The sequence below is a fragment of the Cenococcum geophilum genome (assembly GCF_001692895.1).
Source record: "Cenococcum geophilum 1.58 unplaced genomic scaffold K441scaffold_100, whole genome shotgun sequence".
Classification (NCBI taxonomy): Eukaryota; Fungi; Ascomycota; class Dothideomycetes; order Gloniales; family Gloniaceae; genus Cenococcum; species Cenococcum geophilum.
The window spans coordinates 70021-142109 of record NW_027137658.1 but is presented as its reverse complement, the minus strand read 5'-3'; the positions used below and the strand labels follow the sequence as shown (position 1 = coordinate 142109).

The window sequence follows — 72089 nt, the reverse complement described above, 5'->3', positions numbered from 1 at the left end:
GTTAACCCCCTAATACCCTTCCTCTTTTCCTTCTTCCCCTTAGCTTTGTACTTTTATATAGTAGCAATCTATAGGTATTTATAGATGGTAACTATAAAAAGAAGAGTTGCTAGTATTAGGAATAGGGCAAATTGCCGCCATATGCGGCAAATTGCCGTCACGTAAGGCAAGTTGCCGTCATGTATTGCCGCGGCACTAGCGTAGTAAGGAACCTTAAGTTCCTTACCCTTCCCCTTTCTTAGAAGAAGATACAAGAACAATCATTATACTATTTACGAACCGTAGCTATATAATATCCCCTTATAAGTCTAATAATATAACTAATAATTTATACAGTCCTTCCTTTAACCTAAAGGCTGCCTTTTATTTATCGCCTTCCTTAATCCTAATCTAATGGTACGCCTATTTTAGATCTATCTTTATAAAGATTTACGCGTTGCCTATTCTATCTTAGATTTTGCTAATTAAGGGTAAAGAATACCTATCCTTTCTAGTAATGCTATTTAACTATCTATAGTTAATATACAGCCTTAGTTTGCCTTTTTTTTTAATACGAATAGTATTAGATAACCCGCTAATAACTATAATGGTCTAATATATCCCTTTTATAAATTTTCCTAGATAAACTCTTTTAGTGCTCTACCTTCTTCTTTAGTAAGCTTATAGATTAGAAAAAACTTTAGACTTATTTCTAATTCTAATTCTATCTTATAGTCTTATGCTATATACTCTAACAGCTTTTTACTTTTTAGTAACTAAAGTTTCTTACTATACTTATAGTATCTCTTTAGTATATAACTTAAGCCTTACTTAGTCTCTTTATATATTGCTCTAACTTAGTACTATACTAACTTAACTTGTTATTATATCTAGCGGCGTTAAGTATCTCTAATATCGACCTAACCTATAATCTAATCGATCTTTAGATTATATTTCTATAATTAAGGCATTCCTAACACTGCCTTATCCCGTCTTAATAGTAGGATATTAAAAGATATCTTAATTTGTCTCCCTTTAATAGTTATCTAAATAGGTCCTATTTTAAGATTAATAATCCCTCCTCTATAGGCTATTAGATCTCCTAAAATTATAACTAATAGGTAAGGTTGCTCCTTCTGTCTATAAGGTAACCCTATTCTTTTAACTACTACTAGTAAGATATAATTTCTTATTACTTTACTATCTATTAGCGCTTTAAACAGCTAATCTTACCATTTAACTTATAAATTTAGGTGCTGTCCTTAAATTCCTTTAAGGGTTTAAGGCTCTACTACTAGCTCCCTCTAGTCCTATAGGCCTCTACTTTTTCTAACTATTAGCTGCTTAATCCTTATATACTTAGCTCGCTCTTTAGCTAATACCTAGTTCGCTTTTTATCTTTAATATACTATAGATACGTGTTTTCTAGGCATTTTTACTACTATTGTCCGTCTAAGCATTCTTCTATAAGAAATCTTCCTAGTTAAAGTACTAAACTTCCTTCCTCTTAAACCTCTGCTGGATGCTATCTATATATATACTTAGCATTCCTATATTATCGCTTATTTATTATCTAGTATATTCTTATAGGGTATTTCCAATTCTTTTCTTTCGGATTCTTATATATCTCGTATATATCGTCTATATATACAATCTATAATAACGTATAGTATACTAGGTGCTTTAGGTTAACTCTTAACTTATCTTTATCTTTAAGTTTAAACCTCTGTTATACTAATCTAAACGTTATAACTTTATTTATAGGTACTAAGATACGTCTCTCGCTTCTTTAGTCCTCTAATTGTTCCTTTAGATCCTTTAACGTTATAATTAAGGCTCCTTTAATATGCGTTATGGCCTTTTTTATAATTAGGTAGTCTTAGATAACTTTCTTGTTTAACTATATATAGAAATCTTCCTACTTATTATTATACCTTTGTCTATACCACTTTTAGTATAGCTACTAAAGTATATACGGCTTATCTGTAAAGAAGTATCTTCTTATTACTACGTCGTAATAGCCCTTTATATATTGTTCTTCGAACCTAATAGAAATTCCTAAATCCTCTTTATTTTCCAGTTCGGTAAGCCACTTAGCTCTTAGTGTGCCTACCTTAGGCCTATTAGTAATTCTTTATACTAGTGCTTTACCCCTTATACGTCCCAATATACTAAATCTCTTATCTAGTTTCTATTCTTGCTATGCGATAATTCTTTACCTAAATTCTTCTATGGTTTCTTTTAGTTTGTGTCTTACGCTTTAATCCTTAAAGTTCTCTTACTTCTTAATCTTAATATCGACTTTTCGATCTTTAGTCTAAATACTATATTCTACTAGTAAGTCTTCTAAGTCTATATATTTGTCTCTTAGTCTAATTGCTATTTATGCTATAGATTCTTTAATCTATAAAGAAGCTCCTTACTTCTTATTTATAGGTATCCTAATTTATACTCCGAATTCTTAGTCCCTTAGATTCTTTAATTCTAAGCTTGCTTCTAACTTAAGCTTAGCTTTAGCCTTAGTCTAACTAGGCTTGCTTAGTGTTCTTATCTTATCTTAAGAATCTTAAATCTTACTTATCTTATCTTAAGAGTCTTATACCTATAGGAAACTTCATCCTAAGCTTATTTGTATATTACTGAACTAAGCCATTGCTCTACTCTATTGGTTATTATCCGTTATAGGTCCTTAAGCTTGCCTTATCTCGTCTTAAGAATCTTAGTCGTCTCGTATCTTACTATAAGAATTTTAAGCCTATGGCCTTTTACCTTTATTAAGTGCTAAAGTAGTTCGCTATCCTACTTCTCTTGCGTCTTATAAAGCGATAGATATTATATCTAGTAGGGTCTTAATCCCTATTAATATTCCTTATTCTATAGTGGAATTATCCTTTACCTCTAGTATAATATCTCCAATAGCTACGTGTTCCTAGTAAACCGCTCTTATTGCCTTATTATTATAAAATATTTCGCCTATATTAAATTTATTATCCTTAATATTTAATCTGCAAACTAGTTTATTGGTTCCTTTATATCCTATAGGTGCTAGCTCTTATAGCTAATAGTTTACGCTATACTTAGCATCCTTATAAATTCGGTATGCGTTATTATAATAAAATATAAAACTTTTAATTAAACATTCCTTTATTCCTCGCAGTATATTATTGTCCCTCTATACATATATATCGTCTACTAGTCTTATACCCTTTACTGCGTAGTAACTTTACCTACTTCTATAGTCTCTAATATAATAACCCTATTTTCCGCAATTTATATAAGCTCCTTNTTTNAACNATTTNTCTTNNTATANAGTCNGCCTAAATNTCTTCTNCTNNTAANATCCCTAATTNGGCNTCTNCTNCTTAGACCTTTAATTACTTAATCCTTATCCTCTAGGTTTCTATAGGTTTTTACTCTATCTCTTATAGGCTTCTTTAGTACCACTTAGGTCTATTAGCTCTGCGCTATACTATAGTTTCTAACTTAGCTTTAGTTATTACGTACTCTATGCCTTATATAACTATAGAACTTTATTCTAGCCTTTTTTAACCTGTTCCCTTTAGTAGATCTAATTATTAATCTTAATTGCCTAATCTATTAGTTCCCTTAGAGTGTCTATATCTTCTATTCGGATAATTATATCCTAGACTTTAGCCTTAAGTCCTTATTTATACTATGCTATAAGCGCCCTATTATTCTACTCTACTTATATTACTAACGTCTGGAATTATATTATATACTTAATTGCTAAGGTTTATTATATAATATCTTAGAGTTTTCTTTCCGCTGTGGTTACTGCCTTTAGGTCTCCGAACATTTATATAAGTTATTCTATAAATCTATTTTAGCTTAAGAATATAAACCATACCTCTTAGTTAGTAGTTGTTATGCCGTTTACTTATATCTCTATAAGGTAAGGCTTAAACTATTTAAGTGCTCTTCCTGTTAAGAATAGTCCTGCATAGGCTATTTAATCTATACGTATTGCCAGCTTTGCTCCTTCCTATACTACTTTAAAGTGTATTTATATAAGAAATCCTTTAAGCTTTAATCTCTCTTCTAAGTATCTTTTAATTAATAGTAACTTAACCTTTACTACGCCTATTCCGTTAATCCTATTTTCTAATATTACGTTATTTTCTATTAACTAGTTAACTATCTCTTATAGTTATCTAACTGTTACAGGTTACTATAAGTTAGTGTTTGCTATACTAGTGTTATTACCTAACCTTAAAGTAGTTGCTGCCGTCAATAGCGTTATAGTAGCTGCTTTTAGTAGCATATTATTTGACTTTCTATATTAATACTGTAACTAGGTAATAATTATGTAACGGAATCTTATAGTAAGAACTACGGTAGGCTTGTTATTAGGCTAGGTGTATAGGAAATATAAGTATAAAAGTTAACAACGGAATAATAACTAGTGGAGTGGTTGCCTAATAGATTAACTTTAATTATATTCTAAGAATTACTATAAGGAAGGAACTATCTAGGTAGGGACTAAGGGTCCTTAAATATATAACCGTACTCCTATAAAATCCTTCTTATACGTAATATACGTCTTATATATAAGGTACGTAAGTTCCTCTTATTTCTCTTATTTAATACGTAATATGTTATATAACCTTAGTTACTATTCCTCGTTATATAGTTCTACCGGCTCTATTCTAGACCATGCCTAAATTAACCAACTAGCTTCTTCCGACTCCTCTCCTAGTAGTTATAACATCGTACTTAAAGCGTCCGTAACAGTAATTAAGAATTGGAAACAAGATAGATATTCTAACTAGCGGGCCTAACAATAACTTAGCTGTTTCGTGGTTGTAAAGTACTATAGGTTTTTATAGTTGTTAAGGACCTTAATTAAAAATCTAGCGCCTTCTAGTTTAGGTCGCTATTGTTTAAAGCATCTAATAATAGCTAATAATTCCTTATTGTAGATCTTGTAGTTATATTTAGCTAGGCTTAGTTATTTTAAGAAGTATACTATAAGGTATAATACTCTATCCTTATTATATTAAGATAGAATGCCTCTAGTAACGTAGTTAGATAAGTTGGCTTCTATAATACTTATTTAGTTTAGGTTAAAGTATTAGAGTATAGGCGTAGTAGTAAANATAACNTTTAGATAGGNAAANGCCTTCTTNNATTCCTTNTTAAAGATAAAGACTTTATCCTTTTAGGTTANNGCTATAAGGGGTAAAACCAGGGCGGAGAAGTTATTAATAAACCGTTAGTAGAAATTAGCGAATCCTATAAAGGCTCTTACGTCCTTAATATTCTTAGGTTCTTACTAGTTTACAATTACTTTAACTTTCTTTAGGTCTATTTATATACTATTTATAAAAATAAGGAGTTTAAGGTATAAGACTTCCGTTTTATAAAACTCGTATTTATTTATATCTAATTATAGACTAGCTCTATGCAGGGCTTATAGAATAAAGTCAACGTATTTCCGATATTTAGTTAGGTTATTACTATATATTAGAATGTCGTTAATATAAGCAGTATAGAAGATGTCTAGGTAGGGGCGTAGGGTATCGTTTATATAATGTTAAAACGAGCTCAGAGCGTTTATAAGGCCGAAGGGTATTACTAAGTATTTAAATAGTCCATATCGGGTACAAAATGTAGTAAACTATTCGTCCCCTTTTATAATATAGAGACGGTTAAATGCAGAGATAATATTGAGCTTTGTGTAGTAGCGAGCCTTACTTAGTTAGTTAGCGTCTCTTATATTAACGGGATTGGGTATTAGTTCTTAATAGTAATAGCATTAAAAGCTTAGTAGTCTATATAGAAGCGTAGACCGCCACTAGGTTTCTTAATAAAGATCACTAGTGCAGCTATAGGCGACGAGCTTACTCTAATAAATCCTTTACTTAGGTTCTCGTCTAAATACTTTTATAGCACTTAGAGTTTATTTTAGGATATCCTGTATAAGGGTCTAAATCCGGGCTGCTTTCCTTCTTTAAGTATAATCTTATGGTTATATAGTTGGTGTTCTAGTAGCTTATTAGCTTCCTTTTATAAAAACGCATCTAGGCGATAATAATACTCTACTAGTACCTTTGTAGTAGGGTTAGTGTGCTTCCTTAGTGCTAAGGCCTTCTTAATATCGGCTATTATAATAGCGAAGATTGTATACTTGGGTTTCTTAGTAAGTTACGCTAATAGGGTAGCTCTAATTATGCGGATATCTAGGGTGCCGAGCTTACTTAGATTGCTTGTAGTTTCTTACTTAGGTTTAGGTTTAGTATTAGGTATAGAGTTAGTATTAAATTTAGGTTCGGGTTCTTTAAGAATCCTTTTTATAGTAGAATACCAGTCCTTCTAGTATTTTTATATATTAAGCTTAAGCTTCTACTTAGCTTGGGGCGGTGCAGTACTTAGGGTCTATTTATAGGGTTTAGTGGAATTTTTAGATCTTTAATAGATATCGATGAAAATCTTATATTAGTGGAATTTAGTAGAATTTCTAGGTTAGTAGAACCTAGTAGATTCTTTAGGCGCGAAGTAGATAGTCGTAAATATTTTAGACTAGTGGATTCTAGTAGGTTTTTTAGATTTTAGTTTTAGGTCTAAGCGGTAAGTTATAAGGCATTTCTGCTTATAACGGGAGGCGGTAAATAGAAGCTTAAGGTTGTCCTAATTAATAGTTACCTTATATAGCTTTATTTAGGGTTGTTTAAGAATTACTAAATAACCTAGGGTGGTAACAAAAAGTTTAATTAATTCTTTGTGGTTTAGGTATTAGAGTCTTAGGAATACTATATAGGTAATACGGCCTAAGACGGTATATTTACTATTAAATCTAAATATATTAATATGCCGGTTAAGGGGGGTTAAGGTAAAACCATTATCTTATATAAAGATCTTATTAATAAATCCTATGCCGCTAGCTTCTGTGTTAATTAGGATTTAAGCGTTAGCCTATTAACTATTCTGCCGAAGATAGTAGTTAATAGTTATGCTACGGTCCTAAGAGTTAGAGTTTGTAACATTAAATACGTTTAATAAGATCCTATAGTAGAGCTGTCCTAGAGAGCGACTTAGCTCTAAAACTTTCCTTTTAGAGGTAATTAGGGTGGGGTTCTTATAGGACGTCGGCTATAGCTTCGTCCTTATAAATAGTGCTTACTAGATATAGGGCTGAAATTAGGTAAAGATTGGGGACGGTAACCAAAAGATCGATGCGGTAAACAGCTGCTAATATTAGCCGTTTATAAATTGTTTTAGGGCGTAGGTAAGGGGACGAGATAATATTTTAAGATATAGTTCTTACTTCCGCACTTAAAGTAGAGGCCTAGCTTAATGCGTCTTTCTTATTTAGGGGACCCTAGTAGGGCGTACTTTAGGGTTCTAGTGTTAATATCTATAGCGTTAGGGTGCTTAGGCTAAGATGACTTAGTAAACGTTTACGGGGCTATTATATTATATTAAGGGGCGTGTTTTGGTGTTAGGCGTAGTATATTATTATACCGTTTATTAACAACGTTTACGTAGGCGTTAAGGGCTCCCGGTAGGTCTACGCCTATTAGGAAGATTTTTAGTTTAGGGCTTAAAGATTTAACGAGGCTGTTAATTAGTGCGGAGTTATTCCAGCCTATTTCCCTTATATAACGGTTAAATTCGGAGAAGTATACTAGGAAACTTTTCGTTCCTTAAGCTATATAGTTTATCTTTTTTTAAGTAGTAGCTTAGCGGTTTAGGTTACTATATAAGGCTTTAAGAAGTATAACTAGGCTTTATACTAAGGTTGGCTAAAGAGGTTTAATAAGGTTAGCTATCTTTCCTCCTAGTTAACTTAGGGCGTAACAGAGTTAGTTAGCTTTAGTTAGGTAACAGTTAGCGTTACTAATTAGCTTATTTTTTAGCTAGCTTAGAAATAATTAGAGCTCTTATTGTTTACTAATAAATACTAGGGAGTTAGGTAACCGCTTGGATTATTATAGTACGGTAGTCGGTTTAGGGTAAATAGCTATTATAGGTTTGGGACTTACGTTTCGCGTATTTATCTCTAAAGATAGTATTTAGTCTTAGGGTTCTAGCGTAGGCATCTTAAGGGTACGGACTTCTTCTTAAAGGGCTTCTATTATTTTCTAATACCGTACTTCTTGTTTAGCTTATTATTAAGTTAGGGTAACTTATTATTGTTTAAAGGCCTCTATAAAGGACTTCTATATACTTGCCATTTATTTTTAGAAGATAGATATAATATTAGCGGCCGTTACGGGGGCTTTAGGTGCGTTTTCTATTTCGGGTAGTAGTATAAGTAGTTAACGTAATATAGTGTTACGGAGTAAGTATAAGTGGTAATAATATATAACGAAGTAGATATTATTAAGCTATATATATAAACTGTATAATAAGGTTAAGACGTTATATAAGAAGAGAAGGTAGGAGATTAGGAAGAAAGGGCATATATTGTTAACTTAGTTGCTTAGTTAACACATATATAGGGCAGAATAGGGTTTAGGTCGTAGTCCTAGCAAAACTTAATAGAATTTAGTAGAACTTAGCAGAATATAGCAGAATGCCGTAGATTGCCGCTAGATTGCCGTTAGATTACTATTTTACGGTTAGTTTTTAATTGCTAAGTCGGTAAAAACAGGTAGACGTGTGTAAGGTGTTATAGGGGTGTCCCGTAACACTAAGTCGGCCTATATTAAGGGATATACTACCTATAGCTATATTAATAGCAAAGCTAGACCTAAATTAGCTTACTGCCTATAACTAGCTCTACGCTAAATATAAAAATAATCTACGTATATACTAGAAGCAAAAATAGGCTATAAACGATATTAACAACTATATCGTTTATACTATATTGGTAGCCTACCTTTTACTTATTAATAGCCTTAGTAGTTAGTTATATTAAATATTTAAGGCGTCTCTACTACTGTAGTAGCCACTATAGTAACAGAGATACCCTATATTTTAGTAAGCAATTAAGCCCATCTTATACGAGAATCTTATACTTATTAATACTTACTAAATTACGTACTTATAGGGCCTCCTCCCGTCTATAAATACTCCCTTCTCTATACCTTCCTCTTTTCTTTTCTTCTTCTTTATAAGAGCTAGTAGTTCTCTAATACTTCTCCCTAGTCCCTACTAAGGGATTTATTAGTTAATATAGTAATATAAATAGCATCTAATAAGGAAATGGGTAAGAGAGAAGATAGGAAGGATAGAGGGGTGTCTGGTAGGTATTAGCTAAGTAACGTTAACGTATATTATAGCTGCCTAATCTCCCGTTTATAGGCCTCCTCCTATCTATAAATACTCCCTCCTTTACACCTTCCTCTTTTCTTTTCTTCTTCCTTATAAGAGCTAGAGGTGCTCTAATACTCCTCCCTAGTCCCTATTAAGGGATTTATTAGTTAATATAGCGATATAGATAGTATCTAATAAGGAGATAGGTAAGAGAGAAGATAGGAAGGACGGAGGGGCGTCTAGTAGGTATTAGCTAAGTAATGTTAATATATATTATAGCTACCTAACCTCCCATTTGTAGGCCTCCTCCCGTCTATAAATACTCCCTCCTCTATACCTTTCTTTTTTCTTTTCTTCTTCCTTATAAGAGCTAAAGGTGCTCTAATACTTCTCTTTAGTCCCTATTAAGGGATTTATTGGTTAATATAGTAATATAGACAGCATCTAACGAGGAGATAGGTAAGAGAGGAGATAGGAAGGACGAAGGGGCGTTTAGTAGGTGTTAGTTAAGTAATATTAATGTCTATATTATAGCTGCCTAATCTCCTATTTATAGGCCTCCTCCTATCTATAAATACTCCCTCTTCTATACCTTCCTCTCTTCTTCTTTCTTCTTCCTTATAAGAGCTAAAGGTGCTCTAATACCCCTTCCTAGTCCCTACTAAGGGATTTATTAGTTAATATAGTAATATAAATAGTATCTAACGAGGAGACGGGTAAGAGAGGAGATAGGAAGGATAGAGGGGCGTCTAGTAGGTGTTAGTTAAGCAATATTAATATCTATATTATAGCTACCTAATCTCCCGTTTATAGGCCTCCTCCCGTTTATAAATACTCCCTCCTTTATACCTTTCTCTCTTCTTCTTTCTTCTTCCTTATAAGAGCTAGAGGCGCTCTAATACCCCTCCCTAGTCTCTATTAAGGGATCTATTAGTTAATATAGCGATATAAATAGTATTAGATAAGGAGATGGGTAAAAGAGGAGGCAGGAAGGACAGAGGAACCTCCGGTAGGTATTAGTCGAGCAATATTAATAGCGGTTTTCGTTACCTAAAAATTGCGTTATATAATGATATTTAGGAACGCAAATATATACCCCCGTCCTATACTTACACCACTACTAAATATTCTAGATTTTGTACTTAGAGTTACTTATAATAGGCATTCCTAAAAGATCTGCCGGTTTAAAGCTCTATAATTAAACGTTATTAATATTTTATATAGGGGTTGTCGATTAAGCTCCCGGGATACAATTTTTAAAGTTTAATACTATACCAATATTATAACCTTCTTACAGTGGCCGAGCCACCCCTAATCTCCTCCCCCTCCTCCTCCCTCCTATTACTTGGCGCTAAGCTATTACGTTATCGCCAAGCTATTGCGTTATCGTATATCTAAACTGGGTAGGTAATAATATAGTTACTTAATTATATCAGGCGTCTCTATATACAGTTATATCTCTTTCTATACGCGTATTTAATCGAGTTGGGGTAGTAAACTTACTTTAATTCCAGCTATACGGCGATTTGGTTATTAGGTATTAAAAATATTTAGTATATAAAGCTTTAAATTGGAATTATAATCTACTATATTAGATCCTACGTAGAGGGCTTTATATTAAAGCTCTGCAGTCTAAATATAATCCTTAAGCCTAGCTTAAGTAGGGCGTCTTGGTCACTATAGTAGATCCTTACCTAGTAGTAACTAAGGCGCCTTAATCTTACTACTATGGTGGGGTAAAATGGGCCACTATTTAGTGCCTTGGCATTCTCCTGTATATATTAAGCCTTCGGCTTCTCTTCTTCTCTATATTACGACCTACCGGAATATATTCTTTCCTTTCTTCTTACTAACTGCTTTCCTACTAATTGATTACAACTAATGACTAACTAACCGACTGACTGACTAACCGACCGACAGATAGACAGATAGCATTGTGACTTCCTATCTAAGAGGGACCGCGTCCACTACTATATATGGCATTCCACGTAGGGACGACGGCAAGCTCTTTAGATTAGAAGTCTGGCATTTTATATATAACTATATATACAAAAGATACGCGTAGGAATATACCACGACTATAGAAGAACCGCTAGCTATAGAAGAACGACCAGCTGCAGAAGAACCGCCAGCTAGATAGATGAGAAGAAAGTAGAGAACTAGGCAGTATCGGACAGTAAGGGGAACCAGGTAGTCCCTAAATAAAAAGATAGCGGAAAAGACGGATATTAGACTTAACGCACAGGCCAAAGAGTAGCAAAAAGGAGTAGTAAAGGTCTTGGAAAGTTACGTGTAAGGATGTCCAGCGAATAGGCGAGCCAATTAGACGACTTTAACTGGTTAGAATTACCTAATATTTCTACTACCCGCGTATAAGCATGGCTAGAGCTTTATTAAAGATGCAGAGACGATAAGTAGCTAAGGGCTAACGAGATCTAAGGTATCTAGCGGTGAAGGAAGTTAGCGCTGCCCTTTAGGAATAGAAGAGAGAACACTAAGAAAGGCCGTAAGCATATAAGATTAGATCTGCCCTTAAAAGCTTCCTATTCTAGCTTAGCTTTTATCTTCTTTTAAGTTATCCGGATCGTGTTAGTGGCGGCTACAGAGGCGTTTTATAAAGAAGTAGATATAGGCAGAAGCGTAAGGCTTAGCAGCACCCTACTATATAAAGTAACGGCAGGCTAAAATAGACGGACGTATCGAGACCCGGCAGTAGTAGAAGATGGCGATTTTATGCTCTTTTAGGAAGACCGACCTCTAGGCGTTAAGAAGTAGCTAGAAGGAACCGAAGCCTATACTTTTTTTGCTAAGTATAAACTAATACTAGGACAGCCACCTAGGACCAGTGACCCTTAGCAGACAAAGGATATAAGCTGTAAGGACCACCTATAAGCTCCCGAGGAAGCGCTAAATGTATATAACCAGCGGTTAACAGCTTAAGATAAGGTCTACGTTATAGTCCAGCCTATGCCAGCCCTAGGAACTGCTAGAGCTCCTTACTTTGCAGGACAGAATGTATTACAGTTTATTAAGTAGTATAAACGGCTATGCGCCCAATATTACGTTATAAGTAAGGAGAAGCACTAGGGCCTTTTAAAGTACTGCGATTATTAAATAGGGATATAGATCTAAAGCCTACCTAAGTTCGTAATTAGTGACTGGACGGAGCTTATAAGAAGGCTTAGGACCGAATATCGAGCTAAGGACTACTACCGACGCATAGAGATAAAAGACTTCGTTAAGGCATTTATTAGGAAGTCAGCGGAGTAGCCAGGAAATCTGCGTCACTATATATAAGATTTCACCAGTATCTTAGCTAAAGTAGTAGCCGTAGGAAACCTTACTAAGTAAGAGAAGGGGCGATGGTTTATATAAGGACTCCTAACTAACTACCGTAAGCACGTAATGAAAAAGATAGGGGCCGTAGCAGACGAGCCTAGTACCCTTATATTTAAGAGACTAAAGGAGGCCGTAGAGTTAAGGATAGTGGCTATAGAGGGCGCTAAGCGAATAGATATCCTTCTAGAAGAAGACGCTCTAAATGTCCAGCTTATATAGGAGCTATAGTAGTAAAGGGATGGGCTTGACCGCAGGAGAGAAGGAAGACTTCTTAACCTAGCTAGGCTAGGTGTATACGGAGGAGCCCTAATATAGTAGCAGTTACCTACGACGGATTAGAAAATGGACGAAATGGTAGGGCAGCTAAGGAACCTAAAATTGACTAAGACGGAGCTTACGGCAGCTGTACAGTTAATGCCGTTTCTTAATTAAATATAGAAGGACCTAAAGAAGCTTATAACGCTTTTGAATTAAGCCGTAGCTTAAGGCCTAGTATAAGGATATGGCTTAGCACTAGGATATAAAGACTGGCAGAACAGCACCCGAGCTCCCTTTGCTCCGTAAGACTTTCGATATCCGTATGATTTTTAATATCTATAAGACTGTCAACCTCCGCAAGACTCTTAATATCCGTAAGGTTTTACTGCCTTTAGATGGCCGCAACGAGACGTATGGGGTACGTGAGGATAAGGCCTACAGACCTGTTTTAGATGCGGAGGAAGTCACTGTTTCACTAAGCACGAATATTAAGGCTTAAAGGATCTTATTTAGTAAGGATTTGTGCATCTATCTAATTGAGGAAGACTAGCAGCTGGGATACGTGATTGGCCTAGACCTGTACTTCCGTGGCTTGGCAATAAAGGACAACTAAAAGGTATTAAGAACTGGCTCTGTATGTACTAAGGAGTAGACCTAAATAGACCGAAGAAAGAACAGACGTAGTAGCAGGCCTTCTATAACGGAGTAGCGCTAAAGATTAGTAACGAGAAAAGTATAAACTGGGGGGACTACTATTAGAATCGCCTGACCCTTAAAGATAGCCGTGCAACTAGGACAGCTATAAAGCCGTAGGAGAATAATGTATAACTAGGAGATTACGTCCAGATTAGGTTACGGCCTATAGATAAGGCAGCTAAAGCTAGGGAAGACTATTATTAAGTAGTACCTATAGACGGATCGTCCGACCCTTAGCCGCGACCTTAGAGATGACTGTGCAACTAAGTTCCGCAGCAAGCACCGCAGCAGGCTCCGTAGTAGGCTCTACCGTAGGTATAGGATTTTCGACTAGGGGACAGTCAAGTTCTAAGGTAGGGGAGGGGACGTAGGTGACGGCCGGTAAAAGATTTCTATTTGTCTGTTTATTTACTATATTTCCTAAAGCTCCTTTCTTATTTACTTTCTTAATCGTAATGCGTTAACGCGTCCTATTGTAAAGATATTAGTTTAGCTTACCGCCTATCACCGAGCTAATAGCGATTTTCTATGCCCGGCACAGAAAATCCTAATTGGTCTATTTAGTAGTAGAACCGGCAGAACTCTATACCGCCCCTAGAATTCGATAATACGCTAGCTGTACGACGAGAACGGCACCAAGAGCCTTAATTAATTGCACGGATATAGAGCCGATTGTACGATATAGAGCTAGATATAGAGCTGTACGCGGAGCCTTAATCGAACGATTGTATGGAAGCCTTGGTCTCGAATGACTGTATAGAAGCTACGGTTAGTTAAAGGAACGAATTAAGCCAGAGCCTTAATATTAGTACGTCGCCGTCACTAAATCGTATTAGTCGAATGTCGTTAAATTAGAGCCTTTAACTAGGCCGACTTTGTTCCTTATTTAAACGATAGCTAATCGCAGCTCTGCCCTACTACTTAAATTCAGTACGGCACTGGCTGCACGACAAGAACAGATACCGTGGTAAGGAAGGGACCTATATATAAGGACAGCAGCACGATATTGGAAATAAGCACTGTGGAACCGTAAAGCAGTATATAAAGAGGCACTAATAAAGATGCTTTGCGAGAGATTGTATATAGGGTATAGCTGACCACATTAAGCCTAAGCTATCCTTATACGACTAAAGATAGGACCGAGCCGTATCTGGCTAAGCTAGTAAAGGACCTTATTAGGGATTATAAGGGGAACAGGAATTGGACGTATAGGAACTAGCGCTTTTCCTTAGAGGTTATCTAATAAAGGGCTGTATTATAAATATAAGGCCAAGGGATATACGACAAAGGTAGTTATAATAGCCGAGAAGCTGCCACTAGATGGTTTTGAAGGACGACTTAGATAAAGCATAGAGTTAGCAGGATAGTAATAAAGAGACTAGAAGCAGAAGACAATCCTAAAAGGGTTCTTAAGCTAGAAGAAGATTAAGGATATATAAGTATACTGCCAGCAGCGGGAATAAAGAAGTAGCTGTAAAAGCCTAAGGATGTACTAAAGAAGCTAAAAGCAAGGACGGCTTAGAAAAGGAAGAAAGCAGCTATTAAGGACGTCCTATAAAAGCGCTAGGCCTATTATAGTGGTTTAGAGGAAGCTACCGTTAGTGCTTATAAAGAAGGAAGTCTTAAAACGGGTCTCTAGATTGGACGTTTAGTAGATACTAAGAGCCCTAATTATACGATGCGGAGCCTTAATCGACTATATAAATATAAGGCTTTAACTAAACAACTATGCAGCCAGAGTCTTAATCAATTGTCTATAGATGCCAAACCTATAAATATAGAGCCTTAATTGTATATATAGCAGAAGACACCTTAAGTTAAGCCAGAGCCTCTGTTAAATCCTAATTAGTCGAACGCTGCCTCTATAGTTAAGTTATTAAATAGACATGTCTATATGGCTAAGCGAGCACTATAGTAGCACCCCTGCATCTTAGCAATACTAATATTATTAACATTTACAAAATTAAGCCTTGCTTGCTTACTTTCTATATTAGTCTTATTTAAGAGCTAATGCCTTATTTACTTAATTTCTAATAATTAATTGTTACTATTAATAACTTAACGACCTATATACTTATCTAAACCTTCGCAAATCGTCTATAAAAACCTTAAAAACTTAACTAATAATAATACACTTAACGAGCTAAACTCCTTAGAGGTTACCTACCAGTCTCCCTTACCTTCCCCTATACCTTTAGGCGATACGCCGGCGTTATAGTCTCCATCCTCTATAATAGCGCCTCTCTCCACAGCTTAACGCGAGACTTTAGCCGCTAAAAAAGCTAAAGAACGGCTTTAGTAACTATATAAGGAGGACCTAAGGATTAGAAAAGCTTAGGTAAAGAAGGTTAAGGACTAAGTAACTAACTAGAAAATAAGACTCCTTTAGGAATAGGAGGACCGTACCAAAATGCTACGCGTCTAAAAAGAATAGAAAGATTAGGCGACTGAATTCTATATATTAAGCCTCGCTACGGTAATAGCGAGATCAGCTACGGCAGTGTTATTTTTAACCCCAATTAATAAACCGGGTAAGTTGCTCCTATTTATAGCTAATATCCTAAATACCTTTCTCTCTGGCGTCCCAAATAAAGAGATACTTAAGGTATTTCGGGGTACTTTCTTGCCTAATAACCTCTCTTGCCTCTAGATATACTAGCTCTAGTCTAAGCCTTAGAATAATATCCTTATTATTAATAGCGTCCTTTCTATAAGACCAAAAGAAGGGACAATAAAAGACTACCTATCTATTAAAGTATGGGTAAAGGGCTTCCTTAACTATATAATAATTTTAATTGTTATATATAAGAATCTTTTAGTAGATCTTATTCCCTAAATACTTACCTTCTATAATTAAGTTATCTGGCTATCTACTACCTACTAAATTGCTCCCTTAATAACTATAGCCTTAGAGCACCACTCTATAGTTATTTAAAAGAACCAGTTAGAGCTAGCTAATTAAAAGATCTTTAGTAACTTTCTAGATATCTATTGCAATCCCAGTACTTATAAATCCGTATCTATCTTAAAACGCGCGTAAGTAAGTATTAATATCTTAAGGACCTGTTATAGCTTTAATAGAGGGAAGTATAACCTAGGTAAGGATTGCAAGTTCCTATATACTTATAGTAAGTGTAGTAGCCCGCATGCTGTAAGGAATTATAAGTAGTAATTACTAGAGGAAAGTGTTAATAAGGAAAAGGAAAAGAAGGAAGAGGATTTTATTAAGCTATACCTACACTTTACCGAAACTATGCTCTACCCTTATAATACGGGTAGGCTAAATACTATACTATTATTTCTAGTCTTTCTACCCTTTTCTCCTCTATAGGACTCTCCCTCCCCCTTAATTATTTAAGCGTGGGGGCGTTATCTATCCCTATACCCTAGCAATCTCTAACGCAATATTATTGGTATCTTAAAGTTTAGATACCAGATTAGGGTAAACCTAGAAATTAAGCTCCTCTCCTAGAAGAACTAAGCCTTAACAGCCGCAAATATAGTCCTAATCTTAGAGAAGATTAGCGCCGATCTAGATATAGGCAGGATTATAATAGCAACGTCTCCTATTATATCCTCGCCGCTAGGTTTAGTACCTAAAGTAGATAGGGAATAGCGCCGTATTCACAACTTATCCTTACTATCTAGCCGATCTATTAACGACTTAATCCCTATAGCATTCGCTATACTATAATATTTAACAGTTAATTAGGTTCTCTAACACGTTATATATATAGGCTGTAGTTATATAATTGTTAAAAGGGATATTAAGGACGCCTTTTAGAATATCCTACTTTCTATTAAAGCTTAACGCCTTATAGGGTTCTCCTAGAAGGGTATAGTGTATTTTAAACATTACCTCTTATTCGGCCTTTAAACTGCACCCTTTTTATTTAATCTTTTTGCGGAGGGATTTTACTAGATACTTATTTAATATATCCCAAACGCCGCCTTAGAGCACTATTTAGATAACTTTATCTTTATACTCTCTAACGCTTCTATTCTCCCTTAATTACTTAGTATATATAACTAATTAAGCGATAAATTAGGTATCCTATAAAACGAATTAAAGAATATCGAAGGCACTACGGCTAAAGTCCTAGGTTATATTATAGATACTCTAAAGTCTAAGCTACGTCTTTCTCCTTTAAAATAGGCTATTACGATTAAGAAGATTAATAAAGCGTTAAGTAGTAGATCCCTAACGCTGGTTTAAAGTTAAAAACTAGCTAGTAAACTTACTTAGAGCGCCCAGGTAATTAGGCTTAGGCGTTTATACAACCGCTCTATCTAGGAGTTTATTTCCACTTTTATAAAGGTAGGTAATTATCCTTGCTAACGGCTAATAGCTGAATTTCGCCAAGACTTATTATGGTAGAGGGATACTCTTACCCTTTTAAATAGTATTCTCTTCTTTAATAATATAGATTAAAAACAATTTTATCTCTTCTTAGACGTATTTGGGATTCTTAGTTATAGGGCCTTCTTCTTCCTTAAGGATTCTTAAGGGATAATATGGCCGCCCTATTCAGTATCTCTACCCTAAGATAATTCTTTAAGCTACTACCCTAATGCAGAACACCGCCTTGCCCTAATTAATAAGCGGAAGGTCTAAGCGATTACAACCTTATTCCAGCTCTAGGTAACGCGGTAGAAGTATAGCTTAGTCTATATCCATACGGATAATACAGTAGCACTCTTAGAATTCTAGAATACGGTAGTAAAAGGACTAGGTAATTACCCGCTCTATAAGATCCTTTAACTAGCCACAACCTATAATATTACGCTCTATACAGAGTAGGTTTCCTCTATAGAAAACGGGCTAGCTAATACTTTATCTCGTTTTAATCGCGATAGGGTGTTATTACTATGCCCGCATTAGGATACTTCTAATTTACCGTTATTATACGCTTCTTTATTATATTTAATTTAACGCCGAAATAGGAAACCTAATCCCTCTTAAAGACCCCCTACCTAATTTTTAGATTAAGGTAAAAGCCCCCTTAAAATACTTCGGCTAACTATTATAGCACGGCCTCTCTAATAGAATAAGAGATTTATACTGTCCTGCAATTAAGAGTTAGGAGGGTGTTACGGCTCGTACAAATGCCTCTAAACCAAAGCTTGTAGAATGCTATATTACAAAGATACTAAGCTAAAGAGAAGGAAAAAGGGGTCGCTAGGACCGATATAAACAAATATATAGGGTAAGCCGCTAAGGCGCTAGCTTTAGGCGGGCCAATTACAGGTTAGTAGAATATGGCAGAATTTAGCAGGTAACATACGATAGCGCCGTTACATTACCCCCCTCTTTAAAAGAAAGCCTGCCCTTAGGCTTAGTTAGAAAAAATAGGGTAGCACTAGGCTTATAAATATAGGATTATAAAAATATAAGATAAGAAGATAAAGGGGATATAAGTCCGTCCTAACTAAGTATAAAGGGCAATTATAGGCTAAGTGGAAGCACTAGGCTAGAAAGAGTAGCCGCTAAAAGTCTTAGCACGGATCTAACTAATTAGATAACTTTAACCGGCGGTTAAAGTTCCTAAACATCTAAAATTTTACGGTACTGGCAGAAAACGGCAGAATATAGCAGAATTTAGCAGACAGCTATATTAGGGCTTTAGGGCGTTTTTATCCCTATATTCTTCCGGTAATTTATCGTCTTTATTATACCAGCATTCTATCCATTTATTTAGGTACTTTAGGGGTCTAGGCGTATTAGGGTATTAGTTATAGAATTCTTTAAGCTTCTAGGGGCAGCCTATAAAGTTCTACGTAGGGTACTAAATTAGGTTAGGATTATAGCCCTTCTATTAAACACGGTATTTTAGTACTCCCTATACTATCTTACAGGCTAGTATTTTATTAACCTCCTATTTATTATTACTATTTACTTAAACTAGTAGGGGAGGCTCATTCTTTTATCTAGGTAATAGGTTATTCGCAGCTTTCCGTAACTTATCTAGTAAGAAGATAGGGTAAACCCTAATTAAGTCTAGGAGCTTTATCTTATATAAGTTGCCTATCTTTTTAAGAACCTTATATGGTCCTGCTATTTAGTAGTCCAGCTTATAGCTAGGTCGTTCGGTTTTCTAATTCCTTATTATAACCTAGACTATATCGCTAGGGGTAAAATCGGGCTCTTAACGGTATTTATTTACTTACTATTTTATTAACCTCTAAGCTTTTTTTAGGTTCTCACGGGCTACTATCTAGGCCTCCTTTAATTATTTAGCGTACTATTAGGCCTTAGTATAGGATAGCTTCTCTTATATAGTCTAGGGTTCTTTTAGCCTTTTCTAGTTAAAGCTTATATAGGGTAAGTATCCCATTTCTAGCTAAATCAGGGCAAACCCTATAAAGTTATAGGGTAAGGTTACTTGCGCGTAGTCTATTAAGGGTAGTAGTTTAAACTAGTTGTCCTGGAAATAGTTAACAAAGGGCCTAAGCCTCTAGTCTAGGTACTAATTTACAATCTCTGTCTAACCATCTATTTAGGGGTAATAAGCTATAGAAAGCTTTAGCTTAATACCTAGGATCCGGGTAAACTTATTCTAGAAGGCCAATATAAACTATAGCCTATAATTAGACACAATAGTATCTAATAGTCTATAGATTTAGTAGATATAATGGATATATAGCCAGGCTACCTCTTTAGTATTAATATTTTTGTAATATAAAATTAAGAACGGGCGTTTACTAAAGTGGTTAACTATAACTATAACTATATTATATCCGTTACGGTCCCTAGGTAGTTTATAAAAGTCTATAAAGATATACTACTAAAGGCGCTCTAGTATTAGGAGTAGCTTAAGTAATCCTAGGGTCTTATCCCATAGGATTATAGCTCTCTAGTAGTCTTTGCAGTTCCGTATATATTAATTAATATCCGCAACTATTCTTGGCCAGTAATAGCGGCAGTTAATAATTTTATAGGTCTTATTTTTGCCAGGGTATACTATAAAGACTTAGTAATAAGCTTTGCGGATTAGTTTGGTCTATAGATTGTTAACGTTAGGGATTATAAGCCGCTCCTAGTATAGAAGCAATCCTTCCTCCGTCTTAAAATCGGGGTTTCCTTTTACAGCTTATTCGCGGAGGGCCCTTAGGGCATTAGCCGTGCGGTTTACAGTTAAGAGGCGGTTAATTAGCCCTATTAGCTTATTTAAGGACTCCTCCATTAGTACTAGCTCGTTTTACTAGAAGTCTAGCTCCTTAAGGATCCGCAGGTTAAGCTATTCTGGATAAAAAAGGGCGCGCGTCTAATATTGGGTCTTTAGCTTATCCTAGGGTCCTATATCTTATTCTCTTTAGGTTAGGGTATTAGCCTTAGAGTTTTACTTACTAGAATAATATATAATTATAAAGAAGAATTAGGAGAGTATTTTAGCCCACTAGGCTTATTGCCCTATAAGCTACTTTATAGTTATAAAGTACTCTAAGGCTTTATAATCTATATATATCTTAATCCGGGAGTTCGTACCTTTAAGCTCTGCGCGCTATTAGGAGAGTAATTAAATAATAGCTAGTATTTCTTTATTATGTACTTTGTAGTTACACTTAGCTGGGTCTATTATCTTTAAAAAGAAAGCTATAGGGTACCATTTACTGTCTAAATATAACTGTAATAGGATTCCCACTATAACCCTATTAGAGGCGTCTGTTTCTAACATTAATTTAAGGTCTAGGTTATAGTGATAAAGAATTAAGGAAGAGATAAGCCGATTTTTTACCTCTTTAAAGGCCTCTATATAGCTATCATTAAAGATAAAAGGCGTATCCTTCCTAGTTAGTTATATAAGAGGTTTTGCCACAATTCTATAGTCACGGATAAACTGGTAGTAGAAATTATAAAAACTAAGAAAGGACTAGATTTCTTTTACTATATAAGGGGGCTTCCAGTTACGGATTGCCTTTACCTTCTTAGGGTTAACCTTAATTCCTTCTATAGTTACGATAAACCTAAGGTATTTTATACGTTTTACCCCAAACTTATATTTCTTAATATTAACTTATAAGCCCGCGTTCTATAGCCTTTCTAGGACCTTCTTAACATAAACTTAATACTTAAGTTCGTTGTTTAAGTATATAAGAATATCGTCTAGGTATGCCGTATAGAATTTATTAAGGTAATTAAAAAGAACATTATTTATATACCTTTAGTATATAGCCAGTCCGTTTATTAGTTTAAAAGAAAGAACTTTATATTTATAGGAACTATAGCGGGTACGGAATATTATTAAATCTTTAAATATAGGGTCTATCCTAATTCGGTAGAAAGCTTAGCGGATATTAAGTTTAGTAAAGATCTTTACCTAGCTTAGACGTATAAGGGTCTTATTAATTAAAGGAATAAAATACCGGTCCTTTTAAGTAATAGCGTTTAGCTTTTAATAGTCAATATAAAAACAAAGGCCTCTATTAGGCTTTTTTATAAATAAGATAGGGGAAGTAAAAGGGGCTTAACTTAGCTCAATAAACCCTTTATCTAGGTTATTAATTAAGTACTACTTTATTACTTTTAGCTTATCCGTTAATTAATAGTAAAGGGGGCTATAGCCTAGCAAGTTATTAGCCTCTAATTCAATCTTATAATCGTATATCTAGTAGGGGGGTAATTTATCTAAGGCCGCCTTTAAGAATATATCCTTATAGCCTGTATAAATAGTAGGAAAAAGGCGTTTAACTAGTTCCTTATTAGTTTCCTTATCTAGCCTTTCTTCTCTATTATTAATAATTTAGTTAATCTTATATAGGCTTATTATAAAGACCTTATTATCCTTCCAGTATATATTAAAGTGGAACGCTATAGCGCTAATTACGGTAATATCTACGGTAGGGGGGTTAACTAATAATAGGGGCGTATATAACTTTAGGGACTTCCGGGGTACTAGCGTTATTATTACTCTTTTTAACTCCTATTACATCTTTTAGAGGTTATCCCTTATATCCTATTAATACGTTCTTTTCTATAATGGTTAGATTTATACAATTTAAACGTTATCTACGTTATTATCTGTCCCGCTTCTATATATAGAGTCCTCTTTAAATATAGCGCTTTAGGAAAGTATCTTTATTAGTACGGAGTTCTTTCTAGCTTCGCGGCGAGCGTCCTCTTAGGTAAAGGCTAGGTCATAGGCCCAGACATCCTACTAGTAGGTAGGGTCACCCCTTACGGCTAGTATCTTACGGTCGGTTTGGATCTCCCTAATAAAAAAGGGCAACCTTAGTCTATCCTCCGGCTAAACAAACCGTCTTTTTTATACGTTTAACCAAATATTAAAATAGGATATCTATTTTCGTTTAAGGATTATATTATAAGACCCTAGGTCTAGGATATAAAAGGGAATACCGTATTAGCGTCGTCCGTTAAGAGCGATATATAACTTTAAGACGTGGGTAATAGGCTAACCAGCTTAGCCGTTATAGCCCTTTACCTAAATAGGCTTCTCTAGTTAGATGGCTTCTATATTTAGAAACTTAGCAACATTATTTATATAGGTAGTATTTATAAAGGTAAAGCTATTTACTCTAGTATTAATAAGGGCGGTTATATTAACTCTATATCCATTTTAAGATACTATATATAAAACTATAAAATGCTTTCCACCTATTAACTAACTAAGATTAATCTCTTTAAGATCAATAGGGTACCCTAGGGGGGAGTCTTTCCCTAGGGTTCTTCTTTTCCCAACTTATTAGACATTTCTTCTTCCTCTATCTCCTTAATATCGCCTATATCCTTTAGCTCCGGGCAGGATAAGGTAAAGTAACCTTACTTATTACAGTTAAAGTATATAGCTAAGGTAGGGTTAATTAGAGTATTATAGCAAATACTAGTTAATAGCGTGGTATATAGCTAGTTAGGCGAGGCTTATTAGTATATAGTTATAACCGCCTTTAGTATAAGAGTAGTTATAACTTATCTTTCTACTCTAGCTTCTATAGGTATAGCTAGCGAGTTCCAATTATTATAGAGTTACTTCTACTAATTAGGGTAGGCGTTAATCCGCTTTAGTTCTAAGTCTAATAATAGGTAATAAGCTATAAGTCTTTCGTGGGTTAGCAGGTCATCTAAGGTTATAGTAATCTTTTTTTATAGCCGGATTGTCAGCTTATTATATAGGTTTAATTAGTAGTTTTTAAGGGGAACCTAGCCTTCTCCTGTAAAGTATAAGAATTAAGTCTGGAATTCGGCAAAGGGTTAGTTCGGTTTTATTATTAGGTAATTATAGTTATAACGGGTATCCTATACTTTATTTGGGTTAACATAAATAGCCGCTAGGTGCTATATTATCTTATTAATAGATATAAATTGGATAGGGGAGTCGTCCTTAAACTTGGCTTAAAGGTGCCGTTGGGCGTCCCCAGTGGTTCAACCAAAGAGGTAGAGCATTTTGGCTTCTTTAGAAAGGAAATGGTTGTAATTAACGTGGAGCTTTCCTTATACTTAAATCCTCTAATTCTTAAAGGTAGGGTCTATCCCGTTAGATAGTAGTAGGGGGTTAAGGAGCTTAACGGACTTTAATTGCTTCGTTATTATATCCGTACTCCCTAGTATATTGCATTTAGTAGAGTAAATAGGTCGGCTAGGGCTTTAAGAAGGAAAAGCTAGGCTATTTTATAGGGCCGTAAGGCTTTCTAGGATCTCTTATAGGGTCTCTTATATATTTCTTACTTTAAGACAATTGGCTTTCTAGCTGGCTATAAGGGCGCGAATCTACTCGCGTATGTCTACGACATTATTATTATCTTTAATTTCTAATCCCAATTGGATTTTAGGTTCCTCTTAGGTAGAGGCAGCTCTCTTAAATAAGCTTACTTTAGGTGCCATTATTAGCTTCCTAAGGTTCGTTAGTATTATACGCTTTAGTTTTAATTCTGGGGGTATAGGTCTAGTCCTATCTAGCTTATAAGGTGAGATATTATTTAGGCCTTCTTAGGTAATATAGAGTTGTTTTAGTGTCTAAGTATAGCATATTAATGCGTCGTTATAGATAAAGTTTCTTTAGGGTAGAATATTATTAAGGCCTTCCTAGGCAAGATAGGGAGAGCTTAGTATAATATTACGGCTTATACAAATGCCTCTAAACCAAAGCTTGTAGAATGCTGTATTATAAAGATACTAAGCTAAAGAGAAGGAAAAAGGGGTCGCTAGGACCGATGTAAACAAATATATAGGGTAAGCCGCTAAGGCGCTAGCTTTAGGCGGGCTAATTACAGGTCGGCAGAATATAGCAAAATTTAGTAGGTAATGTGCGATAGCGCCGTTACAGAGGGCTACTGCAACTTTTATAAAGTAGTAAAGTACCTAGCGCCCCTCTATTATTTAGGAGAATGGATTACCTAACAGATCTTTAGTAATGCTAGTTTAGGAATAAGCCGTATTAAGCCTACTACAGTTAGAGCCTACGTCTCCGCAATTTAATCCTACTATATTAACGCTAATTATAACACCTCCGTCTTTAATAATCCTATTATTAAGAGGATCCTAAATGGTGTAACATCTATAAATCCCTTTACTACGGCTAAAAGATTGCTAATTACTAAAGATATCCTTGCCTAATTGGTTACCCTAAATGCCTAATCCGTTAAGGATCTTAACTTTAACGCCGCCGTTACTACGGCCTTTACGGAATTCCTTTGTTTAGGCGAGATTACCTATACTAAGGCTTAGAAAGATAGCCACGCCTTCTCTACTATAAAATATACTAGAAACAATATAACGCTGGCAGAGGACTATATAATATTACGTCTAAAGCGTAGTAAAATAGACGTTAATTACTAAGGAGTCTTAATTATAATTGCCGCTTTAGGGCAACCTAAATGCGCAGTTTAAGCTATAAAATACCTGTTTAAAAATAACCCCTAACCCAGAAACGCCCCTTTCTTTTACTTTAAGAGATTGGCCTTTATAAGCTACGCGGTTAAAAATAAGCTAAAGTATAAAGTTACCGCTCTTAGCCTTTACTCTAAGCTCTATAATAGACACTTATTTTAAAAAGGTGCTACTTAATATATTTAAGACAACGGTTTTACGGACGGCTAAATATAGTAACTAGGCCGGTGGTCCTTATAAGCGTTCTAGCTTTACTATTTATTATCCCTAAAAGACCTATTTTGGCTAAGTGTAAACTTCTAATATAGAACGCTAATACCGTTCTTATTGTTACTCGCTCTAGATATAATAGGCGAAGGTATTTAAGCATAATGGCGTATAGAAGTGCCTATTTTAGCACTCTAATATATTAACTTAAATCTCTTTTTTCCCCCCCTTTTTTATTTTTTATTTTTTCTTCCCCCTACTCTACCTTATATGGTACAGGCGCTACGCTTCTAGGTCTATAGGCATTACGTTTAGTTAAGGCAGGGCAATCCCCTGTAAATGGCCTTGCGAATATACCTATTCTTAATTAATGCCTTTAAGCCTATACCCACTAATTAGATTAATTAATCCTCTTTTCCGTAAGCGTGTAAATAATAGATAAATATATCTATGTGGCTAAGCGAGCACTATAGCAGCACCCCTGCATCTTAGTAATACTAATATTATTAACATTTACAAAATTGAGCCTTACTTGCTTGCTTTCCCTCCTACCCATACCTTTTTCTTTAGTTGCATATTTTGGGCTTTATAAATAGATACTGTAGCGATATGCTTGCGCACGGGTCTATAGGCATTACGTTTAGTTAAGGCAGGGCAATCCCCTGTAAATGGCCTTGCGAATATACCCATTCTTAATTAATGCCTTTAAGCCCATACCCACCAATTAGATTAATTAATCCTCTTCTCTACAAGCGTGTAAATAATAGATTAGAGCCTTTAGTCGGGCCGACCTAATACCCTATTTAAACGTCAGTTGATTATATGTTGTCACAGTTAAATCGAATCAGTCACCGTCGCCGTTAGATATCTTCGATTAGCAGTTAAAGATTCTATAATAGCAGGCATGTAGGCACTAGACCTAATTAGGAAGCCAGTATATGGCTAGAAGAACGTTAGAAATACGGCCAATTAGCGTTTTGAAGCCTCTGCGAGAGTCTCTCCCTTTAGCCCCCCTTATTGATTAATTACCGCCCGTCTTGACGCCCACGGATCGGTTACCTAGAATGACCTTTCCTGCAGATATAGATACGGAGCTTTACACGGAGTCTTATACGGAGTTATATACGGAGTCTATGGATATAGAGCATACAGGAGAAGCCTTGATTGAATGGTAGATGCGAAACCTTAACTAATTAGACGTCTATACAGAAGCTTTAATTAACTGTCTACGGATATAAGGCCCTAGTTATCAGCTAAACGCTATCTCCGCATTTAAATTAGGACAATTAGGGCCTTTAACCGGGCTGACTTTCTACCTTAATTAAACGACCGAACGATTAGTTGTAGCACGTCGTCGCCGACCAATTAGACAGTCTTCGGCTAGCAGTTAAGGCAGCTATATACGTATATACGCAGACACGGACGCAGACATAGACGCAGAATATGCAATACAGAGCTATTAATGCACAGCTAGATGTACAGCTAGACGCGCAGCTAGACGTATAGCTAGATACAGGGCCTAGTGTAAAGCCACGGGCAGAGCCTTAACTAAGAAGCTGTATATGATGCAGACCGATACGGAGCTAGATGTAGAGTTTAATATTAAACGGCAGCGGAATGATTAAGTCAATCTAGAGCCTTCGCTACCTTGATTGACTGTCCTGCCACCGCCGCTGCTACCGCTATTCCGTTTAGCTATTCCGTCCTTGTTGTTTTAACTAACTGCTATCTCTACCGTCCTAGATCTGTACCGCTGCTAGGTCTATTTACTACTAGATCTGCTAGGTCTATTATGCCGTTCTATACTGCTATTCCAACCAAACTGTTCTACTGCTGCCGACTAGCTGTTCTACCGCTGCTACTACTGCCATTGCTATTCCGACTGTTCCGTTCTATTATTCCGATTATTTTACTGCTACTAACCGTCTGCCGCTACTGAGATTTCTGCTACTAAAAGTTTAGCTGCTGGATGTCCTACTGTTTACTAACTATTACTAAACTCTTTTACCGAGTATTCTACCGCGCTGACTGTCTGCCGTAGTACTATTGCTACTACCGTTACTATTGCTGCTGTTACTGCTATTACTGCTATTGCTACTGTTACTGCTACCGTTATTATTTCTAGTTTACTACTGTCCTAGTTACTAGGTTGGATCTTAGCTATAGGTAATAAAGGGGCACTGTAGAACTGTTCTATAGGAGAGCTGAGGAAGAGGCTTCCGGCGTTTTTTTAGGGATGCGCTTTCCTTTTTCTATTCTTCTTTTGCTATTCTTTTATTTAGCTATTCTTCTATAGTATAGAACGTTAGGGGACAACGTTCTTAGTAGGGGAGGTATGTGGTGGGGTAAAATGGGCCACTACTTAGTGCCTTGGCATTCTCCTGTATATATTAAGCCTTCGGCTTCTCTCCTTCTTTATATCACGACCTACCGAAATACATTCTTTCCTTTCTTCTTACTGACTGCTTTCCTACTAATTGATTATAACTGATGATTGACTGACCAACTGACCGACCGACCGACCGACCGACTGACAGACAGACAGATAGCATTGTGACTTCCTATCTAAGAGGGACCGCGTCTACCACCACACTACTACTTCTAAATTAAGCAAAAGCTCTATATAGGAGGGTCCTAGGGGATCTCCCCCTAGAAAACCTTATCTCTATATATATTAATTAAAGTCTATATAATAAAGCTCTAAAATTAATTAGCTTATTACTTATAAACTTGGGTTAAAATTTGCGTTGGGGGATTAACGTTCCGCATATTAATCTTATTAATAAGAATTCCTAAAATCGCGATAATCGAATCACGATCGCGATTATTCTTGGCATTCCTATAATAAAATTCTAGTTTTAATATCTTTCTATTTTGCGGAGGCTCTATATAAAGTTTTGCGTATAGAGGCTCTATACGAAGCTCTGTAGAGGCTCTATACGAAGCTCTGCAGAGGCTCTATACGAAGCTCTGTATATAGAGGCTCTGTATAAAGCTCTGCACAAAGCTCTACGTATAGAGGCTCTACGTAAAGCTCTACGGAGGCTCTGTATAAAGGTTTATATAAAGGTTTATATAAAGCTCTACACGAAGCTCTTTATAGAGCTCTATATTAAGCTCTACACGGAGCTTTATATAAAGGTCTATACGGAGCTCTGTACAAAGCTCTATGTATAAAGGCTCTGTATAAAGCTTTTATATAGAGCCTTTATGGTAAAACAGTTGTATATAGAATAGTTATATACAGGACCGTTATACGTAAAGCCGTTATATAGAGCCTTTGTATACAGAGCTTCGTATAGAGCCTCCGTTGTAGAGCTTCTATAGAGCTTTATATAGAGCTTCGTACAGAGCTTTATAAAGAGCCTCTATATATAGAGCTTCGTGTAGAGCTTTATATAGAGCCTCTGTATATAAAGCTTTATGCAAAGCTTTATATAAAGCCTCTATATATAGAGCTTTGTATAAAGCCTCCGCAGAGCTTTATATAGAGCCTTTATATATAGAGCTTCCGTATATAGAGCTGTAAAAGTAGATTTTATTTTCGCCTACCCTATAGGTAAGAAATTAAGATATTATATAAAGAAAGGGAAAGGGGAAAGGAGTTATAATAAATATTTATAATTTGGTAGTAATTAAGTAAGCTAATTAGATATATATAAGATAATATTTAGGAAAGCGTGGCTTAGCTATATAGCTTATTGATTATCGCGATTCTATACACGATTCTTAATAATTATGATTATTTTATTAATAAGAATCCCGTAATTGTTAAGACCCCTAATTATAAAGAGTATAGCTTAATTAAAGGCAACTATAACGAATTAAAGATAAATATTTTTAAAGAAGTAAAATATGGATTATTGGTACTAATAGATAGAGATAGGCTGATTATATATATTTATTAAAATGTAGTAATCCTAAAATTAGAAAGAGTTCTAGTATTAGGATATATAGGTCCGTTATATTTAGTTAAGGCTAACTTAGTACTAGGGTCGCGTATTCTAGGGTAGTCCGTACTTAGCTATAAAAGCTAGGGCTAACGCTTAAATAACGTAATCTTATAAGGCCCTGGCCTAAAACCCTATCTTATAGCCTAGAACTAGGCTACTTTCTAGCCTAAAACCTAGCTATATTCTGCTCCGATTCTAGGCTAACTATAGCTATATACTTATACTATCTTTAAATCCTTATTCCTAGCGACTACGCTATAAAACTAGAAAGCAGAGTATTGGGCTAAAGAAACCAACTATACCTGTTAACCTAAATTAGGTCCTTACTACCCCGACTTAACTACCTACCCATTAACTTAGTTATTGAGTTAGTTATTAAGTTAGTTATTGACTTGGTCACCTACTCTATGTTTCTATTACTACCCTTTACCCTCCTTTTCTTTCCTTTCTATACCTTTTCTTATGTATATATAGAGGTCTTAGAACCACATTTTAATAGATAAAGTCCTTATTTAATTCTTATAATCGGTACACGGATATTTAGTTAATAATACTAGTTTGTAAACCTATAGTAAATTTTTAAGAAACGGATGCTGTATAATTAACTCTATAAATATTATAATAGAGTTATAACTTACCTTTGCTAGTTTGCTTAGAGATGCAGTTATTATAAGAGATAAAAAGTCGACGGCCTCTTATAACTAAGAAGTCTAAGTTTTCCGTTTTCTATTTCTATTTTTATAAGCTGTTTTATTACCTAGCTAAAAGCTTTAATGTCCTTAAAAGTATTCTCTAAAGACCTCTTAGTGCAATTTTTCTAGTTTGCTAGAGTATATTAGCAAAGCTATAGTATATATATTTATACGCACCTATTTTAATAACCCCATCCTTTATTAGAAGGATATTTAAGTAAGTAATAGTGCTATAGGTAAGATTTTAGCTTATAAGGTAGGATATAGCGTCTATAACCTAATGTATAATCGCTATTAGTTAAATTTTATTTAGTTAAGCAACAATAAATTCTTTATAAGATATTTTAGTGTACTTAGAAATAAGATAATAGGTATCTTAAAAAGAGAAGACTTTAAATAAAGCTAGAAGATTTACGTGCTTAAGCTAGCGGAGTATATAGAGCTTCTTATCTACACTAAATAAAGAAAAGCTATATATTATAAAGAGGTCTTTAGTTGCGGGAACCTTATAAACTATAGTAATGGGGCTACCTAGTTTAAGGCTATAGCTACTCTAGTAGTGATTCTATAGGGATCCCTTAAGTAAAGGAATAGGAACTGCTCCGTATAATAATAATAGGTTAATTAGTATATTTATAAGCCTATTTACTAGAGGCCTAGATAACCCTAGGACTAGTTATACTTCGTCTTTACTATTAATAGGTTTAGACACTTTACGGTTACTAGTCTATTAATTACTTCTAAGAAATATTATATTGCGCTTTTACCTTTTTACTATATTAAGTATAAATTAAAGAAGAATTAACTAAATAAAGTAAATAAGAGGTCTATATATAGGAGTATAGGCTTTATAATAGGAGTAAGTAGTGGCCTAGAAATGGACTATTATGTAAAGCCTAAATCTAGAACATCTATACCTAAAAAACGGTAGCAATCCCGCGCCCTATAGGAGAAGTTATATATACTTTATTATAGTCGTTAAAAAATAGAGTAGGATTTTGTTAAAATTATTAAGAAAAGCCTTCTAGATAATAGACGTATTTAGTTTAGGGGTATAATATGAGTGAGATTTAAGAAGCTTAACTTTAGGCACTGCGACCCTAATAAGAAATCTATAAAGTATTTAGAGGATAAGTTTAAAAAGTAAGGGATTCTCTGGCTTAAGCTAAAGCATTAAATTCCTATAATTATTGACGCGAAAGTGTTAGAAAAAGCTATTGGAGCCTCGCCTAATATCTCTTTAAAGTTACTTTTAGAGAACCCTAAAGAAGAACCCCTAGAGCTTAAACTTCCTTTAGACTACTAAATTAAATGCCTTTAAGGCCTGCATTATATTAAGGCTAGAAAGAGAATTCTACTACTAAAAGGCTAGTTGTGGACTATTAATCTATATATTAATAGTAAGGCAAATACTTTAGGCTAATAATTCCGCTAACTTAATTATAGGTATACATCTAGATCTCCGTATAGCTTTATTAGAAAAATACTCTAACTTAGTAAATTTCTTTAACGGCGAAATATATCTTAGGATATAAGAGTATTAATATAATACTAATAGGCAATTAGGAACAATATATGCAGAAAGGTGCTTATAGGCGCGTCTTAGTAAAGATAAGTAAAAAGACCTTAATTGAATCCTAAAACATAAAGCCTTTTCTACTACCTTTAATACATTATAAGTATTTCCTAGACTTTAGGCGGGTTTTTAAATTAATTATAAGTTTCTAGATATAAAATGCGACGAGGTAAAATAAGTATTTTTTTCTATAATATATTGTTAGGGTTATATAGGAGATCCTGTATTATTTAGAAAAGCGTATTCTTATCTTCTAGACGGATATTATAGGCGGTAAAAGGGAGCTAATATAGTATGTCAATTCTGCTACTATAAAAGGAATGTAGCTTAAAGCTCTAGGTAGTTTATTTAACGATCTACTAGCTTTAGAGGAGCTATTCTAATAAGAAAAGCTATTTCTAGGCATTAAAGACTAAATAGAAAGGTAGGCTATCTAGATAAAGCTTTAAAAGTTTCCCTTCCTAATTCCTTCCTTATATACCCTTTTTAAGGACATTAAGTACTTAAAGGCGCCTGTAAAGATAATAAGATAGTTATTTCTAAAAATATTAAAAACCGTTTATAAGGCAATGACCAAATTGTTTACGGGCTGTAATTAAAAGGAAAATATATATCTAATCCAAGAGTTGGAAACTTCTTTCTATATAAACGATATTAGGCTAGCTTAGATACCTCTATATTTAGAGGATTTTGCCTTTAAAAATAGACGCCTCTAAGCCAGCAATTTTTAGTATAGGAGATTCTTTAGTCCGCAATCGATTTATACTTATTATATAATTAACTTTATTTACTAGTATAATAAGCTTTAATATTTCCACGTCCTGGTTTTACTTCGCTAACCCTTTTTCTATATATATATATACTGTCCTATATACGGTAAATTATACCTAAATAGCAACATAAAGGTAAGTGTACCTATATAATGCTCCCGTTCTATATTTTCCTAACTATAACTTTAATAGGCGTTAACATTTCCCTACTTTATTACTTCTATATAGAATTTTCGTTAAAGCTTAATCTCTATATCTTCGCTCTAGAGGGCTAAGTTATACTACTAACACTTTACTTAGCGGAGAGCATTATAATTTATAGCCTTTAGCTAAATAAGGTCTTAGAGACTAATACCTATATAACTAGGATATTAAACCCGGTTACTATATAAGATAGCTATAAGGCTTTCCGCGGAGGGTTAACGATTCCTAGCGATACTAAGTACTCTAGCTCACTTTTGTATCTATATTTGGCTACTACTATTTTAGCTATAACTGCTAGCCCTAGGGATTGACTGCCTTCTTTAGATTGATTAAAACCTTAGTATAATAAACAAGCTCTACTAAAATAGGATATATAGGGTGTGGATTAACGGATAGCAGCTTTAGTATAATATAACTTGGCTAGAGTAGCGGATTTACCAGCCTTATTCTAAAAAATTTCACGACCTATAATATACGTACCCTCTCTTAATATATACGCAAGTACTATATTACCCTTCTTTAAATTAGCGCTTGTTAACCCGCCTTTACTATAGCCTACTTAGGCAGCCCTCTTCCGCCCTTTACCCTTTACTAGGGCTCTCTTCTACTAGGGCTCTCTACTACTACACTTATCGCCTTTACCCTTACCTTCCTCTTCTACGCGCTTATAACCTAATACCCTCGCCTATAGCCTTATACCCAACCGCCGAGCACTAGTCGCTGCTATATTTAACTACTAGGGCCGTTAAACGGAACAGCTGTTAATATATAAGCTTCTAATTACACTATATACTACTTAGATTGTGACGCGCTTATATTAGAACCTCGTATTCCTAAGGCTTACGCAACACCTAGTTCTGCAATCTAAACACAAAAGAGTGCCAATTAGTCGCTATCTACTACTGTTATGTCATACGCCTAGGTTAGTGTTTTGTATTAGGGCTCCTAAGTAGATAAGGCCCTAAGCCTAAATAAGGTAAACACCTACGCTTAAAGAAGACGATAGCTGAAAAGTAAGCCTAGTAAGTTAAAAGAGGGACGATAGGCTAGAAGCTATATCCCTTATTATATACTTAATAAACCACTCACTCGCTATATAGTGTTGGTATTAGTATTAGTTATACTAGTGTAGCGCGTATATACGTGTGTGCGTGTGTATTTATAGTAAAAGGGTATATAACTAGTTTTTAACTATATGTTTCTAAAGCAGGAAATCTTAGGATATATATACTTCTTAAGGTAAATACATTTTTTAGTGCCCATATATTGGAAAATATTTTTTTCTTTCTAAAATCCCTTTTATATATAGTTGGAGTTCGTTTTTATAGGATTTAGATGTGTACTATAAATATAGTAGTTAAAAAGTAGATCCTATAGAAACGCGAGATTATGTTTAACCTTTACCGAAATATATATTAACCAAAATCTTAATCAGTGTACTATAAGTAGCTAATAATTGCTAGCAGATTCCCTAAGTTAATAGCAGGTTTCTCTAGATATCTACTAAATCTTAGTAGCGCGCGTAGACTTACTAACCTTGACTGGAGGGCTATATCTAGTTGGGATCGCCAGAGGTCGCTAGATTTTGGTGCTATAAAAGGATATAGTATAAACAGAGCGCTTTCGTTTTTAAACTTTCTATCGTAGCAGCTACTAGGTTTCCTTTCCGTTCTCCTAAATTACTAAATTAGTGTCCACGCTATAGTCTTTGGCTATTATTTTGTAGAAATTATAGAAACCTTTTAGTCTAAGACTTGGGTTTCTTTTTATCTTCTATACTAACTAGGTTATTAATTTGCTCGTCTTTTAATAAAGAGTTGTATAATAGTAATGCACTAAGAATATTATCGAATTAGAGACGGAAGACTAAAAGCTTAACTTGGAATTGGATAGTATAAAGGATAAAGCGTCACTAGTTTAGAACTGCGTGCGTTATTTGTTATAAAGCCGTATATAGGGTTAAAGGAGGTAAGGGAGGAAAAGAAGGGTTAAAGAGCTAGAGAGAGTGGAATGGGTTTATATATAGGATGATAATATAAAAGGAAGGGATGAAAATAGTTAGGCGTAAGGATGTGGGTTAGAGGGATAGTAGCGAGGAGGATATCTTAGGATTTCATAGGAGGAATATAGGATGGGACGGCTCGCATTAAGTACTATATAGGCATAGATAGAGGGAAATTGCCATACGGAAATAGCTAGGTGGTGTACGGCGCCTATATATAACTGTAGGGAGGAGCAGAACGATCTAGATACCCCGCCTCTATTATTTAGAGGTTATATAACGGCAATTAGTTATATAAACGTAGATGGGATTTGTATTACGGGAAACGGTTACCACACATGTATAATCTTTATTAAAGTAGAATGCTAACTACGTAAGAGCACCCAAAATGCCTATAAGAGGTATTGATACTAAAACAGGACACAAATCACCCGCTTCTTAAATGATACTAGCCCTTGCAGCCTTACTATTACCTACTTCTATAATTGCTTCGCGTGCTTTTCCGCGACTAATACCGCCCTTACAAATACCTTACCACTTATATTATATGACGAAAAACCACCATCTCTATACGCGTTCTTTGTCTTGATGGCTAGTATAAAGATATATTGAAGATGGCGATGGATTGATTTACCTACTAACCTGTAGCACTTACGTAGTATAGTATCGCTACCCAGTCTACCCAAAACTTCAGCATAATAAGTACTACCCTTACCGACAAGCGGCTGCTCAAGGAGGAGAAACCCCACATTAATATCTCCATCCTTACCACCTAAGAAAAGAAAGATCTCCTCACTACTAATGCCGTCTCTATCCTTAGCGGCACCACCATTAACGCCTTAGAGCTCTCTTTCACGCCTACTAAATCCTTCTACGTTAATGCGAAAGGCATTATAGTCCTTTATCTTCCTACCCCATATATAGAGCTCGTCAGTATAATCTATAACTTTAATAGTAGTATTACATATGCGTCCACGCGCGAGTACTGTAGCTTAGGCAACTATGTCTTAACCAACGCTATAGGCCACCAGCTTATTATAATATCCTACTTCTTTAGCCTAGGGAAAGACCTATTTCTTATAAGGCTTAATGCCGGCAAAGACGAGGATAACGTAGTAAAGATAGTATTAAAGTAGGTATTATAGGCGTAGAAGTTCTTACTATATAATAGGCGGATGTTCAAATAGGAGTATAAGAAGGAGAGGGGATTTAGAGGGCTAGGGAAGAAGGGGACTACGCTTATCCTAACTAAGGCGGTAGGAGGATTACGGCGTTAATTAGGAATAATAAGATAAGGACGCTAAGGAGTAAGAGCTACAGTGCGGAGAATAGTAGGGAGCTAGTGCTAGGCGAAGGAGTAGGCGGCAAGGATAGTATTAGCAAGGAGCTTATCATCGCGACTTGCTTGCTTATACTAAAGAAGGAAATTGATCGGAGGACGGTGCAGTTTATGATGATTGCTTCGGCTTAGTGGTGTTTGATGCTTGTTGTCATATCTCTTTTCTCGTCCTTCGTACTCTTAACTCAATATATTTCACAGACAATATATCGCGCTATTGACGAACAAATGGGAGAAGTTTTTATAGGGTATGAAAAACATACTGCACATCGAGATACCGAAGCACAGGGACATTAACACGAATACATTCACTGCCTTAGCACACACTCGCCCCGCCAATACCGCCCCTACCCCACTAATATATCTATATTAGAACCACCACCACCTTCGCATCCCAACACGTACACACACATCAAAGCACACCAACCATAAAGCAAACAAACAAACCATGCACTTCTTCCTCATCCTCGCTGCCCTCATCACCACCACCCTCGTAAGTCACCCCAACCCCCCTACACACCACTCACTAACTCACCTTCGCAGGCTCTTCCTAATTCTACCACCGACACCGTCCTACCAGCTGAAACAACCATCGACATCGCTGATAGACTTCGCCTGGTCTCACACTACGTTGCCCGAACCCGCAGACCCCGAGACTGCTGACGTGGAAGATCTTCTCGATGAGGTCCTTGTCCTGAGTGAGAAATATATCGACTGTCTAGCGTGTATGATGGCGCGTCGTCCATTCTCGATCGATGGGTGTGCTGGGTGTCGGTATGGGTGGCCCAGCGATAAGCAGCTTATCCATGTGGAAGAGGACGAGGACGAAGAAGATGAGGAGGGGGAAACGCATTGCTTGGGGCTTGAGTTCATTATCGAAGCCGCCGCTGAGACCGTTGAGGATGCTCTTCGTGCTGTTCGTGATGCTCTTGCCGCTACGGAGCACATAGCAGAGGAGTCCGAACATCCCTTACTTATTGCGCATCGCCATATCTACGATTGAAATGGAAGAGGTCTTCTCGGGGTATAAGATATTCAAAGTCCGAACAATCTAGCGCAGGGATGTCGACCTCAACCATAAATACATTCACTACCTCAGCACACACCCGCCGCGCGAATATACTCCTACCAGCCCTATCTCGCCAATATGTCTATACAAGAACCATCGCCTTCTTTGCACCCCAACACACACACGCACACCGCACCGACTCATATTTTCAACCCCACACCCACAAACTATGCGCTTATTCTCTTTGCTCGCCGCCCTTGTTGGCACCACCCTCGTAAGTCACATCTCCCACATACACACTACTCGCTGATCTCCTTCCCCAGGCACTAACCTTCCGAGTGCTCCCAGGCACTCACTCTTCCTACCACAAACGCCGTCGAAACAGCTACCCCAACCAATGCTCCCGCTGCCGCTACAGATGTAGTGAAGGCGCAGGCTGAACCGTCTTTGGTGGATGGGGACGAGGTTGCTCAACTTACTGCTCTGCCGATGTGGAAGATGTTCAAGACAAGGTCCCTGTCCTGAGTGACAAAGAGATGGAGTCCCTGATGGCGATCCTTCCTTGGTGGGACTTTCAATGGCATCGACGCCTCTGTTGAAGCTCTCCATGTGGTTCTTGCGGCTACAGAGCACCCGGAGTCAGAGGGGTAGGCTAGCGCGAGTGGTAGAGATGCGAGGCGTGCTTGCTTAGTTATAGGCTAGACCGTGATGGTTATTAAGGTCACTTGTTAGATACACACAGGCATCAATGACAGAAACGTGGACCCCGAAATTCAAAGACTGACTCGACTATATTTAACTTGTAGAGCCTGGGGAATGCTCAATCATGTATATGTCCTCCACAGCTTTCGTCAAACCCTCGTCTCCCAAAGCTCTCAACCACTGCTCAATGGCCTTCACAATCCCTCCATTAGGCCCATCTTTAGTTCTACATGCTATATTCACCGCTGGAGCCGTGAACATCGTCTTGTGTTGAAACGTAAGTAACCACCCCACTTTCTCCGTCCCTTCCTCAAATCCCAATATCTCCCATCGCACAGTGAACAGTCTCAATAGACCCTTGCCCGCCCACGAGTACGTTGCAGGAGAGTTGGGCGCAGGCGTGTTTCGGCCTTCCATACTCTTCTCGACAGTCGACCGTGCGGGTTTATAGGCGAAGTGGTCTTCGCCCGTGGCCGTGTAGTGCATACGTACGTCAGACTTGTCTTTCCAGAAGGAGTTGGATGTTCGGATGAGAAACCAGTCACCGAGATAATTGATTTGTTTTGGGTCGAGTGTGGTGTCTCCCGATGATGGTGACGCAGTAAGGATGGAGGGGTTCCGGAAATTTGAAAAGTCTTGCATGGTGTAGAATTGACGATGTGAGCAGGCGCCCAACGAGAAAATGGAGTATTGTAATGCTTTGAATTTGCTGGCGGGATCGTCGTATGCTCGAAGCTATGAGAGATATATAGCGACATACAAGGTTTACATTATGGATGCGCGGTGACCAACTTGAAAGCGTTTATCAATCGTGGCGCCACACTTGTGCTTACCCTAGAGACTCGTCCTGGCTTAAAACACTCCGTAACGATATGTAGGTGTATGTGCGCCATCCGCCCCGAGTGTGGGGGCTGACTGCGTAGATTTTGGGGGTATCAATGAGAACCGTACTGCGGATGCGTGCATTAGTGCTGCGATGAGGGCTGAATTTGGGGGCTAAATAAAAGAAGGCAACCTTCGGACAATCTACAGCTGACTTGTTTCAATAGAGCAGTGTAACTACACCGAACTCGAATCAGCTAGATACCATTCTACAGGCTGTAGGGCGGTGCGCACTGCATCTAGGCTAAATGCGTCAATAATGTAGTCTCACCCACCTGAATGTACCATCCCGCACGTAATTTATCATGTATATCGTTTGCGAGATGGTCACGGTACGCCCCACATATACCATGCACTTCGCCCCTCTCACAGCGTTGAGCAAGGAAGAGCCCTTTAGCACCGTTCATGGACGACGACCCTCCGAATCGATTCGTAGTACACAGGTCTCAGTTTTTCCCGAAATCGAGATTATTCCAAGGGACGTGTTCTCGGCAATGGGGTTAAAACTCGATGAAAAACACAATCGTGCTCTATAGGCGACGGTATGGCTGACCCGATCGAAACTAAAATGTCTCCCTGAGTGTTCCTCGGTGTTATGGTCCTGGATCTCCTGACGCAAGGTTTCCGGTATCCACACTCAATAGCCGAGTTCGAACATCAATGAGATCGCGTACCATAGGTAGTATTGCTGCGAGTATCTTCGAACGCCTACTTGCAGCTACTAAAATACTAAACAACAAAAAAGCGTAAAATCGACCAAAATGAATGCCACAGACCACAATTTGAGCGAGCGCAAGTTCATCAACCACCAGTTCGTTACTTCGACTTTGGAGCCGAAACCACAACCTTCCCGCAATAATACTCAAACCGATTTCAACGACGTAATGTTGACAACTCCGTCGTCCTCGACAAATAAACGGTTCAGAACATCTGTCACTCCTTCGCAACTGCCCTTCTTCATCGTTATCGGCTCGCTTTTCTTTGGCACCTTTCTTGTAGCTCTCGATGCGACCATTATCGGAACAGCATTGCCTGCCATCACTACAGAATACCGCTCTCTTGATGATATAGGATGGTATGGCAGTGCTTATCTCCTAACACTGACCGCGCTGCAACCAACCTTCGGAAGACTATTCGCCATGTGGAACACCAAGGCAATCTACCTTCTTTGTGTCTTGGTTTTCGAAGGCAAGTTCTCACAGCTACTTGGGTTGCGGAGTTTCAATTCATATGGCTAACTTGCTGCAATTACAGCCGGTTCAATCTTGTGTGCTGCTGCTCCAACTTCGACTGCTTTCATCGTCGGCCGCGCCATACAGGGCTGCGGCGCAGCCGGTATCCTTCAGGGTGCCTTGGTCATCATCACCCGCACAGTATCCCTCGAAAAGCGACCGTTCTATATCAGTATCGTTATTAGCGCCTTCGGTCTCTGCGTGAAGATTGGTCCCCTAATTGGTGGAGCTTTCACACAAAATGTAACTTGGCGGTGGTGTTTCTGGATGTCAGTCGTTTCCCTATCTATATCTAAAGACTTAAACTGACAAGAAGAACAGAAATGTTCCAATTGGAGCTGTTGTCTTCGTACTGTTACAGGTGTTCCTAAAATTGGAACCACGAACCGACAAGGAGAACCGCGCCTCACGTTCTTATCTCGGCAAATTGAAGACAATTGATCTAGGTGGAATGGTACTAATAATCGGTTCGATTTGTGCTCTACTTCTCGCAATGCAATGGGGTGGTCAGACCATGCCGTGGAGCTCATCGAAGATCATCGGTCTCTTTGTTGGGTCTGGTTTTATGTTTGCATTCTTCATCTTGTTTCAGTATAAGCTGGGCAACAACGCGACATTGCCGTTTTCTATTCTGTTTCAAAGGTCGATTCTCTCAGGAGCATTGTATTTGTTCTTCTTCGCTATGCCGACATACGTGGTAAGCTGCTTTGGATGTATTACATACGGAGCGCTAACTTCTACAGTACGGATATTACTTACCGATTTACTTTCAATCAGTCAAAGGCTTCAGTGCATTGAGAAGTGGAATTGACTTCCTGGCTCTGGCTCTACCGCAGATTGGTTTCACAGTTCTGGCTGGTTGGTTAGCATCGCGATTTGGATATTATGTAAGAAAGTTTGCCCGTTCCATGATCACGCAGTGCTAAATGATTTCTAACAGACTCCTTACCTTATCGGAGGTACTTTGATCAGTATTCCCGGGTCATATCTTCTTACCACGCTGGACCTGGGCACTAACCTCGGCACATGGGTTGCATATTTCCTCGTCATTGCTATAGGAACTGGTCTCTCCATCAACCATCCCTATACAGCAGTCCAAGCTGTCTTGAACGAGTCAGATGTACCAATTGGCAATGGTGCGTAAACCTCCTTACGTCGTGAGCAGTTTCTGATATCTCAAAGCTATCATGCAGTTCACCTTTTCGCTTGGTGGCGCACTCAGTCTTTGTATAGCACAAACGATCTTCGTCAACAAACTCAGCTACGAGATCCGCCATAATGTATCTGGGGTATCGGTGGAAGAAGTTCTCGCTGCTGGGGCGTACAGCTTGTCAGATATTTCAGAAGGATCGCCTGGTACGCTGTTAGCATTGAGACGAGCATATAGGAATGCTCTTCGGGATGTTTTTATTTTTGCGCTGGCTGCATCGGGTGCTGCGCTTCTTTCGTCGTTGTTTTTTGAACATCTAAACTTGAAGGTGGTGGCCAAAAATCGCGAGCAGAAGGAAGCGCACGCAGACGGCCTCGCAATTACTGGAGATGAGAATCTGATAGGAGGAAAACTTTCCGCTTAGATACCAACGAGGAAAAATCAAGGGGATTTCATTAGACACGATTTTAATATTATGACATACCTGCAATCCACCCGTGGACTATTCTACGAACACCTGTCGGTTGCAAAAGATATCGCCTAATATAACCTTCTCTTTCGCGAAATCAAAACACGTGCACCCTATGCAATTATGTCTACAGCAATGTCTCGAACAGTCTTCCGAAACGGAAGTGAAGAAATAATATAATAACCAGATCGGAGGCCATGTCAGCGAGTCATCCGCTGGCTTGTGCGTTAGTCGCTCTGTCGTTCTATTGCAAGGAAGAATATAACAAACCACGGCGCATGATAAGTAACATACAGAAAAGCAATGGTCAGTTCATGAAAATTCGCGTGTGTAAAATAACTAGGTAAAGAGCTTGGAAATAAGTACAAAATCAAAACGGGTGAGGGTCCACAATAGGGTGAACATAAAGTAGCAGAGATCTCCTACCATAGAACAAAAGAGCGTGTTAGAAGGTTCAGGGAAAAGTCCGTGAAATATGCATCTAGCCAGCCAATGGATTTCAAGTCATAAAGCTATCGAACCACACTCGTGACCATCTTGACGAGAACATCAGCAAAAACTCATTTTGCATCCCTCTTGCGAATCATTGCAGGGACCTTCCCGACTGGACTCAACGTGCCAAAACCAAAGTTCCTTGTGCTCATCTTCATGGCCTTCTCGTCCGCCGTAATTACACAATCGTACTTCGTAACCATCAACGCCACTGTGAGACAAATCACATGTTTCGCGAACACTTTACCGGGACACATATGCGTGCCACCGCCAAACGGCATCCAAGACCCTTCGGTTCCCTTCAAAGTGAATTCGACCACCCCAGTAGACTCGTTCGTTTTCAAAAATCGGCCAGGCCAGAATTCCGTGACTGGGTGGCCTTCACCTGCCCCCTTGCACCAGATGTTGGGATCCATATGGCCAGGTGTCGAACTGGTCAGGCAGAACCGGTCTTTCGGGATAGACCATTCATGTATCTTCAGAGTATCTCTCATTGGCCGACGTACGAGAAAGCCGTTGACTCTCAAGCGAAGTGTTTCCGACAAAATGGCTTGGAGAAGCGGCTGCTTCAATAATTTGGGTATGTCGAAAGTTACTTCGGTGACGTCGGCTCTGACACAGGCCTGAACTTCCTCGCGAATGTCTTTAAGAATCTGATGATTCTTAAATACTTCAAGAGTGACCCAGAATGCGGAGACGATGGCATTGGTGTTTGCTCTAATAGGACGTGTTAGCGGTCAAGGTTGTAACCCTGCTGGCTCAAGAGAACCTACCCCCATATAAATGCTAACTCTTGCGATGCAACAGCGTCTGCATCAAACCCAGTCATATTGAGAAACATATCCTGTCTGTTTCTGAAGAATTTAGTTCCCCAGTAAGGATCATCCCCATCTGGACCAATGGACTCTGGGTCAAAGTTGTTCTTTGCCCAAGCATGCCAGGCTTTTACTGCTGCGAGTGCATCGTCACGCGCCCGGTACGCTTCTCTTGCCATGAATCGCGGAGCTCTCACAAACAAATCCATGATGCTACGATCGATGTTCCAAAAGTCACCCAGAAATCTCGGATGTTGTTTAAGAAGGAATGTACCACACATAGCATCGATAACAGCACCCGTAACATCCTGTTGAAAGACTTCCATAAGGTCTTTGACTGATGTCCAAGACTGGCTTGGTGCAAGTGCCACGATGTGCTTAGTGATGTTCCGTTCGAACCTTTGGCTAAGGGGTGCGAGACCGGGCCCAGTGAGAAACTTGAGAAACGAAGACCTAGTCAGAAAGTCAACACGATTGTGTGACTCTATCATACTGTCCTCGTGCGGCTTCTCATGTTCTCCAGAATCATCTTTGTAGTATATTTCTGCGGCCGATTTCGGAAGCGAGAAGACATAGCGGAGCAGGGAGCCGTGGACGGCGAAAGCGGATAGCGAGCCTTGCTTGAATAACGTAGAAATATTCCTAGCTCCTTGCAGGATATAGAACTCTTGAGACATGAGTCTGACTCGGACAGGGTGGCAGCTTTGAAATGCATATCTATAGCATCGTCAATGATTTGATTCAAGCGTGATTTGCAGCAATGATCTCCTTACTTAGACGAGCAGACAAACTTAGAAGCATTCCAGAGATAACCCCACGGCATGCTTCCCAACAATGGTATCCAGTACGGGACAAGGGGGGGTAATTTGGCGAATTTTTGTTGTCTCGAGACAAAGAAGAAAAAAGTCTTCGTGGTCTGATAATGAACGAATAGCAAAAGGAAGACCCCCAGGGCTACCATAGGTATGTTCAATGCATAATGGGTATGCTTTGGTTCTGAATGGATATATGAGTAGGTTGAGTTCGTCGCTAACCAGAATTCAGAACTTTCGGTGAACATCTTAAAATGACGAGTATAGCCGGAAAGGGACACTGAGAAGAAAAGACGTGATTTGTTCTGCTAATTCTTTGAATATATAGTAGTATAGCATGATGTGTTACCTGATGTCTCGGATTTCTACGCCCCCAGAAAGATGTTTCCATGGTTGCCTTGCAGTGTTCCAGTACGAAACCTCTGTGCGCGAATGCCGTGAAAATGCCACACGGAAGCGATACGCCACCCACCGCCCGTTGGACAGATCGTAATGGGGCCAACTTTTTCCCCGGGAACTCACGCTCAGTTTACCGCAGGGTGGTGGAGTCAGATAGTCAATCTGGAGATTTGCTACACACCTACAGTCGGGCTAAGAATATCTTTTTCAACTAAGAGATACTGAAATGCATGCGGTAGCGACTACCACTTGCTAAGCCTGATTCTTCCGTCTTGGCGAAGGTACATGCAGAGCTCATGCGCATGTCTGAAAGAGTCGCGGGGGCTTCGGGACGGCCCGCACACCGCAGTGCATGCAGGAATCGCCCCTGCATATGCGGGGCAATCTTGCTGTCGGACAACATCGAAGAGTCCATTGGGATGTATGTTTCTGCACAAAATACGAACGAACCGGTGAAAAGCGGGCAGGGGCTGTGACAAGGCTTCGGAGTTGCTTCCAGAATGCCTCTGGTCGTGCATAACCGAATAGTCTAGGGCATTTTTTGAACACCGCATCTCCAGTGCCAGAGGTTGATAAAGCTGAGCAGCGCCACGAGGTCGTTTGAAACGAATCCGATTCACCCCATCCAAATTCTTACTCTGATTCCACGCATCAACACCAGTATACTTTCCTGCTCGCTGTCTTCCAAAAGTAACATCGGCATGGGTGGCTCCATCCAGATGGATCCGGCAGCAAAGGCCGCATTTGCCAGTAGCCTTACGCCAGAGCAGATTGCGCAGACACAATGGAACATTGAGAATACGGGCCGCATAGCTATGTACAAGTTCAAGGTCAGGAAAAGTGAAATGACTCAATGTCGCAGAGTCCTAACAACAGGGTTAGGTAGCCTTAGGTGTGCTCTTTGGGCTGGCCACGTTGAGTTTCTTCGGTCGGATCACTATCCGCTTGGCTTCGCGACGACGTCTCTTCCTTGACGACGGCTTCCTCACACTCGCCTTTGTCTGTCTGATCGGTGGTACTGCTATACTATACGAGCGTATCCATATGATTTACCTCGAGTTTTCGGTCTTGAGAGGAGATCAAATAGCCGCACTGCTAGCATTTCAACAAATGGACAACTTGTTCGAACAATCCAAATGGCAACTGGCGTATCTCTTGTTCCTGTGGACGGCGATCTTTGCGGTCAAGTGGTGCTATCTGGCATTCTTCTATCCCTTGCTTCGGTCCATGTCCAAGAAACTCATGTACTACTACTGGTTTTCCGTGGTTTTCTCCATCATATCCTGGCTCTTTCTTGTTGTCGGAGAACAGCTCATTACCTGCCCATACGTTGGTAAAGCTGCAGGTCAGTTGATTGATCTACTTACAAGAACTCTGAAATAATTAACTACGTTCAGCAAAATGTTTTCCAGAGCTGCCGACTTCAAAGAAAGCTCTGCTCGTACTGTTCTGGATTTGTCCGGCCCTTGATAGCTTGACGGATCTTACTAGTATGTTGCACTCTTGTTAGGTCATCATAGTTCTAAAACTAATTGTTGACAAGTCATCGCAATTCCCATTGTCATTCTTCGAAAATCTAGCATGCGTCTTCTTACCAAGATCGGTATCGGCGTATTTCTCTGCCTCTCGCTTTTCATGATCGCATGCTCCATCATTCGAGCCGCAGGCACTTACTACCAAAACGCTCTTGACTACCCCTGGCAGGTGTTCTGGCTACATGCCGAGTCTTGCATCGGTATGATAATGGGGTCGGTAACCGTCTATCGCTCAACGCTCGTGGGCTCCAACGAAGTCTCGGACAAAATACAATCGTACTTCCGCAGACTACGCGGGCGACGCTCGACCAGTGGAGCTGCTGCTCCCGTGGAAGTGAATCCTATGGAACCGTTCAAGCCTCAAAAGCTGTCGCTTAGGATTCCACGTCCCACTCTGACAGGTCTGCGCACCATGTTTGGCAACAGAACACGCACGCTTCCAACTACCGCCACCGTTTCGACGATCGGTTCGGAGTATGGTCTCATGGAAACGGATTATCATGCCCACATCAGGGCACAGGCCACGACTCACTCCCGAAAGACATCGAGAGAAGATACCGAAAGTGCGTGAAGCCGGAACTCGCACCCTGAAAATGGAAAGTTACTGACTTTGAGAGGTATCCTTGGAATTTCAGATTATACAAACGCTGAGGCACCAAAAGAAGGAGAAAAGCGTATTGGTTTGATAGGTGGACTCATAGCCCGGCTCCTTTTGCCGGTGGGGCACGGAGTAATCCTAAGTCATCGTTCGATTGGCAACGGTCAATGCGAGAAGTGATTGATGGTTCAGTATGAGTAAATTGTGGTAGTATTAGGGTTCTCTCAATGAAACATAAGCTGTGTGGGAAGAGAGCCTTGATTTGTTATTAACTCCGTATTTTCTAGGCTCGAATTAGTAAAATATTACCATCTGATGTCCCAGCGATCTGGTCTTGTGCAATCTGTGTGTAACTAGCTTCCATCATCTGTGTTTTAAAATTAGCATCGATCGTTCCGACTTTCAACGGCTACCTTGAGTACCATGGCCCTCTCTCCTAACCTACATCACCAATTCTGTCCCCAAGACTGCATTTACTCCCGAGGTCGTATAACATGCAGATAAGGGTGTACATCTCCTAATTATTTTAGATTGCTCCTCTGACTGTCGACGGGGGAAAACGACACTCGGCCTCCGAAATGTCTTGGAGAGTAATCTAGACATCGAGTCCATGTGTGAATCATTATTTATTTTTCGCTTCATGAAGCAGCATATGCATGAGAGTGGCATGCATTGACGGTACTATCATGAGGAGAATGGCCTTTGAGAGGTACCCGGGCGGGCGGTAACTTGCATGTGTGACACTGCCTGGGGGCCAGCCCCGACGTAGGTGAGCAGCTAGTACGGTTCGCTGCAGGTGAGCTTTGACCGACGTAGCTTGAAAGTGAGGTGCATGTGTGCCCTATCGGCTACCTGCACGAGCCATGAGACTTTTATCGAACAGCAAGACTGATATCAGGAGATTTTCCCATGCGTGAGGACTCGAATGCTCACCTAGGCAGGGGTGCGTAGATTGCATGCGCATGCGCGCAGCCTGGGGTCCAAATGCTCACATTGCTTACGGCATTGTTTTTTGTTGAGCGGCAGGGCTAACGGTATGGTAGCCTTGTTGCAGGCGGCGGAAGAGATCTGATGCGGGAGGAACCGTATGCGCAAGGGTGACCGGTGAATCTATGCGTATATGCGCGTATGTGGCGCGGTGCAGTGGCCCGTGCGCAAGGCAACTATCCCCCCCAATCTGCTGCTTCAACTTTCTGCCTTACTCCCACNCCCTCCGATGAGATCGGACACACCCACCATATTGACAGTAGGCTCGCCACTCCTGAACTGGCTTGTCCTTTTGTATCTAAATACGCAAAATGACAACCATGACGTGGGTCACTGCTGTTTCAATCTTGGCCGTGACAATCTTGGGTACCTTTGTTCGGAAAGCATATACACATCGCTCGAGAATCAATGAATTGCGGAAGCAAGGTGTTGTAAGTGGACCCACGACTTCGAATGCGCTTCGTGATCTGACCAGCGGCCTTATTAGCGAATGCCGGAGGGATGGAGCTGGCTCACAGGGCACCTTCTCACCCTCCAAAAATACGTTGACAAGCTTCCGCCAGATGCCAACGTGAATCTTGCTATGGCAGACCTTGCCCGTGAGCATAGCGACACAGAAATATTCTTGATGGACTTCTGGCCTGTCTATCCGCCACTTCTCATGGTGTACGATCCCGATGCTGCGGTCCAGGTGTCCACAAAGTACAATCTGCCCAAGACGAGCATGCACTTGCAATTTATGAAGCCGATTACTGGGGGGCCTAATCTTATTTCCATGAGCGACCAGGAGTGGAAGATCTGGAGATCACTATTCAATCCGGGGTTCAGTACGGCAGCCATGATGGAGAGTGTACCTCACATCGTCAAATCAGTACAAACATTCCAAGAAAAGCTGAAAGAGAAGACGCAACAAGGGGTCATATGCCTTGATGACCTGACAACAAGGATGACGATGGACGTGATCATGAAACTGACCTTGTAAGAAGCCTACACTTTCCCGCTGGTTCCCCTTCTTAGCTTGTATTGTCCGCTGACCAAAACTTACATGCAGGGGTGCCGATATCGACTACCAGCGTTCAGAAAATGCGCTAGCTACTGCGCTTGGCTACATAACCAGGTGGCATTCGTTTTGGGATCCTCGGGTACTGATGCACCCTTTCCGGCCCTTCATTCAACGATACTTCGGTCATGTCATGAATACTTTAATCCAGAAGGAACTTGATCAAAGGTTTATTGAGCTCAAAGAAGAAGCCCTCCGGAATGGCGGCATTGCTAGCGGAAAGCGTTCCGGGGCGAGATCCGTTGTAACCTTGGCAATCGAATCCTATATGGCCGAGAACAAGCATAGCGACTTGATTCACAAACCCAAGCTCGAGGAACACTTCGCTCAGTATGCCACATATCAAATCAGACTGTTTCTCTTTGCGGGGAATGACACAACCTCTTCAACAATCATCTACGTCTACCATCTTCTCTCACAGCATCCCGAGGCTCTCAAGACAATCCGCCAAGAGCACGGCAAAGTCTTTGGGAATGACGTTTGGAAAACTGCCGAACTGCTGGTCCAGCGTCCCGCGCTCCTCAACCAATGCAAATTCACCATGGCTGTAATCAAGGAGACTTTACGACTTTACCCGCCAGCTGCAACCATGCGAGCAGGTCGACCGGGTGTATCCATCACTGACCGTCATGGAAACAGATACCCAATGGATTACATAGGCGCCACGATTTTACACCCAGCCGTTCACAGAAATCCGCGTATATGGCCTCAGCCCAACAAATTCTTGCCTGAGCGCTTTCTTGTGGAGCAAGGCCACGAGCTCTTCCCTTATCCACCGGCTTTCCGCCCTTTTGAGCAAGGTCCACGGAGCTGTATCGGACAGACGCTCGTGTGGAATGAGATTCAAATCGCGCTGATCCTCACGGTGCGGACGTTTGACATCACGCCTGCATACGACGAATGGGATGCGACACGAAAGACTGGGTTCCTTGAAGGATTGAAAACAAAAATCATGGGGGAGCCAGTAAAGACGGTGCATGGGGATAGGGCTTATCAAACTGAAAAGGCAGGGACTCATCCTGCTGATGGATACCCATGTCGTGTCACAATGTCCAAGTGAACATGATCCCAATGGCTATCTGTGGGTATAAGCAGGTTACGCTCTTCGACCTTCAGCCTTCGCATTCAGATGGGTCGTCATCGAACCATTGCTCCCCCAGTGTCGATGACAGCGCTTTCATGAATGCGGCTCGCCTGTCAGGCCGGCCTGGTCTCGGCGAACGAAAGCGGCGGTGCAGAACGGAATAGACCGCCGCAGCCGGGCTGATTGTTTTTATTAGATTAAATGATAAACGTTCCGTTTCCACCCAAATCTGAGCACTTCTCGTTGTCTTTATATTTGCCGAGACGATGTTGCCCAGGTGCCCAGGTGTGGCTAGTATCACGTAATATACAACATTTCATTCCAGGTACAGCTATATGGCATTCGTAACTCCATAGATGCACTATATCAAAAGAAATAATTTAAGCACATCCGAATGAGCTATATATCCTTAGTGATAGTTTCCCGCTCCTTGCCGTTGCCTAACGCAGGCACGACCCTATACCTACAGCTTAGCGTCTTGCCTTAACAACCTCCTTAATATGTCGGAACTTTAAGTCTTAGGCCCACATCTTGGTAACCTATATGCTTTTTAATTCCCACTCGCTACCGCCCCTATATAATATAATATGTAGAATTTTTAGACAAATACCTATTATATACTAAACCATTATTATAGACTAGCCCTAGAGTGGGACTATAGTAGGTGTTAATAAAAAGGGATAATTTCTAGGTAAAGAGAAAAGGAGAAAGGGTAAAAGATACCTCTCCTCTTATTTAGGATACTAAGTCTAACTTTTAAAGGCTAGGTATAAACCTAGCCCTTAATAACTAGTTATTTATCTTAAGGACCTTAATAGTAGGTTTAAGAAACGCTTCCTAGGGGATAAAAAGATAAAAGAGAGTATATAAAAAAGAAAGGATACTATAGCTTAGAGCTAGTATATATATAGACTAAAAGGAAGGAATAAAGCTTAAGAGGTTTAAAAAGTACTACCTAATAGTATAGATATAGTTACTTAATAGGTAACTATAGTACTTAAAATATATAGGTATATTAATATATAGCTAGTCTTTATAGGCTTCTTATTACGGCACTAGTAGAACTTAGTAGAACTTTATACCGGTAAGTTGCCACAAATTGCCGTATATTGCGGTCACGTAACGCGAAGATCTTATAAAATATTAAGCAGCGCTACTTTTCTTCTTCTTTCCTTTCCCTAGCTTTAGATTCTCGTTTATAGACAATCTAATTCTATAGGCTTACGCGACCCTTTTACTATGCTTATATCTTAATTAACTAAGTCACTAATATTATCTAAAGCTTAAACTACCCTTTTTTTTTAAGAAGGAACTTAAATATATTTATAGGACTATAAATAGGATAAAGATATAGAATAGGACCCTAAGGATATTATTAGAACTACGATAGGATAGAACCTAAAGGAAAAGAATAGAACCCTAAGGAAAGGACCTATAAGATATATATAGACCAAAACCCCTAAATAAATTACCTAAAATTACCTAATACCTTTACTACTATACTATAAAATATAGTAGTAGGCAAAGTAGTTATAGGACCTATAAACACCTTAGATAAAGAAATAATTAACATTTTAACCTCTTAGGCGGAGCTTATAGCAGCTAATACTAAAATTAAATAACTATAAGAGCTACTTAAAGCTAGAGATACCTATTACAGCACTAGTAGAACTGGTAAAACTTAGCAGAACTACGCACCGGTAAGTTGCTATAGATTGCCGTATATTACGGTTATGTGACGCGAAGATCTTATAAAATATTAAACGGCGCTGCTCTTCTTCTCCTTTCCTTTTCTTAGCTTTAGATTCTTATTTATAGATAATCCAATTATATAGGCTTGCGCGTCCCTCTTACTATACCTATACCTTAATTAACTAAGTCGCTAATATTATCTAAAGCTTACTCTACTCTTTCTTCCTAAGAAGGAACTTAAATATATTTATAAGAATATAGAATAGGACCCTAACGATATTACTAGGACCATAAAGACAGGACCTAAAAGAAAAGAATAGAACCCTAAGGAAAGGACCTATAAGATAAGCATAGACTATAACCCCTAAAGAAATTACCTAGAATTACCTAATACCCCTACTACTATACTATAAACTATAGTAGTAGGTAAAGTAGCTATAGGACCCTTAAATACTTTAGATAAAGAAATAATTAATGTTTTAACCCCCTAGGCGGAGCTTACGGCTACTAATACTAAAATTAAATAACTACGAGAGCTGCTTAAAGCTAGAGATACCCCTATATCTAATAATAAGTCATTATTAAATAACTAAAGACTTACTATAGTCCTTTAGGCCCTATTCTAGCGCCTTAGTAGATTTACTAAGGCCTATATAGTACCGAAGCGGTTAGTAAGGGTTATAGATCCCCTACTATATACAAACGGAACCGACCCTATAGTTAATAATTAAAAGCTTTAATTACGGGATAAGCTTAAAGTTAATATAGACTACTTCCCTAACGCCTAAGCTAGAATAGCTTATATTTTCGGCCGTACTGGCAGAGATACCTAAACGCATTTACGCCCGCAATACACTAAAGACTTAATAGACCCCTTTATCTCTAAAGAAGAAATAATTAAATACTTATCTTCTATTTATAAAGACCCTTTTAAAGTATAGAACGCCTACCTTAGCTATAAAAGCCTAAATATAAAAACAATAGAGACCTTTTTGGCCTTCTAAACCTACTTTTTATACCTAGCTAAATAGGCCTAGATCCCCTAGAAAGACCTACTATTAGACCTCTTTAATAAGCTTACCCTAGACCTATAGCAGGCTGTATTACTAGCTTATACTACGGTATAGACGTTAAAGGAATTTATAGATTATTACCTAGCTATTAACTAAGGCCTTTATTAAATTAAGGTATATGCTAACTAGCTAAAAACTAGAAACCTTATAAACTAGGCCATAAGTACTATAAGTACAGCCCGTAGTACCCTAGTATAATTAGTAACTCCTATAGCTAACCTAGCAGCTAGCTGTATAATTACCCCTATTATAGGCCTAGTATACACCTAGCCTATATATAGTAACCCCTATATATAAACTCTTAGCGATTAAGGAGCTTACTTTTTATATAGTTAAATAGGCTACCTTATAAGGAACTGCCTAATAAAGGTAAAGATAAATAAGGTCCTATTAATTTAGGAGAATAGTACGGAGCTAGAAAAAGAGGAACCTTAGAGGAAGACTTTTCTCTAGGGTTAAAAGGGATTGATATATTATATATTAATCTAGGTTAGCTAGTTAGTAGAAGAAGCTACACTATCCCTTATACTTTATTTCGTAATAGATATTAAGTTTTAACCTTTACTTTAGCTAACTTAGGAGTAAATGCCTTTACCTTAATTAATATAAAGTGCGCTATAAAACTAGCTAACTTTTTAAATACACCCCTTAAAGAACTGCCTAAACTAATCCCTATTTGCGGTTATAACGGATAAATAGAACTACCTATTATAACTATTATATAAATCTACCTCCGCGTTAACGGATAAAGGTAGTATAATATTCCCTTCCTTATTACGGACCTTAGAAGCTATAATATAATCTTAAGAAGAAAATAGCTAGCCTATTTGGGTTTATAGCTTAATATATAGAATAGGCAGCTTATCTAGCCCGAAATTATACCCCTAACGCCTTCCTTTATAAAAGAGATAAGTATTATAATAGAAAACCTTATACGGCCGTAGATAAACACCATTTACTAGGCTAATACAACGCGTAGGGATTAGGCTTTTAAGAAGGATATATAGCTTAATCCGCAACGGATCTATATACTACGCTACCCCTAAACTGCCTATATTATACTACCCGCACTATTAGCGACTTAATTAATTGAGGTATAAGCACGATATAAGGGACGTATAAGCCTATATAATTGGATTGTTTATAAACAAAAATCTAAAGCTAAAGAAAGGAAAGGAGAAGAAAGGGAGCGCCGCTTAAAGCTATATACGATCTTCGCGTCACGTGACCGCAATATACGGCAATCTGTAGCAACTTGCCGGTGCGTAGTTCTACTAAGTTCTGCTAGTACTATAACATTACCCCCCCCTCCAAAAAAGCCTGCCCTTAGGCTTTACCGCTAAAAGTCTTAGCAAGAGAATCTAACCAATTAAACAACTTCAACCGCTAGTTGAAGTTCCTGGATATCTTAATACCTTATATAACTAAGAAATTTCTAGGGCGTTTTTGTCCTTATGTTCTTCTAGTAGCTTATTATCTTTATTATGCTAGCATTCTATCTACTTATTTAGGTACTTTAGCGGTCCGGGTTTATTAGGGTAACGGCTATAAAACTCCTAAAGCTTATAGGGGCTACCTATAAAGTTCTATATAGGGTACTAAATGGGGTCTAGGTTATATCCTTTCCAACTAACACAATACTTTAACGTTCCCTTTATAAGTTTATAGGCCAATATTTCTTCAATTTCCTATTTATTATTGTCGTTAACTTAAATTAGTAGAGGAGGTTTATTCTTTTATTCGGGTAATAGGTTATTTACAGCTTTCCATAGCTTATCCAGTAAAAAGATAGGGTGGACTTTAATTAAGTCTGGGAGCTTAACCTTATACAAGTTGCCTACTTTATTAAGAATCTTATACGGTCCTATTATCTTATAGTCTAGCTTACGGCTAGGCCGTTCTATCTTCTAGTTCTTTATTATAACCTAGACTATATCGCCTATAGTAAAGTTAGGCTTGCGCCTATACTTATTTGCCTACTATTTTATTAATTTTTAGGCCTTTTTTAGGTTTATATAGGCTACTTTCTAGGCTTCTTCTAAGCGCTTAGCGTACTACTAGGCTTCCTTATAAGATAGTTTTTCGCGTATAGTCTAGGGCCCTTCTAGTCTTTCCTAGTTAAAGCTTATACGGGGTAAGTAACCTATTTCTAGTTAAATAGGGGCAAATCCAGTAGAGTTATGGGGTAGGGTCGCTTGGGCGTAGTCTATTAAGGGTAATAGTTCGGCCTAGTTATCCTAGAAGTAGTTAACGAAAGGCCGGAGTCTCTGGTCCAAGTATTAATTTATAATCTCCGTTTAACCGTCTATCTAGGGGTAATATACCGTAGAAAGCTTTAGCTTAATGCCTAGGATCTAGGTAAACTTATTCCAAAAGGCTGATATAAACTGCGGCCCGCGGTTAGATATAATAGTGTCTAGTAATCTATAAATTTGGTAGACGTAGTAGATATACAGTTAGGCTACCTCTTTAGTATTAATATTCTTATAACAGGGAATTAAGAACGGGCGCTTGCTAAAGCGGTTAACTAGGATTATAACCATATTATATCCGTCACGGTCTAGAGGTAGCTTATAAAAGTCTATAGAGACATATTACTAGGGGCGGTTAGGTATTAGAAGGGGTTTTAATAGTCCTAGGGTTTTATCTCGTAGAATTATAGACCTATAGTAGTCGTTGCAGTTCCGTATATAGCAGTTAATATCTATAACCATTCCGGGCCAGTAGTAGCGGTTGCTAATAATCCTACGGGTCTTATTCTTTCTAGGGTGGGCCGTAGAGACCTAGGTATATACTTTAGCAATAAGCTAAGTCTGTAAGTTCTGTTCCTCTACCACTACCAGCCGTTCCTAATACTTAAGTAATCCATTTTTAAGGGACTATAGGCTAGTAACGTTCTTTACCTTTTTACGGTACTCCTATAGAGAAGAGGCCGTACGGTTTATCTGCAGCAATTTATTAATTAAGTCAAGTCCTAAAGGGTTAATAGGATATATCTCGGCGCCTAAAGGGTCTATACTTAGTTCTGAAGCTAGTTAGTTAATTTAGGCACGGTCTAGAATAGAGCTGGTAGAACTATGTAATAGGGAATAGTAACTAAGGTTATATAACATACTATATATTAAATAAGAGGAACGAGAGGAACTTATGTACCTTATATATAAGATGTATATTATATATAAAAAGGATTTTATAGGAGTAAGGTTGTGTATTTAAGGACCCTTAGTCCCTACCTAGATAGTTCCTTCCTTATAGTAATTTTTAGAATATAATTAGAGTTAATTTATTAGGCAACTACTCCACTAGTTATTATTATATTGTTAATTTTAATTTATATTACCTATACACCTAGCCTAATAACGAGCCTACTGTAGTACTTGCTATAAGGGTCCGTTATATAGTAGACGAACCCTTAAAGAATACTAGCCTATTAGTAATGGGTTAGTTCTCTTATATACCTTACCGTATTTAAAAGACCTAATATTATTAAAACGCATTTTAAGCTAGCCGAATTCTTTACTAATCTAAATTAAAAGCACCTTAATGTAGTAAACTAAGCAATTACCTACTGCCTTAGAACAAAATCTACAGCTATTAAATACTTAGGCGAAGTATTTAGAGTATACATATACTTTAGAAACCCTAAAGGAGAAGACGTTACCTTTTATAGAGCATTTAACGCAGTATTTGCGGACTATAAGGAGACTAAACGGATCTCTTAAGGATATCTATTTATGCTATTTAGAGGTCTAATTAATTAGAAAGCAACCCTATAGCGATTTATTACTCGCTTAACTACTAAAGCAGAGCTTCTTTCCCTATCTACTACCGCAGTCAAAATTATCTAGTGGTAACGATTCTTTAAGACAATTAGCTTTAACTTAGAACGCGAATTTACCGTACTTTGCGACAATATATAGACTATATAACTCCTAAAACAGGATACACTAAAGCTTAATACTAAGCTTTAATATATCGACGTTTATTAGCACTAGCTAAGATAGAAAGTTTAAGATAAAAAGATTGACATATAATGGGTTCCTATAGACAAAATGCCTGCTAACGGCCTTACTAAAATCTTACCTTGTTAAAAGCACGAAGCATAGACACAGCAGTTAAATTTGGTAGATATTTAACATTAGATTAATTAATTCTATTCGCAATATCCGTAATATCCGCAATATTCGCAATATCCGTTACGGTTACCCTATTCTTTTACTACTCCCAAATTGTATCTAAATTTCCTATTTTAGTATAGTTTTAACCTTTATTTTTCTAGAGCTTTAACTACACCGTTAAATCTAGGGGAGTATATAACCGACTACTAGTACTATACTAAAACACCTACGTATTACCTGCGTATTGACTGCGTATTACTTACGTATCACACTGTTTTAGTTACGTAGTAGTCTCCCCTTTTATCTTATTACCAACACCTTCCTTATATATTTATATCACTTAATTTCCATAGATTTACAATTAAGTCGTTCTTATAATTCTTCCACACTGTAAAGCTTACAGTAGTTAAGGCTATTATTAGCTTATAGGTCTTCCGCGAAGCCGCTAATAGGGGTTATTTAGTAGTATAATACGTCTACTATACCTTTAGAGAGTAGGAGTAAAAGTATTATAATAATACTGCTAACCTAGAGAGGAGATTTAGGCCCTATATAGATAAAGGATAGTATACTAATTAATATTTACATTAGCGTAAGGCTTGCAGAGACGCATTACCTAAAATATTTAAGGATATTTAACTATTTATTAAAATGACGCCGTACGATATTATTACTAGTTTAATTTGTCTATTATAGGAGTATAATTTCGCTAAGCAGATTTACTAACCGCATTAACAGAAAACCTTAATAGGAGGAAAAAAGGTTAATTACTACATTATTAGGAGACTAGGTAATAGTGCTAGAAAGACAATTCTAAATATTAATCCTAAGCTACTCTTAAATATTATTATATAGTTAATCTAAGAGGGGTTATCTAAGATTAAAACGGTATAAGCATAGTAGTATTTTAGATGGTGCGTTACTTACTTATTTTCTATTTTACGTTAAGTTGATTTAGGAATTATATATTTTAACTAGACTTTAACTTAGACTCATTCCTTATTAAACTTTAAAATTATAGACCTAAGTAATTAATTACTATATTTAATATATTATCTATTACTACTTTATATCTTTATATTATACCTTAACTATATAAGCTAGTTATTTTTAAAATTATATATATGTCTATAGACTAGATTTTTAGTATACGCGGCGGAATCTGGTAATCTAACATTAATTAATTAATTTAAAAGCCTTCTTTGTTAATTAATCTAGATGCCTTACTTCCCCAATGCTTATAATATAGATATTTAAAAAATATAATAAGAACAATTACTATTACTATAATAAAAGTAATAACAGCCGAAATAATTTCTGTAATAACTCTTTAATAAAGACGATTTTGAGTTATTTTATATCTATTAGTCCTACTATTACTATTAGTATATAGTTTAAGATAAGAGAGGGTAAGCTAACTAATTCTTAAATATAATTATTTAAGTTTTAAATTAATAGATATAAGTTAAGATCTTAGATAAAGAACAGTAGTGGCTTTAAACTACTTTTAAGGTTCTTTTAGTCCTAGATTTAGGTATCTGCTAAACTAATAAAGTTCCCTATTTTGGAGATATACTAATCCCTATAAATAGCCACTAATAAGACTAGCGCATTCCGGATATACTTTGGCCTACTTTTAGCCTTTTATCTTTAAGCTATACTGTATTAAAACTAGATATATTATATTATACTATATTAAAGAAAAACGTATACTAGATATTATTATAAGTTACTATATATAATACCTTAAATAGCTGCTTTAAAAAAATGGCTGTAATTAGTGTAAAAAGCTAGAATTCCCGTTATCTTACAACCCCTTAAAACTTCTTATTATTTTTAGCAAAATGTGTATCCTTTACCCTTATATACTAATCCTAAAACTAGGCCCCTTTATTATAAGTGCACTTTCTACTTAGCCTAAAACTAGGCCACTTAGCTACCTTAAATATGATTTGCTGCCAATACTAGGTCTTAAATGGCCCGAAAATGGGCCACTAATACTCTATATTAGAGTTGTTATTAGTATAGTACTATAAATCTACTCTTTTATTACTTTTAACGATGGAAACTGCGGGCAACTATAGCGGAAAGTAACTTAATAAACCCTACAACTAAAATATTAATAAAGAGTATAAGCTATATAAGTGTAATATATATCTAAAATGCTTTCGCGATCCTAATAGTCTAAATAGATATTCTAAACTGTATAAGGACCGTCTAAAGGAGTTTAAGTGCGATTTCTATCTACGACGGTTTAACTATAAAGACTATTTACTTAGGTTTATAGAGTTTAGCTTAGCCTAGCAATAGCTAACAATACTAGGTATTAACGCTCTTATATAAAAAAGTTTTTAAAGCGCTTAAAAAGAGAAATACGGATATAAATAGTACCTTATTAATTAATATAGGATATTAAAAGAATATGCTTTATTTTATTTATCTATAACCTAAGTCCTTAAATATTAGATAGATATTAGGGGGCCTTATAATTAAGGGTATTAAGCTACTCTATAAAACCTTTAACTTAATAAACTTAAAAGTAAAAAGGAATCACCTTAAATTAAACTATTTAACTCTATAGAATGGAAGAAAGCTACTCTATTAACTAGTTACCTTATCTACCTTATAATCTAGCAAACTTTTATCCCTATTAGTTGTAATTTACCTTAGGTATATACTATAAATGCCTATATCTAGTTTAGAGGAGAAGAGGTATAGAAATTAAAAAGAGCGAGGCCTAAAAATAGGCTAAAGAGAGGCTAAAAGTAGGCGATAGAGTATAGCCGAAATGCTATAGTCTTACTAATAGCTGCCTATAGGGATAAGTACATCCCTAAAATAAGCAGCTTTTTAGCTTAGTAGTTTAGCCTAGATCTAGAACAGCGAGAACCCTAAAAGTAGTAAAGAAGCCACTATTTCTACTAGAACTTAGGTTATAACTTAAGTTAATTATTCTATTCCTATTGATTTAAAATTTAAAAGGTTAGTTTACCTTATCTTATATAAACTAATAATATTAAAATAGCTTAACGCTATCTTAATAAAAGCGTAATTATAAGAATTGTTATATTTATAGTTTTAATTATAAGATTAATAAAAGGATAGACTTAAAAAAAAAAAAGAATATCCACTTCTAAAAGAGAATAGGCGTAAAAAAAGGATATTCGCTCTAAAAGGAGAATAGGCGTGAAAAAAAAAGGATAATTATATAAAGAAAGGATATCTAAGTAAAAAAAGGATATCCGCTCTAAAATAAGAATGGGCTTAAAGGAGGATATCCGCCCTAAAAAGAGAATAGACGTAAAAAAAAGGATAACCGCTAAAAAAAAGAGGATCTAAATTGGCCTAGAAATGGGCTACCTTTATATAGCTAAGTTATAGGCCACGTTAATCCATTACTATTTATTATAGCAATGCCCTCTAATGCTGCTCGTTATCTCTAAAAAGTATAAAGGTAAAAGAAGAACTTCTTTCTCTTAATTTAGAGGATAGTGACTATCTCTATTAAATTAGAAGGGATGCTTATATTATATATATCTCAATTTCTTCTAACCTAGTACTAAAAAGCGATTAAATAAACGGCCTAAAAGTACTTAGTTATTTAAAAAGATTTCTAAGGTAGAACAATTGTTAGAGAACTCTTATAGTAGAGAAAACCCTAAATGGTATTCTATCTAAGGTAGATCGTTTTCTACTATACTCTTTAGCTAAACATTATATCTCTAGATAGTACTATAATCTTCTAAATCTTACCTAAATTAGGTAAATTAGTAATAGGGTATTACTGGTGTCTTAAAACCATTAAAAATGTATACTAAAAATTATAAAATTTAAGTATAAACTAAAGGTACTTTCTACTAGAATAAAAGCTTATAGTATCCTTTAGGCTTATTATTCTAACCTTACGCTAACATTTCTAGGGTATATCTATAAAGAAGAAGAAAATTAAGTTATAGGCTTCCTTATAGAGGTTCTCTAGGGTTATTACGCGTACTTAAAAGATTAGTAACTATATAAAAATACTATATAGGAACTTTATAAAATAGGAACTATTTATAGCGATCCAAATAAGTATAATATTTTAGTTAAGGGAGATACTACAAAATTTATTAATTTTGAAGAAACTATATTTTAGGATAACTATAATTTCAGGTAATTAAGAGAGAAGGAAGGGTATAATCTAATTAAAAGTCTAATAGATACTTTAGGACTAGTTAAGTAATTATAGATTTTAGCTTACTAAGTTATAGATATCTATTAAGCGATTTTACCTCAGAAGCTTAGACTAAGAAATTAATTACGGATATAGAAATATCCGCACCGTCCGCTAAGCTAATTTAGGACAGTAATCGTTTTCTTAGTCTAAGGGACTTTAGTAAGATTTATAGGAAAACCTAAATACTATTTATATAAGAAGACCTTATTAACTTTAACGAAATTAATCTACCCTTCTACAATACCTATTAATATAAAAATTACACTAAATTATAGGGAAAAGCCTACTCTATAAGTTATAAGATCTTTAGCTCCTTATACACGCGCGATATTAAGAGGAATAGGCCCTAATTCTACCTCTATACTACTAAGCCGCTTAATAAATACTAACGCTAAACGCTTACGCCTATAACTACGCTATTAGCCCTCTATATAGGGCTATAAAGCTTTATAAGAGCTTTGCGGAATAAAGCTTAGGGGGAGACCTATACGGAGCTCTATATAAAGCTCTACTAAAGCTCTATAAAAGCTTTGCACGAAGCTCTGTATAAAGCTCTACTTAAAGCTCTATATAAAGCTTTATATAAAGCTCTATATAAAGCTTTACTTAAAGCTCTATATAAAGCTCTGCTTAAAGCTCTATATAAAGCTCTATATAAAGCTCTATATTAAGTTCTATATAAAGCTCTCCTAAAGCTTTATATAAGGCTCTATATAAAGCTCTCCTAAAGCTTTATATAAGGCTCTATATAAAGCTCTATAAAAGCTCTATATAAAGCTCCGTATAAAGCTTTATAAAAGCTCTACTTAAAGCTCTACTTAAAGCCCTATATAGAGCTCTAAGGCTTTACTAACACGTAGTACTAATATACTAGGAAGGTTTTACAATTGCCTATATAAACGTCTGCACGTCTATATATCTATACGTCTATATATTTATACATCTATACGCCTATACATAGCTCTATATAAAGCTCTATATAAAGCTCTATTAAGGCTTTATATAAAGCTTTACTAAGGCTCTATATAAGGCTCTATATAAGGCTCTACCTAAAGCTTACCCTAAGTAGTAGTAGAGGCACTCTAGGCTAAGGGAGGATATTTTTAAGGAAGGACCTAACTATAGTACCTACTAGGTGTTGTAATAGCATTAAGTAGTAAATATCTATATATCTATATAGTTTTATTAATATTAGCAGACTATTTAATAAGATATAATAGGTGCTTAGGCTTTTAATAACGCGTTTTTTAACTTTAACGAAATTAATATTAGGACTAAGCAATAGCCGTATTATAAAATTTATACTATTTAGAAGCCCTAAGTCTTAAAAATAATGTATAAACTTTTAGTAATAATAACGCGTTATATAAATAAATGAATTAAATATCCGCAATCTTCGTTTTATAGATTTTACTTAGGATTTTAACAAATCTCGCCAAACCCTCTTAGACGTGATTTTGCAATTCGGAAGACGGCGTAGGTTATTTTAATACTAGCTAAAAAATCGCGTTTTAGCTTGCTAAGGTAATAAGCGATTATAATTAACTAATTTAAAATAAATGGTTAAGAGATCGCGGTTATAAAGCTTAATCTTAAGCACTTCTTCTTACCTTATTTAAACTACTTCTTATTAACGTCTCTTTCTTATATAGGCCCTATAGCTATGTATTAAGATTTCAATATCTATATATATAATATTTGCCTCCCTATACCCTTTATCTCTTCTATTATATTCTAAATATTTAATAAACTTACTATTTTTAAAGTGGCCGTAAGTATAGCGCACTTGCTCTTATGTATAGAGTAATAGCTTCTAGATATTAGTGTTTTTTTTCGCTTTTATATATCTTTTAAGCTCCTTAATTTCTTATTTAAGAGTGCTAAATAATTCTCTAACCCGTTTTAGATTAGAAATTATTTTCTCTTAAGAGTTAGTATACTTAAATAGCTCGTCAATTAATTTATATAAGGTTTCGCGCTCCTTAAAGTTATCTAGAAGCGACTTAAGCTATATTTTAAACTATTTCCAAGTCGCTATTAGTTTTTCTTAGTATAAAACTTATATAATATACCGACAATTAAGGGAATAGAGCTATTTTATAAATATATAAACCGAGATAAACTAAAACTAGGCTATCTACTTCTTATAACTTAAATCTGGGCTAGGTATAACTTATAGGTATTCGCTATAAAGTATATAGTTGGCCCGGATCTAGTCTAATTTAATTATTAGATAAAATAATTAAGGGCTATCTAATTTTATGGTAAAAGTAATAGATATATATATTATTCCCTTTTTTGTAAATATATACGTTAACTAGTTTAACTAAACCACTATAAATCTAAACTATAAAAAAGGTAATATGGTTATAGAGTGGCGTAGACTATATAAAGCTAATACTATTAATAAGCTTGGCGCTATAGCAAATATAGAACTTTTATTATTTCCTTTTAAGTTTATAAAGATTAAATTTCTACCTAGCCTTTCTAGTAATCTGTATAACATTTTACTTAGAACATTAAAGCTTATTAATAAGTTATTTATTTATAATAGTATACCCTATATTTAGGAAATAAGATTAGGCCTTAAGGAAGATAGTATATATTATATAAATATATTAGGCGCGATAGAATAAAAGTTAGCTAGTTTAAGTAGGTAGGAAACAGACTAGATGGGGCGTTATTATTAAATGCTTTAGAAATAAAGATAGAAGTTAAAATCTTTATATTTTTAGTAGCGTTAAAAAGGAAGTAAGAAAGTTTGGCAAGTTTACTTTTCTATTATAAAGAAAACTGTTCTCATTCCTTAGACTCTAGTCTCTGGCTATTAGTAGCCGTAAATTCTTAAATATTGTTAATATTGAAAATATAGAGAGCGTTGTAATTAATATATACTATAGGATGCTAAAGTTATCTTATTATAAGCTCTAAGCCTTCTAAGTCTTAACGTTCTCTTTATTATTACTAGCATATTACTCCCTATATTTTATTTAGCGGCTTATCTATTTTAACCTATAAATACGCAAGTTGCATAGAGGCAATTATAGTTATCTTTACTAAAGTAGTGATTTCTGTATTTGATTATAATTTCTTTACTAACTTAAATATATTGTGTTGTAATAATCTATATGCCGTTATTTACTAGCTACAGTTTTATATTTCCTTTATAATTATAGTTTATACACCGCCCTGGGCCGAGAAATAATAGTAAAGATTTATTATAGCTAGATATAATAACAGTAAAATTCTGGTTAGTGACATTTAAATTATATTTTTCCTCTTCTTTTAGTAAAACTAAAAATCTATAAAGATACTTAATAACACCTTAACTAATAGGTCTACATGCTATAATATATACTTCCGGTATAGCTAAGTACTAATAAGTTATATTTATCTTAAATAGGTAATTTAGTAAATATATCTAGACGTATAAAGTAAGCTAGTCTTTAAAATAGATCAGTTTAGACAGCTGCTTAAAATAGCTATATTAATAAATAATTTCCAAAAAGCGGTATATACTCTTAAGGTAGTTTACCTACTTAGTTATAGCTTTAAGTATAGAAGTGATATCTTTCTCTAGTATTATTAACGAGCTATAATCGCTTATAAACTTGCAGATAAAGGGTAAGAATTTAATCTACTTTATTTAGACATACTTTAAAGTTTACTTAAGGACATTTTATCTTATTTAAAAGTAAGTTAGTAATCTAGTTATTATTTAAGCTAAATTCGCTTACTATAATATAGCTATTAAAGCGTATTATAGAAGGAAATAGTAATATAGTAAGTTAGGGCAGAATAGAGGAAATGGCTATATTTAAGTATCTCTACTACCCTTTATATTAAAATGTTCTAGGCCTCTATATCTACCATATAGTAAATTAAGTAGCTCCACCTTCTATATAATAAGGAGGCGGTTTTAAATATTAATCTCCCCCCTAAGGGTTTTAGTCGGTCCGCTGCTTATTTAATAGGTATTAGCTATATAAAATCCTTTTTTTAAACTATAGCTCTAATTAGCTTCTAATAATATATATTACTAATGCTCTAGAAGTGCTTATGTATTAACTATTTTATAACTAAGCTTAAGTTATAGCCTAAGCCTACTACTCGCCTTTTAATATAAATTAGAGCATCCCCTATCCTAAACTTATTTTACTTTTTTAACTCTTTATTCCTTATTACTAATTAGTGTAAGATAGGGCCTCTAAAAAGAAGATAACTAAATAATCGCGTCCCGTTTACAGCTAAGGGGGTAGTAGTTATATTTAGAAATTTAGGAGAATTATTTTATCCCAATTATAGCTAAAGTAGGAGTTAAGCTTAAAGAGTAATATTATAGTTATTAGCAGAGCCGGAATTTCAATAACTATAGGTAGTAAGTTATAATCCCTTTTATATTTACCTATATATAATAATTTTACAATAGTTAGCGATTTTTATAGCAGTTTAAGGACTAACTAAAGCCGGAATATATTTAATACATTAATATATCTTATCCCTAAGCGCGCTGCTAAGTTATATAATTAGGTATTAACCATCTTTAAATCCACTTTAAAGTCTAGCCTTAAATCCCTTAATTACCTTATAAAAGCGTAGGCTTAATCTAGACGCTTATAACGATATTATACCTAAAATATTAACTATTAGAGCGATTGACTTCCTTCGCTATCTTGGAAAATAGTAATGCTTTATAGCCGAGTGGATACCCTAAGATATACTATTAACCCTTAATATAAACTACGCGTTACTATAGAGTTATTCCTTTAAAAGGTAAATATAAAATGCCCTATTTATAAAAAAGAGCAGGAAAAGCGGGTGCTAAATAGTCTATAACAACGCTTAACTAATAAACTTTAAATAAGTGTACTATTGTATAATAAACCTAATCTAGACAACTCTAAAGCTTTAGGGGCCTTTAACAATAATCTAAGTCGCCCTATTAATACTATTATTATTATAGAAACAAGGCTACAGATTAGCGACTTAAAAGGCTTTATAGATAATTTCTATTAAGAAGCGGGTAGAATAGATTATATAACGGTCTAGGTTAATAAAAACCATTAAAAACCAGGTATTAAAATCGGCCACCACTATATTAGTAATTGTAATAACTTTATATTATTACTTTTAGAATAAATCTAAATATTTTAAAGTTTATAACTTTATATAAAGTATAAATAGGTATTTAGGTATAGGTCGCTAGTACTTTAGCTATCTATTTATAATAATATAAGGAGAAGTTAGTAATTTACTATTTCTGGTATAATTTAATAAGATTATAGGTAAATTAACGTAGAATAGTACTTATTTTAGATACCTTTAAAGTCCCGCTACCTACCTAGATAAGTTACCTATTAATAAAACCGGTAAAGAGGGGCAAGTATAGCTTTTAGGTAAGGTAGATAGCCTTTTAAGCTCTTAAGAGGATCCTAAAACTAGCGTAGTATAATATTATAGTAACTCTACTATAGAGAGTCTTAGTTATACTAGACGCGCTATTTAATAGTACGCCCTAATAATTTCGCCACTAGAAGCCGCACTCTATACGCTATTAAGTATGGCTAAATTTACTAGCTAAGCCTTAAAGGTCTTAAGTTCTTAACTAATCTTTAGTCGCCCTTAAGTTATTCGCGGTATAGATACTGTAATTCTAACTAATACTGCCTTATATTACTATAGATTTAAAATTCTATATACGCTAAAGCTAGAAATAGCTAGATACCTATTGCTAAGTACGTATCTAGATATAATTACTGTAAATACTTAAAGCTTAGAGGAGACAGGTTATAATAAGGTAGATATAAACTAGCTAAGTCTTAGTCTTATATATTAAGGGCTTATAGAAGATCTCGTATAGATCTACTTATAGGTATATAAATTTCTTAGTTAGGGCGTATAAGAGCTACTAAATATCTAACGTAATAATAGGGATAGAGATGGCTATAATCCTAGTAATAATGGCAATATTACTTACATATTTTAAAGAAAACAAATTAGAGTAAAATCTAGGCGGCGTTAAGAAGGATAGTATAGCCTTAGTAGGGTGTTTATAAGGACTAACTTTATACTATATAAAAGGTTTATAGAGTTAGGCATTACTGCTGCCCGATAAGGCGCTACCTTAGTAGTATTGTATAACACTAGGCCACATAGTATTAGGGGTAAAAAAGTACTACTTATATAAAAAAATGCATATAATGGGGGTAATAAAGGCGATATTTAGTGCTAAAGAGAAATTCGTTTCACTAATCTTTATTATCCCTTCCGCTAGTCCTATAAGAGGCGGACTATACGTAAATAATAGAATTAAAAGTATATATATGGTTGCGGGGTCTTAATTATATTAATTCTATTAGCNAGCTCTTATTAATAATAGTAGGACGGGATATACTAGCGGAAGGGATAGCGTAACCTCTAGGGCGAGAAATATAAATGCTTTTATAAACCTTTATTAAGTATTATAGCTTAAATAAATACTTCTAAATTAAAGCTTAAATAAATACTATATTACAAAAATACTAAGCTAAGGAGAAGGAAAAATATAAAGAAATATATAGGCTAGTTACTAAGGCGCTAGCTAAGCCAAGGGATTATTACCTAAATAGTAGATAGTAAATTAAGGCAGTTTTTTAAAAGCCTTCCTAAAAGTCCTTATATTAGTAGTAGTATAGCGCGCGCAGCTAAAGTAAGGAGGTTGGTAATAAGAAAAGTATTATATAAAGAGGCCGAATTAGTTAAATAAGGTGTCTAGAATTAGTTAGAATTAATATAATACGCTGGCAATTCTATACCGCTATATAGCGAGTATAGGAGAAAAAACCCTTTATATGTGTACTACTATTAAAATTACCTTTATAGCGTCGGCGCGGATAACTAGGTTTTTAGACCCCGGTTAGCGCAGTTTTACCTTACTAACATTCTTATATAGGCCAACTACCGCGATAGAATGCAATAAAATTAACTTCCTTAAATTTTAGTTACTTTCCCGTTTAAGTTACACTATTCTATCGTATATACTATATTAAGATATCTCCTCTTATATAACTACTCTTTAATAAAATATAAATAGATAACTTTAGTACTAATTTAGCTTGGGTAATACTTTAGATCTATATAACGGACCTACCTAAATGCCCTTAAAACCGTTATAATACTCTTATAGATATATTCTATCGTTAATTTCTTAACTAGTAATACTGTTATAAACCGCAGCTTCTAGCTTATAACTATATATATATACCTCCGTATTTTAATACAGACAAACCTATATAGAAGTGGTTTATTTTAGACCTTAATATTTAAAGCCGCCTAAGTAGAGACAAAGTGCTTTCTCTTCCATATATAGTATACTTAGTGTTTTAGCAAGAAAACTAATAGTATATTAACCGGTTATTATATTTATTTATAATAGGCTAATATATCGCAATAGGCTATTTATCCCTTAAGAACGTTATATTAAGAAAGTAAAAGCGTACTACTATACTTTTTATTAGGGAGGGAGATAGGAGTAAGAATTAGTGGCGAAACTAAAACTTAATATATTATAATAACGAAGATAAGCTTAAAAGTTCTTAGGTATAAATAGATAAGTAGCTAATAATAAGGGAGATTAGAATAGCTCTTAACTTTATTAATATAAACACTATAAAGTATGTTAATATCTAATGTTAATATAGGATGTGTTTATCCGTATCTTTATAATTCTTGCTATTACCCTAAGCTAGAAGTTATATCCTCCTAAAAAGTTTTAGGTAGCGTCTCCCCTTAGTATTTAGGATAGTTAATACTATTATCGTCTTCTTAAAGGATATATTTGTGGTCTTATAGCGAAGGATAAAGAGGACCGCCTAGTAGGATATTTGTGTATCTTATATAATACTTAAATTAAAGCGGACCTTTTCCCCTTTATTCATAGATGGCTATATAGCAAAATTAAGTAATAATGTCTTAATATATACTATATAATTCTAGCAAAATTTAAGTTATTAGAGAACTACTATTCTTACTTTAAAGGATTTAGAATGCTAAAATTTATAAATTATTTATATAAGGTTGGCCTAGGAATATACTAAAAATATTTTTACCCTTAAATCTATCCTACTAGGCATCTAGCCGGGCGGTTAGAGAAATATCGCCTTTCTACTAAAAGTGTTAATACGCCAGAATTTAGCAGCGCTAAATGCCTAATTTTGGCTATAACCTAACGCACTAACTCTTAGCCTCTCTCTTCTCTCTAGCTTATATACTCTAGCCCCCTAAAATAGGGAATAAAAAGGAAAAAAGAATAAAAAAGAATAAAATTGCAATATAGAAGGCATTATAAGACGCTTTAAGAACGTAATATAAATCCATTTATATATAACCTCTTTCCTCTCCCCCCCTAGCCATACTATATTGTCTTTTATCTCTACTTATAGATCTTTTTAACTATCTCCCTAATTCTAGCGTACTTATTTATATATCTTACAGATTAGGGGTGCCGCTAACTTACCTTAAAACCTACCTATATACGCATTATATAGACTATACTAAGCACTCGCTAGGTAGTAATATACAAAGCAATATTTAGAAAGCCTTTTAAGAAATGGTCCTAGTATATAACCTATAAAGTAAAGTTCCCTAAAAGTCTATAAGACGTAAGGGTTTAAGCGTTAAGTATTATAAGAATAGGCTAATAAATAGTATTATGGACCGCAAACAATAATAATATTCACTACTACGTCACTTTAGATAGTTAAGGCAGTTTTTTAAAAGCCTTTCTAAAAGTTCCCCTAGCTAACGGCTTAACCATAGTATAATATTAATATATTACTTTGCCCTAGTAATATAAGCGGTTTAGATTAGTTATAAAAATAAGGCTAAAACTAGTCTAGAATTTAAATCGAACCTTTAATATTACTACTTTGCCTAAGGTAATAAAACATTAGTATACTTGCGTATCTAAGTTAAGTAATTATTTTCCTTAATAATGTTCTAAATTCGCTTTACTTAGCTATATACTAAGTTAGCTAATTTATAAAAAAGGGAGTACTAGCCTTATAACTTTCCCTCCTTATTATAACAGACGTGATATATCTTATACGGTAGCTCCTAGATATTTAGGGAGTTAGCTAAGTCTATCTCTATATCTATAGTAATATAGAATAAGATTTAGTTTACCTTTAGGGCTTAAAACGGCTTAATATAGGAGTGATATTTCCTAAATTCTAAATTATTGGTTAAATATCCTACAAAGGCGAGATATACCTTAATGGCGTTAGTGTACTTAAAAGGGTCCTAACTAGTAAATTTATTTACTTAAAGTCTGAGAATTATATATTTTGGCTAGTGTTTAGCACTAGGGGGGTTTAATATTATGTGGTATATAGATTGGGGGTTAGCCTCTAGTTGTTTAGGATTTTAAGTATAGGGAAATTACTTAGCTATTAGAAGCTTTAGCTACCTTATATATATATATTCTATAATAGCCTAGCCGAATAGCAACTAATAGAAGACTTAGGTAGTAGTAGGATTAGTTTACTTATAGAATTAATAGACACCTATTATAAATTAATAATAGAGAATCTGTATAAGTGTAAGTAATAATTCTTCTTAAACAGTTCCCTAGTAATTATCGCATTCTACTTTACTTTTTAAGCCCATCTCCTAAGGTGTTATAAGGTAGGAGGTATATTAATTATTATAATTATATACTCCGGGCCTTATAAACCTATAACACTACTATTATTATAACCCTTACCTAAATCGGGCCAGCTATTTATTAAGTCCTTAGCGCTAAAGTTATATACGTTATACCTAATCCTTAGTTATACCTATTACTAAGTATATATTTAGATATAATTACTGCGAACNCTAAGAGCTTAGAGGAGTTAGGCTAAAATAAGGTAGATATAAACCGGCTAAGTCTTAGNCTTATATATTAAGGGCTTATAGAAGATCTTAAATAGATCCACTTATAGGCATATAAAGGGTTTAGTTAGGGCGTATAAGAGCTACTAAATATTTAACGTAATTATAGGCATTTAGATAGTCACACCCTTAATAATAATAGCAACGTTACTTGCATATTTTAAAGAGAATAAATTAGGGTAAGATTTAGGGGGTATTAAGAAGAATAGTAAGGTGTTTATAAGGACTGACGCTATACTATATAAAGGGTTTATAGAGTTAGGCATCGTTACTGCCTAATAAGGCGCTACCTTAATAGTATTGTACGACACTAGGCTATATAGCATTGGGGGTAAAAGAGTACTATTTGCTTAAAAAAAATGTATATAATAAAGGTAATAAAGGCGATATTTAGTACTTAAGAGAAACTTATTCTACTAATTTCTACTATAGCGCAACCTTTAGGTGTTATGGTATTGGTAAATTGCGGCAAATTATAGCAGATTACCGTAGGTTGCGGTTATATAACTTAAAGATTATATAAATCTTTAAGCGGTGCTACTTGTCCTCTCCTTTCCTTTTCCTTAACTTTAGATCTTCGTTAATAAACCCTTTTAAGAAATAGTCTTTATATATAACGTAATGCCTATAACTAATAGAAGGGTGTGTATAAAGTAAAGTTCCTAAAAGTTTATAAGGGTATAGGACTAAGCGGGCAGTAAAAGCAAACGCCGATTAATTAGAGGTTCTTAAATTATTACTTAAGTTAATTTAATTTACTAAAATAATTAAGTAATGTTGGGTAGGTCTTATATAATAGGTCTATATAAATTAGCTAAAGGATTTACTACCTTAATAAAGTTTTTTTTAAACAGTATTTGAAACAACAATATTTACCACTACGTTAGTTTAGATGGTTAAGGTAGTAATAGTTAAGGCAGTTTTTTAGAAGCCTTCCTAAAAGTTCCCCTAGCCGACAGCCCAATTATAGTATAATATTAATATTACTTTGCCCTAGTAATGCAAGCGGTTTAGATTAATTTTGAAGTTTAAAATCTAAATTAAACTTTTAATATAGCTGCTTTGCCTAAAGGTATAGAATATTACTATACTTACGTATCCAAGTTAGGTAATTCTTTTCCTTAACATTCTTAGTTCGTTTTACTTGGCTATATCTCCTTATTACGACGGACGTGATATATATTATACGGTAGCTCCTAAATAGCTAGGGGATTAGATAAGTCTTTCTTTATATCTATAGTAATATAAAATAAGATCTAATTTAGCTTTATAGCTTAAAACGGCTTAATATAGGCGTAGTGTTTCCTAAATTCTAAACTATTGGTTAAACGTCCTGTAAAAGCAATATATGCCTTAATAGCGTTAGTATGCTTAAAAGGGTCCCAACTAGTAAAATCATTTACTTAAAGTCTAAGAATTATACGTTTTGGCTAGCGTTTAGCACTAAGGAGATTTAATATTATATAATATATAGATTAGGAGGTACTAGCCTCTAGTTATTTAGGATTTTAAGTAGTTAAAAGTATAGGGAAATTCTCTCTCTATAAATGTTTTTTTTTTTGTCATAAATTTTTCTAAATAATGAATCAGATATTCCATATTTTCTATTTATATGCATATAAATAATTAAAAGATAAAATTAAATATATCGAATAAAATAATTCAAGAGTTATTGCGAATTTGATCTCAATATTTATTGAACCGCATCTTAATCGTCGCCATTTATATATTTGCTATAATCTCGACTCTACACCGCGCCTCCCCATAGACTTCGAA

The 72089-nt window shown here is 36.1% G+C and overlaps 6 protein-coding genes across 6 annotated transcripts; 4 read left to right on the top strand and 2 right to left on the bottom strand.

The window, feature by feature from the left end:
• Positions 1–36524: 36524 nt before the first annotated feature.
• Positions 36525–37079, top strand: K441DRAFT_682915 (uncharacterized protein; the record flags this gene model as incomplete). The annotated part of the gene is made up of 2 exons (XM_067651634.1): positions 36525–36569; positions 36657–37079. 2 exons carry the CDS (start codon positions 36525–36527, stop codon positions 37077–37079), a joined length of 468 nt encoding a protein of 155 aa, XP_067496518.1.
• Positions 37080–37793: 714 nt separating this feature from the next.
• Positions 37794–38836, bottom strand: K441DRAFT_671445 (uncharacterized protein). The gene is made up of 2 exons (XM_067650421.1): positions 38811–38836; positions 37794–38747 (listed from the first exon to the last, which is right to left on the bottom strand). The coding sequence occupies exon 2, from the start codon at positions 38427–38429 to the stop codon at positions 37881–37883; it is 549 nt and encodes a 182-aa protein (XP_067496517.1). The 5' UTR covers positions 38430–38747; positions 38811–38836; the 3' UTR covers positions 37794–37880.
• Positions 38837–39631: 795 nt separating this feature from the next.
• On the top strand, positions 39632–41403 carry K441DRAFT_520989 (MFS general substrate transporter; the record flags this gene model as incomplete). The annotated part of the gene is made up of 6 exons (XM_067642143.1): positions 39632–39887; positions 39924–40170; positions 40223–40598; positions 40645–40788; positions 40842–41037; positions 41084–41403. Coding segments are annotated over 6 exons (1539 nt in total), but the record flags the coding sequence as incomplete, so codon positions are not given.
• A 677-nt stretch (positions 41404–42080) lies between these two features.
• On the bottom strand, positions 42081–43788 carry K441DRAFT_596588 (cytochrome P450; the record flags this gene model as incomplete). The annotated part of the gene is made up of 3 exons (XM_067645033.1): positions 42081–42729; positions 42786–43544; positions 43601–43788. 3 exons carry the CDS (start codon positions 43786–43788, stop codon positions 42081–42083), a joined length of 1596 nt encoding a protein of 531 aa, XP_067496515.1.
• Positions 43789–44569: 781 nt separating this feature from the next.
• Positions 44570–46490, top strand: K441DRAFT_649250 (uncharacterized protein). Its single transcript, XM_067646932.1, has 4 exons — positions 44570–44868; positions 44921–45383; positions 45436–45528; positions 45582–46490. The coding sequence occupies exons 1-4, from the start codon at positions 44740–44742 to the stop codon at positions 46142–46144; spliced, it is 1248 nt and encodes a 415-aa protein (XP_067496514.1). The 5' UTR covers positions 44570–44739; the 3' UTR covers positions 46145–46490.
• Positions 46491–47414: 924 nt separating this feature from the next.
• K441DRAFT_649246 (putative cytochrome P450) lies at positions 47415–49698 on the top strand. Its single transcript, XM_067646931.1, has 3 exons — positions 47415–47589; positions 47646–48136; positions 48210–49698. Exons 1-3 carry the CDS (start codon positions 47470–47472, stop codon positions 49276–49278), a joined length of 1680 nt encoding a protein of 559 aa, XP_067496513.1. The 5' UTR covers positions 47415–47469; the 3' UTR covers positions 49279–49698.
• Positions 49699–72089: the final 22391 nt, after the last annotated feature.

Coding starts and splice junctions, on each gene's coding strand:
- K441DRAFT_671445 (XM_067650421.1), bottom strand. CDS start 38,429: ATGCAAGACTTTTCAAATTTCCGGAACCCCTCCATCCTTACTGCGTCA.
- K441DRAFT_649250 (XM_067646932.1), top strand. CDS start 44,740: ATGGGTGGCTCCATCCAGATGGATCCGGCAGCAAAGGCCGCATTTGCC. Junction 44,869..44,920: donor TAGCTATGTACAAGTTCAAG/GTCAGGAAAAGT, acceptor CAACAGGGTTAG/GTAGCCTTAGGTGTGCTCTT. Junction 45,529..45,581: donor TAGCTTGACGGATCTTACTA/GTATGTTGCACT, acceptor ATTGTTGACAAG/TCATCGCAATTCCCATTGTC.
- K441DRAFT_649246 (XM_067646931.1), top strand. CDS start 47,470: ATGACAACCATGACGTGGGTCACTGCTGTTTCAATCTTGGCCGTGACA. Junction 47,590..47,645: donor AATTGCGGAAGCAAGGTGTT/GTAAGTGGACCC, acceptor CGGCCTTATTAG/CGAATGCCGGAGGGATGGAG. Junction 48,137..48,209: donor GTGATCATGAAACTGACCTT/GTAAGAAGCCTA, acceptor ACTTACATGCAG/GGGTGCCGATATCGACTACC.